The sequence below is a fragment of the Ixodes scapularis genome, unplaced genomic scaffold (assembly GCF_016920785.2).
Source record: "Ixodes scapularis isolate PalLabHiFi unplaced genomic scaffold, ASM1692078v2 PGA_scaffold7__128_contigs__length_106722199, whole genome shotgun sequence".
Taxonomy (NCBI): Eukaryota; Metazoa; Arthropoda; class Arachnida; order Ixodida; family Ixodidae; genus Ixodes; species Ixodes scapularis.
The window spans coordinates 16,750,151-16,822,239 of NW_024609882.1; the positions used below are offsets into that span (position 1 = coordinate 16,750,151).

General features: G+C 44.7%; 1 protein-coding gene across 1 annotated transcript; it reads right to left on the minus strand.

The window, feature by feature from the left end:
* Nucleotides 1-15,952: 15,952 nt before the first annotated feature.
* Nucleotides 15,953-31,266, minus strand: LOC121833309 (shematrin-like protein 2). The gene is made up of 3 exons (XM_042286489.1): nucleotides 31,059-31,266; nucleotides 30,832-30,928; nucleotides 15,953-16,172 (listed from the first exon to the last, which is right to left on the minus strand). The coding sequence occupies exons 1-3, from the start codon at nucleotides 31,264-31,266 to the stop codon at nucleotides 15,953-15,955; spliced, it is 525 nt and encodes a 174-aa protein (XP_042142423.1).
* Nucleotides 31,267-72,089: the final 40,823 nt, after the last annotated feature.

Below are 72,089 nucleotides of genomic sequence, written 5' to 3' on the forward strand. Positions count from 1 at the left end.
AGCATCTATCGGCAAAACTGCAGTGGTTTGAATTAAGCATTATTAACCAGCAAACAATTTAAATAGCAAAGGAACAAAACCAAAAAAAAAACGCGCACCAAAAAAAAAAAAAAAAACTTCAAGTTTAGCCGCAATGCCGGGGACATTATAGCTTAGTTTTATGTGATGTCTAAAGCAATTTGGTAAGAGTGGCCTGATTCATTTTGCCACAATGGAACAAAAAAGTTGTGATTTGCACTCGTAAAGTCTGGGCATGGTACCGAACCGTAACCAAAGATAAGAGCGGCAGCGTTGTCTTTGAACAGTATAATTTAAGTTAATCACAGGCCCAAGCACTAACGTTCTTAAAGGTTTGGTCCTGCGTTAATTTTCCCTGACTTTCACGTAGAATCCTCACAATGTTTTATGTTTGTATGGAGCGTTTTCTTTTTCTAATACTTTGCAGAATTTGTGCAGACTGATTTCTAAGGATAACCAACCAAACGGCAATGTGACTTGCCAATTTATCTTTAGACAGAAAAAAATGACACCTCAAGGTGATCGGTAACTTCCACGCGGTAGAAGACAATGGTAGTTTTAGATCACATCACATTAAAACAAATTCCTTGACGCCATAAAGCAGCGATTAAAATAAACAATTACAGACCAAACATTAAATTGCAAAACTTGCATTCATCAAGACTGCTATAAATATTTGTACGTTCAAATATCAAGACGAATTACGTTACGAATAGCAGATGATATTAATTTTTAAAAACTATTTCTTTCTTCAAACGCCGCCACTCGTATGGGGTGAGACGCAATCCGATTATCGTATGCTATGAAGGGCCCATTTCTCTTTCGACTTTTACAAACTAGTATACATTTTCGGCTTCAAACTTTCAACACGCTTTTCGGTTTGTATTTTTCATTGTCAATATTACCTCCTCGTTGACGACACCGTTTTTTGCGATTTCGGGTAAGGCGTCGGAGAATCTTTAGCAATGTTTTGAAGCGTCAAGCACCTTTCGCACCCTTTTCACGTCCATCAAAACAGAAGGGGCTTTATCCAACCGCAACCTATCCTACGATTAAAAAGGATGCATTGCTTAGGATAAAGGTGCTCAAAGGGTGTCGCCACGAGTGAAAGTGTCTGGAAAGCCCTTTTTACACCCTTAATGCCGTAAAATGTCCTAGCGTCAACGACAAGCTAGTGTTCCTAAGAAAGACGGCACTGGTTGCTCCAGACGGCGGATCCACGTGTTGTCTATGGGAAGGTGGTTATTGTTCCCTGAAAGATGGTTGGTACTCAGGATGTCTCACAGACTTCCGTCCAGCGAATTACCATTCGTCACGAAGGCCTGATGTGGCAACATCCTTGGTTTCAACAGACGCTTTTTTTACTCACCGAACCTCATAAACCTATATGTGCAGTCTATAATAACTTTAGAAGCATATTAATTGCCACATCGCGCGACGGCGAGCGGGCGCGTGCGTGTCCGAGTGGTTACCGCGCTTGACTTTCGTGCCGGTGCCCAGGGTTCAATTCCTGGGAGTTTCGCGTATTTTATTTATTGTTTCAGTTTAATGTCCTGGTAAATTCGAGAACCCTGTTACTTGTTCAAGGTCCGAGTGTTCTACGTGCCGAACCTTCTACGTCGATTGTTCCAGAAGCCAATGCGTGTACATAAGGGACTCCGAGTGGCGAGCCCGAGTCAGTCTCGCCCCAGCGTTCGATCCTCCTCTTACGCCCGCTTCGACGCCCTTGAAGCTCAATTGTTCTCGTCTGTTTCCTTTATGTTTTGGCCACATGTTCGCTTCATTAAACGTTTAGTTTGTTTCAGTTTTCGTCGCCTAATCAATTGTCATTCGTGATAATATAATGATTAGGAAGTAAGGTACGTGTCCTCAACATTGTTGCGGAGTTGCCACTCCGGAGTTGGAATGATTCCAGAATCATTCACAATTTTCGCGACCCTGGAATGGAATGGGGCGGCAACGTTCAGGGGAATAGAATGGGAATGGAATTAGATGCCTTTTGCCGGGAATGAAATGTAATCAGCCCAATTATTTTTTGTGTGCGTTTACGGCCAGCGAAGCCGAGCCAGTCAGCGAGTTAGTTGCTCAGAAATAAAATGAGAGGTCTGGAAACTGCCAGCCCGCGTGGAGCTCTAACAGACTTGTACGCCAAAAATGCAATACAAAAAACAAGAGTCAAAGCAAAGAGCAGAGGGGGGAGGGAGGGGGGGGGGGGGGTGGCGGTGGCGCCTTTCGCGCAGTCGACGGGCTTCACTGGCGTTGCACGAGAGTGAGCAAAACAAGAAACCAAGCACCAAGCAAAGGAAACGAAGGGAGAGGCAAAGAAATAAACCGCCATGCGGTTCCTCATCGTATTTGTTGTCATTTATTTTTTAGCGACGGCATGGAAAAAACACGCGCGCACAGACTGAGATCTGGAAGCGGTGGACGACTCATAACTCGCAGAGCTCTGATAATTCGTTGACTAGCGCGCCGCCAAAAGATGATCAGTTATTGTTTTTTTTATAGTTCGAGGAGCGTTGTTTAGCAGGCAGCCAACCCTGCTGCCTTCCACGTTCCTTCGTGCGCACTCCTTTGAAGTGCAAAATGCCGGTTCGCTTCGGCACTAAAAGTAAGCGAGATTCACTTCTCTCTTCTCCTCTTGCGCTTTGCTCAGACGCTTGTTTTTTTATGCTGAATTTTTACGTGTAAGTCCGCCTTTTACTTGGTCTTTGTTCCGATGTTTGTTTTCTGTGTTCTATGTTTTACATTAAAGTGGGTTAGGGTTACGAGCAAGCTAGCGGATTCCCGCTCATTTCCTTTGACTTTAGACTCTGCATACTGTGTTTCACCTTGTGATGGACCGGTGCGGACGCTACGAGTCACCCCAGGCAATCCAGCACCGTAAGGGGGACTACGCGCACGGCTCGTTGCTGCGCCCCCTCGACACTCAGAAGGCACTGGATTGGTTTCGATGGCTCTCGTGCTGTTTGTTGCGGTCCATCGTAAGGTGAAGTAGATTGTCGTCACCGTTCTGTTTTGTGACCGAACAGACTAGACCTGCAGAAGCACAGTTTCGTGACATGGCCTATACAGTCCCTCGTGCTGCTCCGTAGAGGATGCATTTTGTCAGAGGATGTGTTCTTGCCGCTGTAGATGGAGTCGGTTTCAGCAGCGTACTAGCCGTATTAATGTGCAAGTATGTGAAGAATACAGTAATATATAGCTTATTTCTGCGCCACACACGAACTGGATATTTTTATGGTCTTATAAAAAAACACGCTGGCCGCATATGTCCTAAAAATCAAATGCCAAACGTTTTTCAAATAAAAAAAATAAAAAAATAGGGGATTTAACCTTTGCTACTTGTTGTTGCGAGCCACGTGGTCGAAAGACCGATGTCTGAAACAAACATCGATTTATCAAGGGAGGCACTCACTTGATCGAATGACGTTTTAGCGAACGCCCACGTTTCACCGAATGACACTTTAGCGAATAGTCCGACGCCGCGACGCGGCGTTTTCGGGTTGGCCAAATGGGTTCACATTTTTGTAATGAGCCGCCGCAGACTGTCGCCGCGAAGCGGCGTAAAGCGCAGCGCGGCGGATGGGTTAGCGCGCGCCCCCGTTATTCGCTAAAACGTCGATTCGCTCAAATGTCGCTGTTCGCTAAAATGTCATTCGCTCATGTGATATGGACCTATTTATCAAGGGGCTTTCTCGATGTTTGCAGTACAATGTGAGCAAATACTTTGTGCCACCAGTGTTTCGCTTAGTAAAATCAATGCTTTTTTGATGAATTTAGTATGGAATGGAACGATTCAGCCATTCCAGGAGTGGGAATGGGCCCAGTCAGGGGCGGATCTAGAGGGGGGGGGGGGGGGGGGGGGGGGGGTCCGGATGTTTTGATCCCCCTCTTGATTTCTGCATCTGTAAAATTTAGGGCGTGAAACGAGGAAGAGGGGGAGGGGGTTCCTAAACAAACAGTACGCTGACCAACACCTGACCCCCCCCCCCCCCCCCCTCAAAAAATTCCTGCACCCACCCCTGGGCCCAGTGTCCCAATTCCTAGGAGTTGAAAGGAGTTGAATTGTCGAAAACTCTAATTCTCCGGAATGGAATTGGAATGGAATAGGGGCGCCCATTCCGAAACACTGGTCCTCAGATCTGTGAAACGGTGTGCCTAAGTAGTCATAATTGTTTGACGGTACTTACATATGTTCGACCCAGCCACCTCTTTGCAGACAGCACGTATTTTAACGTTCGTGTTAGAGGTGTTTTTTTTTTATGTCTCATTGAAGGTACGTGCTGATAGTGTTTACTGAAGAGTGCCAGAGCTAGACAATTTCAAGGCTCCAAAAAGATGCACATTTCAATTTAGTTTGAACGATGTGAATATTAACAGGTCAAGGTTTTGACCTATGCTGAAGCTATAAAACATTTTGGTATTGCGAGTACTAAAATTACCGATAAGGGCAATAACGAATAACGAGAATTACTATTATATTCCACACATAAAAACCGGATTGCGAGGTCGATATTCATCGCTACTGAGAGTTCTGATTTCAGAAGAGTTCAACCTCTAGTACACAACATTTGGTCTTGAATACTACAGAACTAAAGATCCTTTACGTTGACCAGTTTAACTTGGAAGGATACGAGCACTAACCGTATAATCGTTGTTGCTAAAACTATCAATAGACGAATTTAATCTTTAGTCATTAAACGGTTCTCAGAATAGCGTATTCTTGTCCATGTTTCACGGAATGTATTGTACTGTTTACACACTCCTTAAAAAAGAATACTAATTCAACTTTTGTTTTTCTAACAAACTTTCGACTGAAAATGTCAGGCTCTCCCCGAAAGGTTTTTTTTCTTTTGCGAAAACTGTGTTTGTTAAGTATATTTTGTTCCTTTGAGAACGTTTGAATGTTTCTTGGGTGTAGGTACTATGTAGAATGTCACGTTTTTCGCAAGAGCATCTCCTAAAACTCAATCACAAAAAATATATTTTTTGGTATTCAATTATTTGAGGTAGCAGCTGTTGGCAGAATAGCGACTATTTCAGTCTAAGAATGTTAAAAGAGTAAACATTTCAAATAAAGAAATAAAAAATCAAGCCTCTTAGTAGGCTAAGAAAACAAAGCAAACAAAGAGCACACATTACACAGGGTTTCAAACCACGCGGCATTATTTCCGGAATTTATTGCCTATTTTCATTTTATATCTACAGTGAGTTGGCTTGAGTGTCCCAGCTACCTTCCTTACAGCATGACAGTGAAACACTGACCAACAACATCAATTAAAATAACAGAAAAAAAACGTACATATGCTTAACCACAGAACAGTCCTTGAGCCATTCACTGCGACCTATAGGGATATAACTCGCCACATCACGGCTGGGAATGATCATTGTGACACTCATCATGTGGTGAGCATGTAAAACGTCGTGCTCGGAAGCGTAACGTAGATTTAATTTTTCTTACGAAAATGGGTATTTTTTTAATAGTCGTGTAGATCGTGTAGGTAGTTTAGTGTTGGTAGAATACATCAGCGGGAAAATACTCATCAGCCAGACTGTTTTCTACTTATCGTTAAATACAACATTCTTTACGTATTTACCCCCTATTGTCAGCCGTCTCACCGTTAAGGTCGAACATACCACATTGCCGCTGAATGCTGTAAATTCAGACACTACTTGACAGGCGGGTTGGTACGTATTGTGACGCTGAACTAGCAGCATGAAGTATACCTCATTTTTTCATGCAGTGAGCGATGTGGGCGAGTTGCTTTGGGTTGTTTATGTTTAACCTATATGTGAAATGAATGCGGCGAGGAGATCCCTGAGCTGTCGTCATTTTGTGGCACTGAGTTTGGCGTTAACGTTGAGCTGCGGCGGCGGTGTACTGTACGGCTGAGATGGCGAGGTCTCATCAGAGATCGCGGCGTTTTCGGCGGGGTTCCGGAGTTCCTTAACGTGGCCTACAGCGGCACCTTTCGTGACGTGCTGCTGCCCTTGTAGAAAGTTCGTCACAAGAACTATAGTGCGTTCATCCTGCAACTCTGTAGCGCCCCTTGCGACGCCTTTTCCTCTCCCGAGAAACAGTTGGGCGTTGCCTTCCAGAAGAACTTCCCCGCAGGCAGTGCATCGGTCGCGACGGACGCAAGAACACTTAACCGCGGCGGCAGGTTCACGTGGTCCGTAATGACTCGGACGGCGGCTGTCGTCGTTTTGGATCCCTCCGGAGATAGGACGGGCTTTCGTAGCGTCACCCTGTTCGCTCCAAGGTCGATCACGGCACCGTACTCACACAGAATGTCCATGCCAACGATGACATCTCTCGCAGAATCCGGAAGGACGGCGAACTTAGCTTGACAGGTCGCCCCGTGAATTTCGACGCGGGGTGTCCTTCGACTGTGCGTATTTGCGGGCCATCCCAGGGCATCGTGACTTTCCGAAGGTGGCGAGAGAGCTTCCCACTGAAAATGTAGTAATCTGCTCCGGTGTCCACGAGTGCAGACGCGTCGTGGCCATCGATGACAACGTTGAGGTTGTTGGGCACTGTTGCAGAATCGTCGTTCCGGTGTTTGCCGTCGCTAGAGAGGGACATTTCGACGTTCTTGGAGGATCTTTCCGACGGTCGTCTTCGGCAACTCCACCTATAGGGGTTGCCCCTCTTAGTTTCCCTAACGAGGGGCGAGGGGTGACAGGCTTTCACGGCGGGGTCATATGCATCAGCGAAGCTGGACATCGTGGTGAGGGCGACCGTGACCCACGTCGAGGCACACGCACCGAGGAGAGGGTGGACATCGTAGGTAGTCCATATATTTTAGAGCGCAGCTCTTAGGCGCCCGTTTCCGGCTTGAGCGGTGTCGGCGTCGGCGTAACCGCGCGGTGCATTATGGGAAATGTCCCATAATGCACCGCGCGAGCCCCCCCCCCCCCCCCCCACCGAGGTCACGTGACCCCCCATCCCCGAGGTCACGTGACCCCCGAAGTCACGTGACTCCCCTGAGGTCACGTGATTCCCCTGAGGTCACGTGACCCCTTCCCCCCCGGTCAGTTGACCCCCCCCCCCCAGTACCCTTCCCTCCTCCCCCTTCTTATGAGCTGCGCTCTAATTCGGCGTTACAGGGAGTTGTAAACGGCTTTCACTTTTTTTCTATTATATATATTATAAAAAAAAATTGGGTTGTGTGTGTGTTTATACAGCCTAGAACTTGGTCTGCCTCACAGGGGCGACGAGTCTCCCAGCTGTAGATGAGAAATTTAGCCAGTGCGGTGCAGCCGCTAGCCTGGAGTCTTTAACGTGCATCACGCAGTAGTGATACACGACCGCACGCCGGTACGATGCTCATCCAGATCGAAACGGGCAGGGGTGGGGCTCGAACCCAGGGTCCCTGGGATCTGCAGCGCGAGCTTTCGCTCCACGTGCTCCGAGCTGGTGTGCGCTAGACCACTCGGCCACCGATCCCCCCCCCCCCCCCTATATATTATATATCTTTATATAAAGAGTTAAATTTATATATAACTCTTTCCCGTGATCGTAGGTAGTCGTCGATCTCCCTTGGGCGCTCACCGTAACGTGGGAGCGGGTCGACGGGGTGGAAGCCACGTAGCCCCAGCTGCCGGTACGGGCAACGGCGGTAGACCTGGTCGGCTTCCCCGCAGTGGTAGCACAGCGGGCGTCGGTCAGCCATGCGCCACACGTCGGTCTTGGGTTCGGCTCGGACGTACGGGGCTCGTTCCTCAGTGCGCCAAGCGTAATGCGGCGTAGGGGTTCTTGTCAAGGGGACGCCAGGTGCTGGTACTAGCGGATTGCTTGCGGTGGTCGTCGGGCCGCGGCGGCGTAGCTCAGGGCCGGTTCTTCGGGCGCCGTAATGCTCACGGGGGCCTCTGGTTGACGCGCACGTTGAATCTCCTCTCAGAATGCCTCGGTGACGGAGAGTTAAGCGGGGCGTTCGGTAGCTGGCTGCGATATTTTAAACTCCTCCCTGATGATACTGCGGATCATCTCTCGGATACCCGCGAGGCTGGAACCGATGTCGAGGCTATAGAGCGCAGGAACAGCGACGTTGGGCAGTCGCTGGAAGGGGACGGCACGAGCTCCGAGGGCCCGCTCCATGTTCGTTGCCTTCTTTACGAAACTATCGACAGTGGTAGGCGGGTTTCCGTATAAGGCCACCAAAAATCGCTTCTTTGACGCCACTCATAAGGTTGAATAAGCGAAGAACGTCCTCGACAAAGCTCACCACGATTTCGTTAAGTACTTGAGCTCTCACCTATAAGTGCTTTTCGGCGCGTTCCCTTCGCTGCTGTTTGCGAAGCTTCGACTGAGCTCTCCCTTGGGGAGCTCCTAGTTGACAACCGACGCTTCATGATTTTTGAACCAGCTTCGTGCGGTTCCCTCGAGGAAAAAATAGATGTTCTGAAGGCGCTGTTTGGCAGTCCATTGGTTATGCGGCGCCACCCATTCGTATTGCTACAGCCAGTCGTAGATCTCGCTCTGGAAGGTCATCGGAGATCGAGGGGCGGTAGGAAGGTAAATGACGTGGGAGGCAGCGGCGGGAGTCTGCGACGATGGGTTGCTCATCGTCGGCTTCGCCGACTGGCGGCACTGCTCTTCTCCGGCAGTAAACCAAATTCCGGGGGCGATCCTTGAAGTTGAACAGGCGGCGGCTTCCCAGAGCCTCGGTCGTTTCCACTGACGGTCTTCTTGAGTCGGGGACTGGGCTTGCGCTGTGAGTCCTCGTAGGGTTACGCTTCATGGGATGCATTACCCCGCACCTCCACCAGAAATTTCACAAATTACAGGAGCAGAAGCGGCGAAAATCCCGTTTCAAACCTAAATTATAATGGGGCGAACTTGTGCCAAATAAAAAAATAATGAGCGTTGAGACAAAAAAAAATCGGTCGGCGATTTGGCGGCGTAACGGCAAGCGAGAGCGAGACTGACTCGACAAGGTCACGTGCAGCTTTTTATCTATACTCCGTTCACCCTTAAGCTGAGACTAAAAGCTCCGCCTTCAGCGCGAGCTTCCTGCCCTTGCTAAGACAAGTGTGAACGCGCAGGCAAGCGCAACCAAAGCACCGCGGAAGCCAGCGAGCTCACGCTGAAGGTGGAGCTTCTAGCCTCAGGTTAAGAAACCCCTGAAAAAAAATGTTAAGCCTTGTTGGGACACACGTGTCAAGAAATAAATTTTAAGCGAAAAAAACATGTACAGCAATATTGACGGTGAGAGATTTATTTGAAATCCTGCACGCAAAGTCCATGCCGTCACGGAATGGTCATTCGCTCTTTCGACTTCAACGAGCTGGTCATTCGCTCGTTCCACCTTTACCTGAAGGCGAAGCCGATCCATCTCTCCTCCACGGGCCGAAAATGCCGAGAAAAAAAAAAGCACGAAACTAAATTGCGTCTCGCGCCGTCAATATTGCTATAAATTTATTTTTTTCGCATAAAATTAGTTTTCTGACGCGCTTCTACCAACCAGACTGTTTAAAAAAACTTTTCTTTTTTCAGGGGCCTTTTAAGGGTGAACGGAGTATAGTGTGAGTCGGCATCTCGAAAAGTCGGCCCAGAAGATTCAAGCGTTGGGCGTTCGAAATGAGAATCAACAACCAATGGACCTTTTGGCGAATATGTGCTGCCACCTATGGGACGAACCTGAGGCGCACTGAATTGGAGAGTATTTGTAGAGAAAACAACGTCCACGTTAGGCTTCTTGTGTGCTACCGGTTAGTTTTCTTTTTGCTGCTCTTAGTTTTCTTTCGCTGCTCGCATTTATACATCGGCCAAACTGGCCGATGTATAAATGATAGAGCAAGGGAGCACGCAACCTCGGTGAGAAGCACATCAGCAGGACATTTGTCAGCTCATTGCCGGACCTGTGGATGCGATGCCGAGCTCACCAGCATAACTGTCCTTCATAGGAAGAAGAACTCCTCCGCGCGTGAAGTGCTGGAGGCCTTAGCCATAGAAGAAAAAGGAGAAGACTGCGGTCTGCCACACCCCGTTGAATACAAGGCTAAAAGGTTTTTATAAGTGTTTATTCTGCAGTTAGACGAAGAAAAAGAAAGAAAAAAGGGCCTAGGCCAGGAAGAACACAAAGTAAAATTCAGTTGATAGTCAGCGTTGTCTTTGTCCAGTTCTTTCCTTCGTGTCCTTGTTTTTTCGTGTTCAGCTGACCTGATTGCCAACAATAGGTTCTCTCCTTGGGTTGATGATCTGGAGGACCAGCGTTGAAACTGACCGTGGGCTGACGGCCGTGGACGCGAGTAGCTAAACAGTGTAGGGACATAGTCCGGGTGTGCCTTGTCTAACGCCGGCTGTGATCATCGCCGCACTTCGCAAAGCTCTATCGCTTGCAAAAATTACGTCAACTTACCTGTAATAAAATGGGCGCTACATAGTCTGGACAGCTGACTCGGCTTCCAGTTCTTCGAGGGGTTCCACAACCCGAAGTTCCACAACCCGGGCGATAATAGTTCTGACAGCCGAAGGCTACACAGTTCACCGGCACGATTGCGGTGCACGTCGTAATCTAGAACGGGCGTCGTCAGTACGATGACTCGCGTTCACCTTGTTCGCAACATCAAAACTTGAGTCTCGATGGTCTCCAAGGCGCGCAAAGGCGAGAAAAGCAAGATGGCGGATTGTTTAGAACTAGATACTCTCGAACCCAGGCGCATCAAATACTCCGCGCATGCGCACCGCGTATTTCTACAAAAGGTCCATTGTGAGAGGAAGAAAGCAGGACGATATGATAAAAGTTACGTCCCGAGTAAGTTTAAATACAAATCTTCTAGAAGTCCGTCACCGAGCGTCGCTTGCTCGGCACCCGCGCGCGGCAACATTTTTACGATTACGATTTTACGATTAACTTAACGAACAGTGGAGGCTGCGGCCCCCACGACCTAATAAGAGCGCCGGAGCGAGGCACGTGATAACACTCCAATGGTCGAGGCCACGTGGGTCTCGTTACCGCCACAGCAACAGCGCCGTCCGCAACAAAATGTTGTTGTACGCTTCTTTTTCCTTTAAACGACAATAGACCGATCTCACCAAGCGTTCCACGCATGCGTGACGCCGCCATAACTGTAGTTCGTAGGAGACAGACGCCAGTTCACGAGACAGCTCATGCCGCCTCGTGCTCTGCTCGCGCAGACCTCCAGCAGGGTTGTCGCGCGTGCAGAAAGACTACAGCTCCCACGATGCATGGCGGCAGCGGTGGCGTACTCAAACTAGCTGGTGAGATCGGTCTATTGAACTCGCGCGATTCCATCTCTATGAAGAAGATATGCAAAATAAGGAATAAATATTTGCAAACTTATGAGTTTCAATTATATTTAAACCAAAAACTTTGTGCCACGCTCATATCCGCTCCCGATGTTTTTTTTTTTTTTTTTTTTTTTTTTTTTCTCCTTGTAGCGCCGTGACCGTTGGCGTTTGCAGCCGTGTGATCAACCCTTTTAGCGTGTAAATTGAGCGTAGGGTTGTCTCATGAACTGTTTTCAAAGAGCTCGTTATTCTAGCGGACGAAAATGTAGCGGAGGTGGACGTTCATTCCAATACAATTCCAAGTTTGTTGCTTTCGCAGCAGACGACTCTTGGCCAGCAGACGACAGCCGGTTGCTCCGCGCCTCGCAACATGCGCTCATTAGGTCGCAGCGGCCGTAGCCTCCACAGCTCGCAAAGTTATCGTGCAACGGTAGTCGTGCTTTCATCTCAATAAAGAGTTTTAGTAAAATCTCGATTAGAAAAAGATAAATATATAGTGAACAAGGCATGTTTTGACTCATCTACAGTCATTTGTATAGGCGTTGTTCATGCGCCGTTTTGCTGCCCTTTTTGGCAGTGGCACACCCAATTTAGAGGGCGTATTGTAGTCAATACAGACTAATGAAAAGTTGTACTCTTGAATCACACCTTATTTTAATGGTGTTCGGTATAAAGCCTTCCTTTAATGCCGTTAGAAATAAAGACCTTTTCTTAGGGCGTTCTGCTACGCCAATATGGGTGTTAGTCATAAGACTAGACATTTACACACTAAAGAGTGTAACGACGTTTAGTATGACCGGCTCGCTAACGTTGCAGCCCTGTTAACGGCGTCCAATAGGAGGTCCCGAACGATTGACGAGGCTCAAAATACGCTTAGATTTGGAAATGTTATTACCAGAGAGGCAATGACAGAGAGGCCCATTGTCGTTGCCCAAATCATTTTTTTATTATTCATGTTGCGAGACACCTCGCTCGCTTTGAATTTTCTTTTGTTCGCCGTGTTTGGATATATCCATGTTCGGCACCAAAATAAACCTACCGACTTTTTTTTAAGTGTTTAGGTTTTGTAATTATTAATACCAGCTTGCCAAAGCCCATCATGCGCACCAAGACACCTTTTTGAACAGTGAAAAACTCGGGAAATAATTTATTGTCTCAATCTTGTGTCGCGACATCCTTCTCCAGCTGTTGTCTCCGCGTTGTCGGGAGTGGATCATTGAGGTCGTCGTTGTTCTTGAATTCGTGGCTCAACCGTAGTTACCGCCACGGCCGAAAATGGTGTATCGACGGCCATTGCCTCCGTAGCCATCGCCGAATCCGCGACCATAGCCTCCGCCGAATCCACGGCCGTAACCTCCGTAGCCACGGCCGTAGCCTCCGTAGCCGAACTGGGCGGCGGCAAGGCTGCACAGAGCTGCCAAGACCACGAGGGCCACGAGGAGGGACTTGCAGGACATCATGTCGGTTCTGCAGTAAAGACAAAAATGCAGTTTTAAACAGAATACTTTGATAACTAACTTGGTTTGCTCTATGAATCTCCTTCTCCGGGGAACACTCTTCGAGGCCAGAGTTTCGAGTGGAAGGACTCATCGACCTGCGCCGCTTAAATCAAATAGTGATTGCGTTTTTATTTATTTTTGTTCATGCGTTACAAACCATGTAATTAGTTGTAACTGATTACTTTTTACTATTGGTGCTTTACGTTTTACTATTGGCATGACCCATCTATAGTTTACCCCAGGGCACCCCCATATGGCTACGGCTACTCAAGCCCCGGGAATTCCTCATTGCTGCCTCGCGTTGTTAGCTCTCTCTGTTCACACCTGGAACTGCTGAGACATCGCGTGGCTGTGACCAAATGGCGAAACGTCAGGCCCACAGCCAAAGGGAGGGGGGGGGGGGGGGGGGACCAATGGGGCCCGCCCCCCCCCCCCCCCCCCCCTCGAAATCTTCCATTTTGCTGGAACCTCTTCCCTCCCTCCCCCTCATACAGCATTTTGTCATGGGCCTTGGCTTCGTAACAAAATCCTGGCTGCGTGCCTGCGGAACGTCAACTGTGCTCACTCTTCTAATCTCTCGATAAAGGCATTTGAAGAAAAAAAGAAATTCCACAGTTTAAAAGTTGCTGTTTAGAATCGTTAAAGCTCGTAAAGGTCGCCATGTTTTGTCAAGAACTTCTGTTTTGGGGTAAACAAAACAAGCGGTTCCTACGCCATCGATAACACTGCGTTCGAACGGAAAACAGTACATATTCAAAACACGCATTGATTAATCTATCGCAAAAAATCAACCGTCAACCTCGTACTACTACATCTTTTACACACTCAGCTACTGCCGTCAAGTTACTTCTCTCGTGACAGGAATCGAAATGACGAGGCGTCATTCACTCACCTGTTGTTCTGTAGCCCCGCTGCAGAACTGTGATCGGCAATGGACACTCGCTCGCTTTATATAGAGAAGTCTTGCCGTCTTGGCACGTAATTCATAGGAGCGTTCATTATCCGGGAAAGCCCACCTTAAGGCTCTGTTATTCTCCGATGTAACGCGCGCGAGCCAGCGTAACGCTGGCCGAAGTCGGTTAGGTCACGCCAGTCACGCCGAGCTCCGGCGGCCATGGCGGCCCCCGCTGCGCTCGCCGGTGGGCCGCCAGCGCGGTGCAGGCCCGGTACCCCTACGGGAGCGCCCTTCCTGCGAGTGCGCGCCATTTGAGCGCCAAAGTTCGTGTGATGGCGTGGACGTATCTTGCACACCGAAAACTCGCGCTTGCACCATTGGTGCACTGCATGCGCCGCAAACGTAGGCGGTCAATAGGGAGTTTTCGTAGACCGCGTTGGCCCCCTCCGCTAAGCGTTCCGCAACGAAGAAGTTGCTACTGCGCCTGCGCGCCGATAGCCTTGACTGTGGAGTTCCCGCTATCGTAGCGGATTGCGGAGGGCTTTGCGGGACGGCGAAAACGATCTACGAAAACTCCCTAATGTGTACGCACATTTTTTGACAGGTGCACGTTCGGGAGCGGCGGGAGAGGGACCCTGCAAACTCTAAAGGCATATTGAACGTATGGCTGTTTCGATTTCATAAAAGCGGTCAAAAACGATCGTGCTCTTGTGGCGTGTTGTTTCCTAGCGCGAGCTTCCCTGCTCAAATGGTATACTGCACGTTGTTTGCACAAGGCGAGCTGCCTCAGCTAGCCGCGTTCCGCCGACATATCCGGGCTGATGTGCGTTGCTCCCCGTAAAATGGTGATCTCCGACAATTGTGCTCAAGGGACATTGTCGAGGGCCATTTTGGTGCAGTTGGAAGGGTTTACGAGAGAATTCAACCAGTGTCACGAGCTTGTTACACTGAAATCTAACAAAATGGGCAGGTTTGTTTCGCGTAAAAAGTCTTTAGGGCTGTTTATGGTAGAAGTGTACGCTGCCGCGCTAAATAAAACGGCGATCCTTGGGAACTCTCGTTTTTTCCATATAAAACATAACAATAAGGAGAAAACTCTGAAATGACATGTTCAGGCTTGTATGCTGAATAGAGATGTGCTTAAAAGTGTAGTTTATTAAAGCTTGCGCTGGAGGAATACCTATTTATTTGGGGCCACCTTGTCATTGTGCCCATGCAGAATGACCAAGGCATCATTCGATCGCCTGTTGAGCCTTTTGTATCACCGAATGCTCCACGCACAAGCACACGGGAGGCCAATTTCCCCTGGACAGAAAGGCTCGCGGTTACGTTGAGGTAAATACTTTCTGTTCGCCTTAATATTTATAATACTTCATATTTTTTCACAGTTTACACTGATCACTATTTATTCCCTTGCAAATAAAGTTGAGGAAATGCCAAAAGCCCTCCCACACGCTGTGCTCCGTCAGTGAATGTATTACCTTCACAGACGGGGGTATGTTTTTTTTGGGGGGCTTATTTTGTTTCATATATTCGGTGTTTTTATGTAAATACAAAAAGCACTGCAACTGTGCTAAAATAAAAACCGAACCCCCCCCCCATTTTTATATAAAAAAAAGACACCGAAAACACGAAACCCTATTAATGATCAGCCCATACAGAATAACATTGACTTGCAATAGCTTTATGTCTGTGCGCATGGCGTGATGCCTGCGTAATATTAGAGAGCTTGGAACTTGTTTCCCAAAACTCAACAAATATAGTATATGAACTATAACGTGTTCTCGTCCTTCCGATGCTGCAGCACCTGTCGTGCCTAGGTCTGCTAATGTTGCGTCCCTGTTAACAGCGTTCAGTAGGTCACGAGCTAATGATGAAGCTCAAAATACGTTTAGATTTGAAAATGTTATTATCTGATAGGCAATGACGTATTGCTCATCGTCCTTCCAACATCGATTTTTTTTTTTTATTTCATGCTGCGAGATACGTTGCTCGCTTTGAGTTTTCTACTGTTCGCCGTGATTGGATGTCTCCATGTTCCCCAGAAAAATGAACTTATCGAACTTGTGATGATAATGCAATCATGTGTGTATGTTCTTTCGTTATTGACACCAACTTGCCAAAGCCCAGGATGTGCAGCAAGACACCGTTTTGTACTGTGGAAAACTCCTAAAATAATTTATTGTGCTCATCGTGATTGGCCAGAATCCTTCTCCTTCTGTTCTTCACGCGGTGTCTGGAGTGGTGCATTCAGGTCGTCGTTGCTCTTGAAATCGTGACTCAACCGTAGAAACCGCCGCGTCCGTAGCCTCCGTATCCACGGCCATAGCCTCCGTAGCCACCGCCGAATCCGCGACCATATCCTCCGCCGAATCCACGGCCGTAACCTCCGTAGCCGCGGCCGTAGCCTCCATAGCCGAACTGGGCGGCCGCGAGGCTGCACAGTGCTGCCAAGACCACGAGGGCCACGAGGAGGGACTTGCAGGACATCATGTTGATTCTGCAGTAAAGACAAAAACACAGCTTTAAACACAATACCTTGATAATTACCTTCGTTTGCTGTGTGGGTCTAACTTTCCGAAGAACACTCGTTGAGCCCTGGAGTTTCGGTTGGATGAATGATCATCTACCGGCATCGCTTAAATCAATTGTTGCTTGCGTTTTTTTTAATTGTTGCAAACTATGTGTTTCCCGTTGTTTAATTTTGTATTAGCGGTTATTTTATTTGTTTTCTCATCACTCCCCTTTAGTAATTCCTGTGCCCCTGAAGGTAAAATAAATAAACTACAATTTGGGTAATACACTTCTCCAAAGACGTGGCCGATAACCATTTTGTCTTCTAAGAGTTTTGTTTTAACACAACATGCACTTGACATGACCGTTAACTTCAGGTTCCTTCTTATATTGCAGACATCAATTTTCGTTAAAAGGTTTGTTCTGGCCTTATCATTCACACGTACCTTCTTACGTAGGTTGCACCGCTTCTCTTTCTGAGTACCTTTCTGAGGTTGATGGACGGGGAGTTGTGTGGCCTTTTTACGTTCACTCTCCTTGTTTCGGGATTAGTTCTTCGGCGCTCTTATCGGATAATGCAACGATCTCATTGACCTCGGAGCGATAACTGGATACTCTAAATCTCGCCACGCCTTGTGACCATGGAGAGTAATTCTGCACCAGTGTTCGGAGACACGCATGACGAAGATTGCACTCACAATTTATAATAGGGGCAGTACGGAAGTATTGGGTGCTATAAGTACTTGCAGATTAAATCTAAACTGATGACGTTTTGCAATCGGCATGCCTCATCCATCGTTTACCCCTAGGAGCCCCCGCTTGACTCAAGGCTACTCAAACCCCAGAAATTCCTTTTTGCTGCCTCCGGTTGTCTAACTCCCTCTGGTCACACCAGGGACGGCTGACAAATCACATGTCTCTGACGAAATTGCAGAGCGCCAAGTGGGCTCACTCTTTTGATCTTTCGATAAAGACATTTGGAAGAAATAAGTTTAAGAACTGTTGTTCAGTATTGTCAAAGGTCTTAAGGGTTGTTTTGTCTTTTCAAGAACTCACTCTTGTTTTGGGGCGAACACAAATAAGCGGTTCCTACAACATATCGCATTGTTCGAACAAAACAACGGTGCATATTCAGAGCACGCGTGCATAAAGGCGTAGAAACTATCAATCGTAAACTCTGAACTACTCCATCTTCTGAACTTTAAGATACTGCCTTCAGGTTACCTCCCTCGTGCCATAGATCGAAGTGACATGGCATCATTCACTCACCGATTGTTCCGTAGGCTCGCTGCAGGACTGTGAACGGCAATGCACACTGGCGCGCTTTATATAGGGAAGTATGGCCCCATACTTCATGGAAGCGCTCATTATCCGGGAAAGCCCACCTCAGAGGAGGCTGGTCTCGGCGTCTTCGGAGACGTCAGAGACCTTTGGTTACTTTAGACTTCCTTTGGTTGAGCGACGAACGCTGTCGTTGTTTAGCCGCCCGAGGCGTCCATTTCGACTTCCGCCGCCTTGCATCGCGTGTCGGAATGACCTTGTAGTATCGCTTGCGACAGAAGAAGCGCTGTAAGTTGTTTTTAGATTCTCAAGACCTGCGATGGGGAAGAGGTAATGAAAACTTGTAGCGGGGTGAGGTTTGCTTGAGGGCACGCGACTAGTAAGTGTTTCTAAGGATGTCCGCGTTGAATGTTTCAGTTCGAAAATACGTCCACTGCAGAGGCAGATGTAGTTCATAGGAACGTTGTTAGGGTTCTCTGGAAGATATTTTGCACGGAGGGTGTCGCACAGACTTCCGTCCAGAGAAATATCAGTCGACACGAATGCTGTTGAGGAGATATTCTGGGATTCAACTGTGCGAGCATATGTGGACGCAGAAATTAGGTTTCCTCAGATGCGTGTAGAGGTAAAATATTCGCAGTTTTAGGGCACTCGCCTGCTAACTGCCCGGACCTCTCTTTGCGGACCACTCGTGTTGTAACGCCTATCTTGCGAGTTCTTTTTTTTTTTTTTTCTTGGAGGTACAAGATGGCTATAAATTTAGAGGAGTTCCTGAGGTGGGGGGAGGGGGGGGGGGGGGTCTCATGTCTAGAAACAGCTTTGTTTTATCGTTTTGTTTTATTTTATAAAATGTTACTAGTTTAAGGTTCTGAGCTCTACGGTGCAGTGCCCCTGAAAATTTTCGTATCTGCTGGTATGATGATTAACGAGGAATGGCGACAATCCAATGCCGTAGCGATTATTCGAAATGATGGTAACTTGTGAAAATATTAGGTTATAGATTAAAAAAAACTAATTGCAGGGTTGACATGCATTTATTATTGTGTTTAAAAAAGTTTTAAATTTTTGAGCTCAAAAAAGTTTACTTCGATACATTTTGTGCTTTTCTGGCTAGCTAACGCTCGAATGATTTACCCATATTCACACAATTTGTTTCCGTTTGCTCCGCTTAGAGCAGAAAACAAGCAGGTATAATTCATCTTCAATTTTTCTTTAATTTTTCTTACAATACTCGGTTTATAATTCCATGCTGCACGGTAAACTTTGTTTATATAAACTGAGAATAAATTCAAGATCTCTGAAGCTTTATGACCAAAATATTATTGGCCCTGAATTATTCCTAATAGCATCTGTCTGAAAAACTGAAATTGTTTGAACTAAGCAGTTTCAACAAAAGCAAACAATTGAAATATTAACGTCTAGAGGAGAAATACCCAAAACCAAAAAAACGCGCACCCAAAACAAAGTCTTCAAACTCAGTAAAACATATAAAATAGCGCAAAAAAGACAAGGACAATAAGTATACAGGACAGGCGCTAACTTTCAACTAGTTTTATTCAGGAAAAGTAAACACATATATGCACACGACAGGCAAAGCAGCACCACGTAAAAGTTTATTAATTTTTTACCCGATCACTCAAAAACTGAAATTCATTACAATGAAGTACAATAGAAGTGTCGCTGACACATGCCGTCCCACTTTTCTGTCAGCGACACTTCCATTGTGTATCAGCGACACTTCTATTGTACTTCATTGTAATGAATTTCAGTTTTTGAGTGATCGGGGAAAAAATTAATAAACTTTTACGGGGTGCTGCTTTGCCTGTCGTGTGTATATATATATATTTACTTTTCCTGAATAAAACTAGTTGAAAGTTAGCGCCTCTCCTGTATACTTCTTGTCCTTGTCTTTTTTGCGCTATTTTATATGTTTTTACTAAGATGAACCAGCTAGCCCCAACAACGTACCCTACTAACCTTCAAACTCAGCCGTAATGTTACAGACACTATAACTTAGTTTTAACCTATATCTGAAGAAAGTTGGCAAGAATGGCCTGAGTGATGTTGCCATCATCTGACAAGGAGTTATGGACTGCACTCGTAAAATCAGGGTATCAAACAGAACCGCAGCCAAAAATGAGAAGATGCAGTGCTGTCTTCAAATACGGGCTTAGGCTGAGCTTGTTGTTTCATTGCTTTCGATGGGGCAGCTGAACAAACATTACACACACACAAAAAGCAGTGTGAATGGTCACTGGTGTTTGTTGGTTTGTTTTCGTGTTTGTAATCTTTATTCAACTGGCCCGTCGAAAGCAATGTCTTCAAATAGTTTCATTGAACTCAATCACAGGTCAAACCATCAATGTTCGTAAAGTTTTGGTGGTGCGTTCATTTTCCCTTCTTTTCACGCGCAATCCTCTCCGTTTTTGATTTTGTATGCAACGTTTTCCCTATTTTTTGGTAAGATTAGTGCAAACTAATTTCAAAGGAGGACCAATGAAACGGCAAGGTGAATTCTCAATTTAGTTCGGGGCACACACGCACACACACAAAAGAAGAGCTAACTCGAGGCAATCGATAACTCCCACAAGGTAGAAAATATGGTAATTTTAATATCACATCGTATACTAAGAATTTTCTTGAGGGAATAAAACATATATTAAATTTAAATTATTAAAGACCAAACGATACATCGAAAAACAAGCATTCATCAATACTGACATAAAGAAAAATTTATACGCTAAAATATCAGACCAATTTAGGTTTACATAAATAGCACATAATAATAGTTTTCAAAAGAAAACTGCTTGTATCTCCAAACGCCGGAATTCCTATGAAGTGAGACGCATACCGAATATCGACTACTATATTAAGGGCCAATTCTTTACTGGAATTTTACAAATTAGCATAGACACTTCCGTATTTCAACTAATTTGTATTTCTCACCGTCAATATTACCTCCTCGTGGAAGACAAAACCGTTTTATGCGACTTCTGGCAAAGCGTCGGATAACTTGCAACAATGATGTTAAGCACCAATATAGCTGAAATGTCGTTATTTTAAAAAGTATGTATTTTATTTTATGATCGGCCTTGGTTTCGAATGGAAAAAGCACCCCCAGCATTGCTAAGTACGGGAATTCCCGTCGAAACCTCCAGCCGAACGTATCTCGCTACGAAAAAGGTGATCGTAATGATTTACTACTCTTATTTCTGCAAATTTTTTAATAGGTTCATGGAAGGCTGAGTTCTTGGTATTTTATCCGGAAAAACACGGTTTCAATAAATTTGATGACTGCTCTCCTGTACCCGGGCTAATGACAGCAAACGTCCGAGTTATCTCCCAAGTTTCGTTGACGATAAATAGAAGCTAAAAAAAAAAAAAAAATCGGTTGAACAAATAAGTTCTGAAAAGCACCCTCGGATTCTGCTCAAAGAGTAAAGTCCCGAAACGCGGAATCCTACCCATAATTCGTAGAAGAACTCGTTACCCGGGGAAGCCCTAAGGGGAGGACGGTCTCGGCTTCTTCGGTGACATTGATACGGGACCCTTCGTTGATGGACGAAGGCTATCGCTCTTTAGGCTCCCGAGCTTGGCATGGCTATTTTCGGTTCCCTGCATCGCATGTCGCAATGTGCAGTGCACGTATAGTTCCGCTTTTGTTGCTTTTAGATTTGCTAGGCCTACAATACAGAAATGGTGTCGAAAAATCGTGGCGGGAGCGACACGCACTAAATGTTTTACATCCTTAAAGGAATATATCAACTTGTCCCAGGGCGCACACCCTAAAGGCGCGTTAACAAGACTCACGCGACGTACAAGAAACACGGCGTTCGCTGCCGACGTGATGGCCCCCAAGCATGATCGAAGTCTGTTTGCTTCATGCATGCTTTGAACATGTGTGCAGACGATTTCTGCATAACCAATAAGACATGACCGTCATGCACAAAGAAACATGCTCCAGACAGTGTATGCGGACTGTGTTTTGTATTGGCGTGTTAGCGGAAAGATCGCGGCTTAACGGTGTTAAAGCCTGTATATTTTTGTTGGGTACGCGCCCCTGTAAAAAAAAAAGTACTGGCGATTTTAGCAGCATTCTGGGCATATTGCGTAACGAGCAACAGCTTTGCTTGCAGCAAGTACCAGGTTTCGTTTTCAAATGCGCAGTAACAGCACATACTGACGCATTGAATCACACCCGATAAAGGAATCAAGACACCGCTGAATGCTCCACGACCCTAGCCCAAGTTCGTCTGCTTCTTTTGCAAGGGTTGTGGTGACGTCAGAACGCCGAGCTCTGATTGGCTTTGACCGAAAGGATAGTGGGTAGATCTCGAGGCAGCTTGCTTTGAGATCCACCCACTATCCTTCAATCAGAGCGAATCACAGCTCGGCGTCTTTCTGACGACACCGCAGCTCCTGCGCAAGAACCAGACGACTTGCTCTCCGCATAGTATACAGCACAGATGTCCTATACACATCCACAGGACATCCCTGGAACGTCGGGACATCCTGAGGACATTCGGACGACCATGTGTGCTGCTTGGGTACAATTATGTGACACTCATTCGCGGGTGACCGCCTTGCAATATACTACTTCCGTAAAGCCCTGCTTGCTACACGGCGCGCGTTGAACTCTGGGAACTAGTTGGCCAGGGAGGAGAGTGGCATGGTTGCGGTTTCGATCGACACGTCGACAAGAGGTCACACACAGAGCGTGGACTATTAACGGCCGTTATTATATGTTTTCTGGTCCCGTTAGCGTCATTTGTGGTCTCTAAACTAACCTAAATGGCCAGACTTCGAAGCTTTAGCACAAGCCCGAGATGTATAGCTTGTCTTAACGCATGCTTGTTGTATTTTTGTTCTTGAGCCTTTCTGTTAGTGTTTCGAGGTATGTGGACGAACCAGTGCTGGGAATTTCGACGCTGCGATGCTCGGGGATTTTTCTTGTGCGCAAATCAGCAAGCTGTAGCAACCAATAAGTATGCATACATCGAGCTCGAGCCTTTAGATTAGTATTGCTGATCAGGAAGTTTGTTTCGTGCGTCCATAGACGAAATACAACTTTTTGCGATTACTGTTTTTCTTAATACGCCTGAGTACGCGAGGTAAGACTCGGAGGCGCCATTGAAAAGCTCCATTTTAACACACTTCTCATCTCTTATACGTACTGCCCCGCAGCACTGCACGAAGTGAAGTTTCCACTCGCTTGCATTCCCCTAATATTCAACATCGCGTATGCGCATAAAGTTCTACTGCAATCATATAGGCACATTCGCACATACAAACCGTTTTAAGAAAGCAAAAGTCGAGTGCTTGTGGGAAGAATGTCGCACCGTTCGCCGTAAGTGTGCCGGACGGGCATGAATCTCTATGTAGTGCGCCAAACAAACGAAATTATTTAAAGCGCATTTGACGGTTGCTAATGGCTATAATATTTGTTATGTGTTTGCTTTCTTCGTGACTGAGTATGCCGAGATAATTTCAGACACACCGTTCAGACACGGATCTTGGGCGTCAGGAAAAGCTTGCCCAAAAAGGCTTACCGAGGAGTAGGGGACGCTAGTTAGGGCCTTCACCGTAGCAAGCCGATCTCAGTGTTTGCGAAAACTTGATCTTCTATTAGCATAAAATTTGAGTGTGAGATATGTGATGACACGAGGAAGACATCATAGCAACTTTTTTGCAGTAGTGAGGTCGAATTTATTGCGTTTCCTTAAAAGTTCATGCGCCAACGCTGGGCTCAACTTTGATAATCCTGTGAAGATGCGGCTTGCTTTTCGCCCAATGAAGTAACAAGAAGCGGACGTTTGGCACACAACATACGTGTAGTGCTCAAGTGACCAAATATCAGTTGTAGTTCACTGGTACTAGACGGGATTACTGATATTGAGCTCCAAGAGGCACTCGTGGGGTAAGGTGACTCATACCCGTGCCACACGGGGAACTCGAATGTCATTTACAACGAATGACATTTGTGTGATCGGCGAACCAGCTCGCAATCTGTCGCGCGTGGAATGCGCTGCGCCCGGAGTGTCGCGCGCTGATTGGCTGTCCGCTCAAATGTCATCCGTTGTAAATAGCATTCGGGTTGCTCGTGTGGCACGGTTATAAGCGACGTCTTGCTACTTTTGCATACGCACGCACAATATCCGGTGTTTCGAGAACCAAGAAAAGTGTCCCGGTCTTCGTTTTGTATCGACCGAGAATGAGTGTATTGTACATTCGTGAAAGGTCAGATAATTTAAAACGCAACTGCGTTCGGTCGCGGCGTGACAGCATGAGATGATCCTGCTCAAAACCGAATCTGAATGGCCAACTAGTTCCCAGAGTGCACTGCGTGGTATTTGGCCGCGAAGGGGCGCGTCGGTTTTGGAAGTAGTCTATTACGAAGGTGACGCGTATGTTTCTGAGTCGTCGTCAATATTTCACGTAGAAGAAAATTAGGCCGCATTGTTTCCGGTGTTTATTTATGTCGAAAGTCGGTGGATGTTTTTGTTAATTATTTATTTCCAAAATACCGGTGCATTTCGGTGAATTGTCTCGTGCAGACGCTTAAAGCGGCCTTTATCTACAGAAAAATATAGCGAATCGAAAGTTCAAAACGAAGAATCAAGACGAGAAAGGCTTCAACTTTTATTTACATCTGATACACAATAATCTTCACAATTCATTATTGTAATATACGTGTGCATTCATTCCAAGGCTCGCATCCGTCATTCCCGCCCTCACCTTCCTGTCGACGACACGCACTTTCCAAAACGCGCTCTCTACATTTGCGCTAGAGTTACAAAATGTTCGAAGAGGCTTGGGAGAGTACTGGTCAGTCTGGAGAATGCAGCTTCCAAAACAGCAAAGGGGTAAAAACGGGGAAGATGAAGAGAACCACGACCTAGTACACGAAACACAAAAAAAACAATTCCAAACCGACCTATCAAAAAAAAAAAAAAAAGTGAAACGAATCGATTTTTGTTTTTCTTTACGTCCAGACACAGCCAACGCTACGAACTGATTGGACAAATCAAAGAGCATCGAAAGTTCACCATCATGGTGGTCGTCATATTTATGTACGTGTTCTATCGTTTCTGAACCAATCATAAACAGAAGAGGTTTAGTGACTTGCACTTTTGCCGCTGCTTCATTCGTCCTATTTCCTCGTGGCGTCGGCTCCGTCTGGACTGAACAAAAAAACACCGATGTCACCCTCCTTGACCACCCACACACCCCCCCCCCCCCCCCCCACACACACACACACTTCGACGCAAACAATACGAAAGACACTTGGTCCGCAAAGGGCAACCTTCATCGGGGCAATCTACAGAAGTGCTCAATGAGTCCAATCATTTGGGGACATAAACTGAAGGTCAAAGTAACTAGCATTGACACAAAAAAACACGTAAATTACTAAGAGAGCTTGAGAGAGCAATGCTGACGGTCAAACCAAAACAACGACCGTTAAAAAAAAACTTTTTGACGTACGTTTACTCGGGGATTGTGTTTGAGATGGCTGGTTTTTTCATTCTTTTTTGTTCTACGCTGCTAAATTTTAAAATCTAGGACGAGGAAGGACGACACTCACACACGAAAGCCTGAACTAACAACTGGCTTATTTTTCCTTCCAAACAAGAATGGTTAAAAGAAAACACATTGAAAAGATAAAAGAGGGACAGACCTAATCAGATCTAACGCAGTCATGCAAGTGTTAAACACGCCTCTTGTTCAGATTGTCGCTGCGGCGGGCAATGCACGTGCCCGCTACCCTTCATGATGCAGCATCTTTTTTAGCAAGTCTATGTATTTTTTGTCAAGAGAAACCGAATGTGTTTTACGCAACATCAATGTATTACGATCGAAAAGGATGCATTGTTTAAAATAAAGCTGATGAAATGGCGTTGCAATGGGTGGAAGTGTCTGGAAAGCCCTTTATACACCCATAAAGGTGTAAAATGTCTTAGTGTTACGTGCGCACGACTAGCTATGGTGTAATTGAGAAAGACAACATTGGATGCGCCAGGTCAAAGGTATATTCACGGTGGATTCACGTGTGTATGGGAAAGTTGTTAATGTTCTTTGAAAGATGGTTGGTACTCAGGATGTTTCACAGGCTTCTGTCCAGCGAATTACCATGCAGTCGTCATGAAGGCCTGCTTTAGCAACATCCTTGGTTTCAACAGATGCTTTCTTTGATCACCGAACGTCAAAGCTGTATGTATATTCTCTAGTTACTTTAGAAGCATATGATTCTTAGGAATTCTAGAAACGGTGAGCAGAGGTAGTCCTAATTGCTTGACTGTTCTTACATATTAGCCACCCAGCCACCTCCTTGTAGATAGCACGTTTCTTAACGCTCGGGTTAGAGTTCTTTTTTTTTGTCTTATTGGAGGTACGTGCTGATACTGCTTATCGAAGAATTCCAGAGCTAGGCGACCTCAAGGCTACAGACAGCTGCCCTTTTCAGATTAGTTTGAAGGATGGAAATATTAACAATTCAAGGTTCCGAGCTGTGATGAAGCGATGTAAATTTTTTGTATTCACGGGTACGAACAGCGGCGCAAAATGCCAGCTACAGAATGCAATCACGAATAGCCAGAATGATTGTCGCCTGTGGAAATTACTGTTATATTCGACAACATATAAAAGCCGGAGTGTAAGGTTGATATTGACCGCTACTAATAATTTTGACTTAAGAAGTGTTTAATAACTGGTAAACAGCTTTTGTCTAGAATAACACGAAACTGAAGCTCATTTTTGTTGACGATTTTATACTATAACTTGAAAGGATGAGAGCAGAGCCTGCATAATTCTTGTTGCTAAAATGATCATAAAGCGAATTGATTTTTGTTGATTAACCAGTTCACGAAATAACAAACTCGTGGTCATACCCCACGGAATATAGTGTATTGTTTACCATCTTGTTTTAGGTATATATAAAAAGTAAAGATTCTGTTTTGAATTGTTTTAAAACGCAGCTCTTAGGTGCCCTTTTCTCGGTTGAGCGGCGTCGCCGTCGGCGTAACCGCGCGCGTTGCATTATGGGAAGCGGGAAAATGTTCCCGCTAAATTTAGCGGAGAATTTTTCGCTAAATTTATCTTTAAATTTAACGAAACAATTTTCGCTAAATTTACGCCATATTTAGCGGGGAAATTTTCCCTAAATTTAGCGACAATTTCTCGCTTAATCGGGGAGGCGAGGTGAAGAGAAGGAAGGGAAAGTGTACGAAAGGGGAGGAGGGAGATACCCTACCCTCCGAACCCTCCTCTCTTCTCCTAAAAAGCTGCGCTCTAATTTTGCGTTACAGGGAATTGTAGACGTCTTTAATTATTTTTTTTTTTTTTTTGTTGTTCCCACAAAACGTCGGCTGAAATTGTCGTGCTCTATCCAAAAATATTTTTTTTCTCGAAAATTGAGAATAAGCTTGGTTTGTTCCTTTGAGAAAGTTTGAAGTTTGCCTAGCCATCTGTTCTTACTGGAACGTATGTCGAATATCACGTTTTAGAGTGAGCATCTCTTGAAACTTGAATTCACAATGTATTTTTTTGTGTGTGTGTGTTCAACTATTTGCGGTAGCATTTGTCTGCAAACCGGTCTTTATTTAAGTCTAAGAATATTCAAAAAGTAAACATTGCAATGAAAAAAAAAGAAGATCAATACTATAAATGGGCTAAGAAAACAAAGCAAACAAAGATTACAGATTACACGGGGTTTCAAACTACGCAACATTATTAAAGCTATCGCATATTTTAATTTTATGCCTGCAGCGAGTTGACTGGAGTGTACCAGCTACCTTTAATACAGTATGACAGTGAAACATTGAGTGCAACATCGATTAAAATCACAAAAAGTAAATATCCCTTGCATGTACATACTTTTCCACAGAACAGTCCTCGAGCCAATCACTACAAACCTCCTCCTCCTCTTCTCTTCCTACCCCTCCTCCTTCACTCCTCCTCCCCTCCCCTCCTCCATTTTTCTCCCCTCCTCCTCCTCATTGCTTCCTCCTCCTCCACTCATCCCCCTCCCCTAAACTTCCCCGTAACCCTCGTGACGTCACACGTGACGTGCGACGTCATTATAGGAAACGTCCCATAATGCAACGCGCGGCTACGCCGATGGCGACGGTGACGCCGCTCAAGCCGTGAACGGGCGCCTAAAAGCTGCGCTCCAAAACACCCCCGAATTCGAGAAAAAGAAACACCGAAAACACGTGACGGTCGTGCACTAGTCACCTAGCTGTGTTTGGAGATTTGTGTTTGTTCTCTCTCCCCCTTGTTGCCCTTCTCCAGGGACGGCGCCAAGGGGATGCGAGGGGTGGCGGGCGCCTCCCCTAAAATTTCTTCTGCCACCCCAAGATGAAGCAGCTTTGTACACAAATAATTGCCTACGACGTCGGCTTGAAAACCCAGTGCAACTAGGGAGCCTTCATGCGCACATGAAGGCACTCTAAGTGCAACGAGTGTCCAGACTTTAGAGCCGTTCATGCGTTTTATTTTTTTTTCTATTAACTTCCAGCCACTGGAAGTCGTACCGCGGGTAGGGTGCCTTCATGTCTCCCTAACCGCGGGCGAGTAAGCTATCAAGCGCTTTAGAAAAAGCAGCTTCCCTTTGCGACGCCTGCTGGCTTTTCTCCGTATTCCGCTCTGTGGTGCTTATCTTCAGCGGAGACCGGAGACGTGAACGAAGGGGAGCTTAGTTAAAGTCGAGGTCATGGGGAATTCCGCACTGTCTCAGAAAGGGAAGCAAAACCTGGTTGTGAGGCTGAGCACAGGGGGCAGAGGTCCCTGCTGGGATACCCCCCCCGTCTTCCTCCTCGTGTCTCCGCATTTCCCTTTTCAATGAGCACACCACATAAGCTATCTTGCATAAGCCCGTGGGCGACAGCACCTCAAAGCTACCGCCCTCCCACTCCCCCCCCCCCCCCCCCCCCCCAATTTGGTTCGCCTCCCCACTGCCCCCCCATTATGAAGATCCTGGCGCCGTCCCTGCCCTTCTCCGGAGATTATTATCAGCATTCTTGTCCTGCTCGCTTCCACTTTGGCATTAAAGGGCCCCTCCGGAGCTTTCTGCGATCGTCTGTTTATGTTGTTATATTGCGTAGTAGGTGCAAGTTAATATGTATATAAAGTTTTAGATTACAAAACCGTTTATTAAGCAGATGGCAGAAGAAATATATCGGGACTATTTTCTCTTGGAAGACAATCCCCGATTCCCTGCCCATCGCTAAAACTTGACTAATGGAAATGCTGCATCTCACGGTGAATGCGAACGTCATTATTGCAACACTTTTTAAGCTTGTTGTAAATTATAGTTTGAGAGTTTGAGAAACGTAAACTGATTGTGGTGCGGGAAACATAGTCCGCAATTACCGCTCCAAAACCAGCGAACTATGTTTTCTCCCCGCAAGCTTGTTGCTATGCGTCGGCGCGTCGGCTCGTCTGCTTCCCGGGGCGTCTGCAGGCGTGCGTTTGCGGGACACATGTTCCTTCTTCCCATGGATCCCGACTCCGAAGCCAGCTTTGCGATCCGTCCACGTCAACGAGTCAAACTTTTCCTTGTCATCTGTGGGATGCGACTGCGTATTGCAGTAGCGGCGCGACGGTGCGGTGCGACGAACGACGACTGCCGAGCACAAAGTCCGGGTCCCTCGACGACGGTCCGCGCGTGTTCGAGAGACTCCTCCGCGGGTCAGCGGTCGGCCGCGCTGGTGACGCGTAGTGACGCCGGAATCCTTCGCTTGCTATTGGCTGTCGCGTAAAGAGATGCCCCTCCCGTTTTCCGGGGTCATCTAAGAAAAGGGGGCGTGCCGGGGATTTTGATAGCAATTTTAGTAGGGAAATCCACCGCGTATGACCGTAATTTTATGATTTTTAGGATCCTTAGGGCCTGTAGATTGAGTTATCGCCATAAATAGACCATCGCAGAACGCTCCGGAGGGCCCCTTTAATTGCATTATAACAACGAAACCCTATAGTTATATCATCAACCTATACAGAACAACTTCGACTCGCAATAGCTTTATGTCTGTGCGCATGTTATAATGCCTGCGTGATATTAGAGAGCCTCGAACTATACTTCGTTTCAGCTTCCGTCCGAGCGCAGCCAAAGGCTGAGGGACGGTTCGCAACTTCGAGAAGAGCATTCCTACGCACCGCAAAGTAGTCCGCAAAAGATATTTTTTAGATAACTGTCTTATGCGTAAACATTGCACAATTTTCCAGATGTGTGTTGCTGAGAATGATTTGCAACTAAAGGAATTAATCATCTGAAGTTTATGTATTTATTAATATATGTAAATGCATGAGGTTTGGTGAAAACACGTACATTTGCTGGCAACACGGCTGCAGCGCTCGGTTTTTCTGTGTGATTTCTTTCCCATAATGACCGAATCATGTGCATCGCTGCTTTCCTCACCGAGTCGCTTCAAGACGTCTTTTCGCAAAGGCACGTTTGTGTGTCAGGCGCGAGCGGTCGTGATAAATGTCTACTTTTAAATTCGGTAGGAGACTCCGGCCGCGTCGTACCGCGAGTGCGTTGTAAACAAGAAAAGCTTCCGGGCCACTACAATTCCCTGATACTCGGCGAAATCAGGGCACCCCTTTACCTGCGGATCACATTGAACGCCGATAAGCTTGTGGAAAGGACTGCTCCTCGAGCCCTGGTATATCCAGACAATACAAGAAAACATCAACGGCTGGGTCATCGGGCACCTTGCAATGTGTACTTACATCTCGAAACTATGCCGAACAGGTGGAAAGCTCGGACACAGACGCCAGCGGCCAGCTTACGTACTGACATCCCCTGTGACTAAATTTCAGAACGTGAAAGGGCACTTTTTAAACCTGTGGCAGACGATACCGTTGATACACCCGTAGCAGACGAAATACCCGGCGAGCGCGGGCGGCGCGGACGACCGGCGGCGCAGCGGAGTGATACAAAAGTGGAGGCGACATCGCGTGACCTATTGCCGGCGTGTGATTGGCTCCGGCCACACGTAGCTTTGGCTGCGCTCGGACGGAAGCTGAAACGAAGTATAGTTTTCCACAACCCAACAAATATACGTTTAGAACTATAACGTGTTTTCGTCCTTCCGATTCTGCAGCACCCGTCGTGCCAAGGTCTGCTAACCGCGTCCATTAGCTATTAACCGCGCCCAATAGAAGGTCCCGAGCGAATGACGAAGCTCAAAATACGTTTAGATTTCAAAATGTTATTAGCAGATAGGCAATGACGTCATGCTCATTGTTCCTTCCAACATTGATTTTTTTGTTTGTCATATCATATTGTGAGATACGTTGTTCGCTTTGACTTTTCTACTGTTCGCCGTGATTGGATGTCTCCACGTACCGCAGAAACAACAACTTACCGAACTTGTGATGATGATGCAATCATGTGTATAGGTTCTTTCATTATTGATACCAACTTGCGAAAGCCCAGGGTGTGCAGCAAGACACCGTTTTGTACTGTAGAAAACTCCGAAAATAATTTATTGTGCTCATCGTGATTGGCCCAGAATCCTTCTCCTCCTGTCCCTCACGCGGTGTCTGGAGTGGTGCATTCAGGTCGTCGTTGTTCTTGAAGTCGTTACTCAACCGTAGAAACCGCCGCGGCCGTAGCCTCCGTATCCACGGCCATAGCCTCCGTAGCCACCGCCGAATCCGCGGCCGTAGCCTCCGCCGAATCCACGGCCATAACCTCCGTAGCCGCGGCCGTAGCCTCCGTAGCCGAACTGGGCGGCGGCGAGACTGCACAGGGCTGCCAAGACCACGAGGGCCACGAGGAGGGACTTGCAGGACATCATGTTGATTCTGCAGTAAAGACAAAAAGTGTTAAACAAAATACATTGATAATTAACTTTGTTGGCTGTATAGGTCCTCTTTACTGAAAGTAGTCTTTAGCCCCTAGACTTCCAAAGGGATATACTCCTCTACCTGCATCGCTTAAATCAATTGTTGGTTGCGTTTTTTTATATATATATTGCAAATTACATATTCCCTGTTGCTTAGTTTTGTACTTGCGGTTATTTTGTTTGTCTCCTCATCACTCCTCTTTAGTAATTCCTTTGAGCCGGAGGGTAAAATAAATATTCTGCAATTTGAAAAGTCCAATTGTCCAATGACGTGGACGGAACACGTTTTTCCTTCTAACATATTTGCTTTCATTATGACACTGCACATGACATGAGCATTTTCTTCATGCTCATTTTTATATCCCAGACGTCATATTTCGTTGAATGGTTTCTTCTTGCCTTAGCATTCACGCGTACCTTCTTACTTAAGTTGCACTGATTTTCTTTCTGAGACCTTTGTGAGATCGATGGACGGATGGTCTGTATAGTTATTAACATCTTAAGAGGCGCAATGTGTGACTTTTTACGTTCATGGTCCTTGTTTCGCGATTAGTTCTCCCACGCGGTTATCGACTAATGCAACAATCTTATGGACTTCAAGGCGATAACTGGATCCCCATAATCTCGCCACGTCTTGTACTATGAGTGTGGTTGTGCACCAGCGGTGTGATACACGAATGACGAATATGGTACTCACAACTTTGAAAGCATTCGATGCCATTAGGAATTGCAGATAAAATCTTAACTGGTGGCTTCTCACTATGGGCATGCCTGATCTACCGTTTACCCCCCAGGTGCCCCCGTTTGGTTCTGGACTACATAAAGGGGGAGGGCGGGATGCAACGACTTTAATATTAAAAGAATTTGCCTGGCGTCATTTTTGCGTTGTATATCGTGTCCCGAAGGATAGAGAAAACATCTCTCTCATTCAAAAATGTCGCAATTCCGCTGCATAATCGCAAAGCAAAGGTCGAGCTTGTCCTCCCCCCCCCCCCCCCCCCCCCCCTGCAGCAGCGAGTGGCAGCCGAAGGAACTATGGTGGAAAACTTACGTGACCTCGCTCGGCTCTAAGCTGCAGCATGACGCCCGCTAATGTCAGCAAGCAGAGAGGGCGAGAGGAAGCGTCCCCCAAGAGGGCACACGGGAAGCTACACGGCACCCCGAATTACGTCACCAGGAGGAGGACCACGTGTGACTTTGAAGACTGGGAGTTTGTTCAGGGGTGCCAGAATTGCCAATATTTATCTTTTATATATATATTTTTTTTTTACAGAACATTTAGGACAGACAGGCGAAATCGGTTTTCTGGTTTCTAGAATTGTCAGACGGCAACTTCCACAAAAGTTTAACCGAAGTCCGGAAATCGTTGCCCCCCCCCCCCCCCCCCTTTTTTTTTAAGCCCCAGGAATTCCTCATTGGTGCCTCCCGTTGTCTAGGTCTCTCTGGTCACACCTGTGGGGGCTGAGACATCGCATGTCTCTGACCAAAGTGCAAAGCGCCCAAAAGGCTCACTTTTTTTATCTCTCGATAAAGGTGTTTGTAAGAAAATCCACCTTTTAAGAGCTGTTCTTCAGAATTGTAAAAGATCTCAAAGGCCGTCTTGTCTTGTCATGAACTTCTGTTTTGGGGCAAACAATAATAAGTAGTTCCTACAACTTCGATATCGCAGTGTTCGAACAAAAAAGCGGTGCATAATCAAGAACAAATTGATAAAGCTATTTAAACTATAAACCGTCAACCCTGAACTACTACATCTTCTAAAAGTTCAGCAACTGCCTTCAGGTTACTTTCCTCGCGCCCTAAAGCGAGGTGGCACGGCATCATTCACTCACCGATTGTTCTGTAGGCTCGCTGCAGGACTGTGATCGGCAATGGACACTGGCGCGCTTTATATAGGGAAGTCTTGCAACATACTTCATAGAAGCGCTCATTATCCGGGAAAGCCCGCCACAGAGGAGGCTGGTCTCGGCGTCTTCAGTGACGTCGGAGTCCTTTGGTTACTTTGGACTTCCTTTGGTTCATCGACGAAAGTGGTCGTTGTTTAGCCGCCCGAGGCGCCCATTTCGACCTCTGCCGCCTTGCACCGCGTGTCGGAATGACCTTGTAGTATCGCTTGCGACAGAGCAAGCCCGTCGTGAAGTTGTTTTTAGATTATCGAGACTGACGATGGGGAAAGGGTAACGAAAACTCGTGGCGGGGATGACGTTCGCTTGAGGGCACGTGCCTAGCAAGTGTTTCTAAGGATGCCCGCGTTAAATGTTTCAATTCGAAAATACGGCCACTGCAGAGGCAGGTGTAGTTCATGGAAAATTTGTTACGGTTCCCCGTAATATGTTTTGTACGGAAGATGTCGCAGAAACTTCCGTACAGAAAAGTTTCTGTCGTCACGAATGCTCTTCAGGCCATATTCTCGACTTCAAGATATATATATATTTTTTTATTCACCAAACGTTATAAATTTGTACACGAATTTTCATTAACTGTACGAGAATATGTGGACACAGAAATTAGGTTTCCTCATATGCGTGTAGAGTTAAAGTCTTCGTAGTTTCCAGGCAGTCAAAAGCTGACTGTCCGGACACCTCTTTGCAGAACGCACGTGCACTCATGCCTATCTTGCGAGTTTTTTTTCGGATGTACTAGATGGTAATAAATATAGAAGAGTTCTTGAGGCGGGGCCTCATGTTTAGAAATAACTTTATTTTCTAGTTTTTTTTATTTTTATTTTTATTTTTTTAATATTACTAGTTCAAGGTTCTGACATCTGCAGTGCAGTGCCCCGGGAAATTTCGGTATCTACCGGTACGATCATTACCGAGAAATGGCGACAATCCATTGTTATCGTGATTATTAAAAATTATGGTAAATTGCGAAAATTTTAGGTTATATATTAAAGAAGTAATTGCAAAGTTGACATTAATTTATCATTGAGTTAAAAATGTTTTAAAATTTTGAGCTAAACAAAATTGACTTCGACATAATTTGTTTCTTTCTGGATAGATAACGCTCAAATAACTTACTCATATGCATACATTTTGTTTTCGTTTACAGTTCTTCTTTCTAGCAGAAAACAAGGAGCTATAATCAGCCTTCAATTTTTTTTTTTTTTACTTTTCTAACGGTAGCCAGTTTTTGATTGCATGCCTCCACGGTAAACTTCGTTTATATAAACTGGGAATAAGTACCAGACTTCTGAAATTTTATGGCCAAAAGTATTATCGGCGCTGAATTATTCCTGATAGCATCTGTCTGAAAAACTGAAATTATTTGAAATAAGCAGTTTTAACAAAATTAAACAATTGAAATAATAACGTATTGAGGAGAAATACCCAAAACCAAGAAACGCGCACCCAAAATAAGTCTTCAAACTAAGTCGTAATATTATAAACACTATAACTTAGTTTTATTTTATATCTGAAGCAAGTTGGTAAGAGTGACCTGAGTGATGTTGCCATCGTGTGACAAGGAGTTATGAACTGCACTCGTAATATCAGGATATCGAACGAAACCGCAGCCACAAATGAGAAACTGCAGTGTTGTCCTCAAACAGTTTAATCGAAGTAAAAAACAGGCCAAGTCACTAATGTTCGTAAAGGTTTGGTGGTGCGTTCCTTTTCTCTGCCTTTCAGATGCAATCCTCACAGTTTTCTTTTGTTTTTGTTTCTTAAATTGTGTGTGCAACGTTTTTTCTAATTTCTGAAATATGAGTGAAAACTAATTTCAAAGGAGAACTAATGAAACAGCGAGGTGAATTGCCAATTTATTTTGGGACACAAAAATAACGGTAACTCAAGGCAATCGACAACTCGCACAAGGTAAAAAATAATGATAATTTTAGAATGACATAGTATATGAATAATTTTCTTGACGCAATAAAACATATTATAATTATATGATTAAAAACCAAATAATGCATCGCAAGTGAAGCATTCATCAATACTGGCACAAATATTTATACGCTCAAATATCAAAACGAATTAGGTTTGCATGAATATAATGAAACAATATTTTGAAAAGAAAACTATTTGCATCTCCAAACGTCGTAACTCCTATGAAGTGAGACGGAATCCGAATATCGTCTGCTATGAAGGGCCCATTACTCATTCGAATTTTAGAAACTTGTATGGACATTTACGGCCTCCAAATCCTGCCATAATTTATCAATTGGCATTTCTGATTGTCAATATTACCAACTCGTGGAGGACAACACCTTTTTCTGCGATTTCTGGCAAGGCGTCGGAGAACTTGCAACAATGATTTTAAGCAGCAGTATAGTTGAAATGTCGTTGCTTTAAAGTATATACCGTATTTTCCGGACTATAGTCACAAAAAAGCTTGTATCATACATAAATCAACATTACTATACTCCATTATTCATAAAATCCTTCACGACTTGTCACAGTGAACGATCAGGAAAAAAACAAATCCTCCGCACCCGTAGATAGTCCGCATCGGGTAAAATTTCAACTTTTAAGTATCTACACAGTGCGCGGACTAGAATCCGGAAAATACGGTATCTTATTTCGTTGCCCTAGTTAGCACGACTAATAGAAAAATCACCCCCGCATTGCTGAGTGCTGAAATTCAAGTTGATACATCTAGCCAAACGTATCTGGCTACGAAACAGGTGATCGTAATAATTAACGGCGCTTTTTTTCTGAAAATTCTATAATAGGTCCACGGAGGGCTCAGCTCTCGGTACTTCATTGAAAATTCGGTTTCAATAAATTTGCTGGCGGCCGTCCTGTACCCGGGCTAATGGTAGCAAACGTCCAAATACAATCTCCCAAGTTTGGCTGACAATAAACGAAAACCAAAAAAAAAAAAAAAAAAAAAGAACTTCGGTTGAACAGCGGATTTCGAAAAACGCACTCTATTTTTGCTGCTTAAAGAAAAAAAACTCGGTTGAACAAATCAAGTTTGGAAAACACCCTCGGATTCTGATCAAGAAGTAAAGTCCCAAAACGCGGAAACCTAGCCATAATTCGTAGAAGCACTCGTTATCCGGGGAAGCCCTAAGGGGAGGCCGGTCTCGGCGTCTTCAACAACCCCGGTACGATACTCTTCCCTGATCGACGAACGCTGTCGCTCTCTTTGGTGCCCTTCGGATAGCTATCTTCGGTGCCCTGCATCGCGTGTCGTTATGGGCAGTGGACGTATAGTATCCCTTGTGAAATAAAAAAAAAAAAGCGCGTGGTGTTGGTTTTAGATTTTCAAGGTTTACAATACAGTTATGATGTTGGAAACTCGCTTTGAGAGCGACACGCACTGAATGTTTTCCATCCTTAAGGGCGTATATGAAGTTGTCCCAGGGCCCACACCCTAAAGACGCGTTCACAAGGCTCACACATCATACAAAAGACCCGGGGTGCGCTGCCGACGTCACGGCAGAATTACCTGCGGACACGAGCATGGTTGAAGTCTGTTTGCCTTATACATGCTCCAGACAGTGTATGCGGACTGTCTTTTGTGATCCAATCACGATTGGGTTCTTTTGAATGCAATCACCAATAACGAGAATTATTGTCACTTGCGGAAATTACTTTATATTCGACATATATAAACCGGATTGTAATGTCAATATTTACCGCTACTGCTAATGTTGACTTGTGAAGAGTTTATTAACTGGTAATCAGAATTTGTCTAGAACAAAAACAAACCTGAAGCTCGTTTTTGTTGGCAAGTTTAAACTTACTTGAAAGGATGAGAGCACTAACTGCATAATCGTTGTTGCTAAAAATCTCATGAAACGAATAGTTCTTTGTTGGTAAACCAGTCCTCAAAATAGCGAACTCGTAGTCATACCGCACGGAATGTATTGTATTATTTACACTCTTGTCTTGGTATATACAAAAAGTAATGATTCAACATTTCATTTGTTTTTATTTCTACGAAACGTCGGCTTTAATTGCCATGCTCCATCCAAAATTGTTTTTTTCTGCGAAAACTGAGAATAAGTATAAGACGTTCCTTTGAGAAAGTTCGAATTTTTCCTAGGCGTGTGTTCTTATTGGGACATCTGTCGAATATCACGTTTTTGGATGAGCATCTCTTGAAACTCGATCACAAAATGTATTTTAGGTGTTCAATTGTTTGTGATAGCACTTGTCGGCAAACCGGTCTTCATTTCAGTCTAAGAATGTTCAAAAAGTAAACATTAAAATTAAAAAACAACAAGTAGGCTAAGAAAACAAAGCAAACAAAAAACACATAATACACAGGGTTTCAAACTACGCAATATTATTAAAGGTATTGCGTATTTTAATTTTATATTTACAGCGAGTTATCTGCAGTGTCCCAACTACCTTTCTTACAGTATGACAGTGAAACACCGACTGGCCACGTCCATTAAAATAACAAAATAGAAAATATCCCGGATATATACTTTCCCACAGAACACTCCTTTAGCCAATCACTACGACGTATACAGATATAACTCGGCACATGTATGATGGCCGCGAAAGATCATTGTGACACTCGGCATGTGGTGAACATGTGAAACGTCGTGCTCAGTAGCCAAGCGCACACTTAATCCTTTTTACAAAAATGGGAATTTTCTTTGTGTAGTAGTGTAGGTGGTATAGTACATATTATATCAGTGGGAATTCAGTACTCGTCAGCCTGGCTGTTTTCTACTTATCAATAAATACAACACTCTTTACTTAATTACCTTCATTTTCAGTCGTCAGATCATTCAGGTCGCATATACCACACTGGCCCAGATTACTGCTAATTGAGGAACTACTTGACAGGCGTGTTGGTGCGTATTATGATGCTTATCTGGAAGCATGAAGTTCGTCGCACTTTTTTACGAAGCGGAGTGGCGTTGTAGGCGAGTTGAACCGAGGGTTTAAGCTATATGTAAAACAACGTGCAAAACAATCTAAAAAGGGAGAGAAAAGGTGTACAAAAAGGTGTATTAAAATTCTTTGTATATTTTCAGGAATGCCTTCTTAAGAGTATACTTAGCAGACAATTCAAAGCCGTTTTTAGCAAACCTCTTTGTTAACGCCGTTGCGCCCAGTCATTGCATTGAGACAAGATTTCACGGACCTTTCTTGCGTGGCGCATGCAGCCGCGCAAAAAGTCTCAGTGTGTAGAACAAGGACACATTTATTATCGTTTTTGGCAAGTTATAACTTATAAATCGTGTTCCGTGTTTTCGGTGTTTTTTTTTTTTTTTTTTTCGAACCCGGGGGTGTTTTTTCCGAGGTTTATTTTTCGTCACATATTTGGTGTTTTTGTGTCATAAAAAAAAACCCGCCCTGTGTAAAAATTAAAGAAACGAATTTGAGAAAAAAGAAATACACCGAAAACACGGAACCTTATTTATAATCAACCCGTGCACAACAACTGGGAAACGGAACAAATGGTCCCGGAAGAAATGTTCCCGGAATAAATGTTCCCGGAATAAATGTTCCCGGAATAAATGTTCCCGGAATAAATGTTCCCGGAATAAATGGTCCCGGAATGAATGGCTCAGGAACGAATGTTCCCGGAACTAATGGTCCCAAATACAGAGTAGGAAAAAATGGTCCCAGTTAAATATCGCCAATGTGGATTCTGCGTTTTCGGATAAATCTGATAAAATCCAATAATAATACTCGCCGAATTTCAAGGCTGCCGGTTGCACGAACTCAAGCGGTTTTTATATTTTTCTGGAAGCTCAGCAATGTTTTGCCCTATGAAAACCTAATGCATCTATAAAAGCGTCAAGCTCCACTTGATATGTGTGCTACCACTACGCGTCATGACGAGATTGATGTTATTCGAGTTTCATGGCATCAAGAGTATGACTAGGGGGGAGGCATTCACTTGATCGAATGACGTTTTAGTGAACGCCCATGTTTCACCGAATAACACTTTAGCGAATAGTCAGTCGCCGCGAGGCGGCGTTTGTGGGTGGGCCAAGCGGGTTCATGTGATATGGACCCGAGTGGGGTACTAATTTTTTGTTACGAAAGAGCCCTACTGATATTATAAATATTCTAAAGCCCCTTATATGAAAATAGCAATAACTCCTATAATAGCGTATAAGGTCACTAAATTAACAGCTAAAAGATAACTGTTGGACAGTATTTATTGCAAAAACATTTCAGACGATTTTGATTAAACTTAAATTCAATACACGGCCACTTTTTTTCGAGGGAACCGGCCTCAAAACATAGACGAGGTCCTTCATACCACCAGGAAATCATTGATTGCATAAGGGATGAACTAATATATTGCATGGTATATCTTAGTTGCAAAATAATCTACTTACAGTACCATGTTTTCCTACCTTGGACTTGGGACCATTAGTTCCGGGACCATCTGTTCCGCGACTATTTGTTCTGGAACCATTATTTCCGGGACCATCAGTTCCGGGACCATTTGTTCTGGGGCTATTATTTCCGGGACCATTAGTTCCGGGACCATTTGTTCCTACACCCATAACCACTTTGACTTGTGATAGCTCTATGTTTGTGCGCATGGAATAATTCCTGGGTAATATCAGAGAGCTTCGAACTCGTTTTCCATAACTCAACAAAAATATATGAGCGATAACGTGTCCTCGTCTTTCTGATTCTACAGCACCCGCCGTGCCTAAGTCTGCTAACGTTGCATCCCTCTTTACGGCGTCCAATAGAAGGTCCCGAGCGAATGATGAAGCTGAAAATACGTTTAGATTTAGAAATGCTATTAGCAGATAGGCAATGACGACATGCTCATTGTCCCTTCCAACATTTTTTTTTTTTTTCATGCCATACTGCGTTGTACACTTTGAGTTTTCTACTGTTCGCCGTAAGTAGATGTTTTTATGTTCCGCAGAAAAATGAACTCACCGACCGTGTGATGATAATGCAATCATGCGTGTGTGTTCCTTCGTTATTGATTCCAGCTTCCCGAAGCCCAGGATGTGCACCAAGACACCATTTTATACAGTAGAAAACTCAGGAAATAATTTATTGTTCAAATCTTGACTCGCAGAATCTTTCTCCTTCTTTTCTTCCCGCGTTGTCCGGACTGGTGCATTCAGGTCGTTGTTGTTCTTAAATTCATGACTCAACCGTAGAAACCGCCACGTCCGTAGCCTCCGTATCCACGGCCATAGCCTCCGTAGCCACCGCCGAATCCGCGGCCGAAGCCTCCACCGAATCCACGGCCGTAACCTCCGTAGCCGCGGCCGTAGCCTCCGTAGCCGAACTGAGCGGCGGCGAGGCTGCACAGAGCTGCCAGGACCACGAGGGCCACGAGGAGGGACTTGCAGGACATCATGTTGATTCTGCAGTAAAGACAAAAACACAGTTTTAAACAGAATACCTTGATAATTAACTTCGTTTCCTTTAGGGGTCTACTTTCCCGAAGAAGACTCCTTGAGCCCTAGAGTTTCGGGTGGATGAACTAATCTCCCGGTGTCGCTTAAATCAATTGCTGCATTAGGTTTTTTTTTTCCTTTTTTTTAATTATGTATTTCCCGTTGTTTAGTTTTGTAATTGCAGTTATTCGGCTTGTTTGCTCATCACTTCCCCTTAGTAATTCTTTTCTCCCTGTGGGTAAAATAAATAATTAGGCTGCAACTTGAGGAATCCACTTGTCCAATGACGTGCAAGGAACACATTTTTTCTTCTACAATATTTGCTTTCACTGTGACACTGCACATGACATGAGCGTATACTTAATGCTCATTCTTATATCCCAGACATCAAATTTCGTTAAATGGTTTTTTCTTGCCTTAGCATTCACGCGTACCTTCTTACTTACGTTGCACCGAATTCCTTCATGAGACCTTAACATCTTAAGAGGCGCAGAGTGTGACTTTTTACGTTCACGCTCCTTGTTTCGCGATTAGTTCTCCCGCGCTCATATCGGCTAATGCTACAATCTCATGGACCTCGGAGCAATAACTGAATCCTCAGAATCTCGCCACTTCTTGTGACTATAGAGCGCTATTTTTCACCAACGGTGTGAGACACGCATGACGAATATTGTACTGACAATATATAATACGTGCAGTTCGGAAGTATTGGGCGCCGTAGGAATGGCAGATAAATTTTTAACTGATGACTTTTCGCTATCGGCATGCCTCATCCACCGTTTACCCCCAAGTGCCCCCGCTTGAATCTAGACCACTCAAGCCCAAGGAATGTATCACTGCTGCCTCCCGTTGTCTAGCTCATTCTGGTAACACCTGGAACGGCTGACACATCGCATGTCTCTGTCCAATTTTCGGAGCATCAATAGCGCTCTCTTGTTCGATCTTTCGATAAATATGTTTGAAAGGTAAAAGTTTGAGCTGTTGTTCAGAATTGTGAAAGGTCTTAAGGATTGTCTCGTTTTGCCATGGACTCCTGTTCTGGGGCAAACAAACATGAACTGTTCCGACATCGGTACCCCAGTGTTAGAACGAAAAACAGTACATATTCAGAAACCGCATTGATAAAGCTAATCGAAACAATGAACCGCCATTCTTGGTCTACCAGATCTTCCAAACTCTCAGCTACTGCCTTCAAGTTACTTTCCTCGCGCCCTAAAGCGAGGTGGCACGGCATCATTCACTCACCGATTGTTCTGTAGGCTCGCTGCAGGACTGTGATCGGTAATGGACACTGGCGCGCTTTATATAGTGAAGTATTGCCACATACTTCATAGAAGCGCTCATTATCCGGGAAAGCCCACCACAGAGGAGGCTGGTCTTGGCGTCTTCGGTGACGTCAGTACGGTTTCCTTTGGTTGAACGACGAACGCGGTCGTTGTTTAGCCGCCTGAGGCCTTCGTTCCGACCTCCGCTGCTCCGCATCAGGTGTCACAATTGATACTGTATAGAGTCTCTTGCGAAATGATGCATGGGCGTGGATCTGTTTTGACATTTTCAAAGCCTACGCTGGGAAAGTAGGATTGAAAGCTTGTGGTGGGAGTGACCATTGCTTAGGTACACGCGACTGCAAAAAGTCCGCGTTGACTGCTACATTTCGAATATATGTCCACGGCGGTTGGATGTGTATAATTGTTTTTTGTTTATTAATGATCCACAACTACAGCAACATGCTCTCAAGGGATATATCACGACGCAAAAAAGCACATTGAACATTCTAACATTATATGCATAAAAATACCGAACAAATGCAAAATCCATACATGACATGACAGTCCCAACATCAATAAGTTTTGTTATAATTTTTTATTACAAAAAAATAAAAGTGCACAATTGCATATGTCAAAGAACTATGTAAGCCTTCCATGAGGATGAGAGTTTATGGAGTGAAATTTGGGGAATTCGTTAGTGTTCCCTGGAAGGTGTTTTGCGTGGAGGACCTCACACAGACTTCCGTCAAGAAAAGTATCTGTCGTCAAGATAGCTAATGGGGCAAGATCAATGACTTTAAGACATACTTATGTTACTTACCAAACATTAAATTTTTAACCTTGGATTGAGTGTGTTGGTAATAGATTTAAAAATACGAAAGAGTTAGACAAAAAAGGACAGAAGTTTGTCTTGTGCGTCTTTTTTGTCTAACTCTTCCGTATTTTTTAATTAAATTTCTATTCGCGCGTTCACGAGCAAAAAATGGTCTCATATAAACATCGTCAATGTGGATTCTGCGTTTTCGGATAAATCCGATAAAATCCAATAATACTCGCCGAATTTCGAGGCTGCCGGTTGCACAAACTCAAGCGGTTTTTATATTTTTCTGGGAAGCTCAGAAATGTTTTGGGCTATGAAAACCTAATGCATCTATAAAAGCGTCAAGCTCCACTTGATATGTGTGCTACCACCACGCGTCATGACGAGATTGATGTAATTCAAGTTTCATGGCTTCAACAGTATGACTAGGGGGGAGGCATTCACTTGATCGAATGACGTTTTAATAAACTCCCATGTTTCACCGAATAACACTTTAGCGAATAGTCAGCCGCCGCGAGGCGGCGTTTATGGCTGGGCCAAGTGGGTTCATGTGATATGGACCCGAGTTGGGTACTCATTTTTTGTTTTGAAAGAGCCTACTGATATTGTAACTATTCCAAAAACCCCTACATAAAAATAGCAATAACTCCTATAATATCGTATAAGGTCACTAAATCAACAGCTAGAAGATAACTGTTGAACAGTATTCATTTCAAAAATATTCAGACGATTTTGAATAAAATTAAATTCAATACACGACCACTTTTTTTCGAGGGAACAGGCCTCAAAATATAGACGAGGTCCTTCATGCCACCAGGAAATCACTGATTGCATAAGGGATGAAGAAGATTGCATGGTAAATCTTAGTTGCAAAATAATCTTCTTACAGGACCATGTTTTCCTACCTTGGACTTGGGACCATTAGTTACGGAACCATCTGTTCCGCGACCATTTGTTCTGGAACCATTATTTCCGGGACCATCAGTTCCGGGACCATTTGTTCTGGGGCTATTATTTCCGGGACCATTAGTTCCGGGACCATTTGTTCCTACCCCCATAACCACTTTGACTTGCGATAGCTCTATGTCTGTGCGCATGGAATAATTCCTGGGTAATATCAGAGAGCTTCGAACTCGTTTCCCATAACTCAACAAAAGTATATGAGCGATAACGTGTTCTCGTCTTTCTGATTCTACAGCACCCGCCGTGCCTAGGTCTGCTAACGTTGCATCCCTCTTTGCGGCGTCCAATAGAAGGTCCCGAGCGAATGATGAAGCTCAAAATACGTTTAGATTTAGAAATGTTATTAGCAGATTGGCAATGACGAAATGCTCATTGTCCCTTCCAACATATTTTTTTTTCATGCCATACTACGTTGTACACTTTGAGTTTTCTACTGTTCGCCGTGAGTAGATGTTTTTATGTTCCGCAGAAAAATGAACTCACCGACCTTGTGATGATAATGCAATTTTATGTAGGTTCCTTCATTATTGATTCCAGCTTCCCGAAGCCCAGGATGTGCACCAAGACACCATTTTATACAGTAGAAAACTCAGGAAATAATTTATTGTTCAAATCTTGACTCGCAAAATCTTTCTCCTTCTTTTCTTCCCGCGTTGTCCGGACTGGTGCATTCAGGTCGTCGTTGTTCTTAAATTCATGACTCAACCGTAGAAACCGCCACGTCCGTAGCCTCCGTATCCACGGCCATAGCCTCCGTAGCCACCGCCGAATCCGCGGCCGAAGCCTCCACCGAATCCACGGCCGTAACCTCCGTAGCCGCGGCCGTAGCCTCCGTAGCCGAACTGAGCGGCGGCGAGGCTGCACAGAGCTGCCAGGACCACGAGGGCCACGAGGAGGGACTTGCAGGACATCATGTTGATTCTGCAGTAAAGACAAAAACACAGTTTTAAACAGAATACCTTGATAATTAACTTCGTTTCCTTTAGGGGTTTACTTTCCCGAAGAAGACTCCTTGAGCCCTAGAGTTTCGGGTGGATGAACTAATCTCCCGGTGTTGCTTAAATCAATTGTTGCATTATTTTTTTTTCCTTTTTTTTAATTATGTATTTCCCGTTGTTTAGTTTTGTAATTGCAGTTATTTGGTTTGTTTGCTCATCACTTCCCCTTAGTAATTCTTTTCTCCCTGGGGGTAAAATAAATAAATAGGCTGCAACTTGAGGAATCCACTTGTCCAATGACGTGCAAGGAACACATTTTTTCTTCTACAATATTTGCTTTCACTGTGACACTGCACATGACATGAGCGTATACTTAATGCTCATTCTTATATCCCAGGCATCAAATTTCGTTAAATGGTTTTTTTCTTGCCTTAGCATTCACGCGTACCTTCTTACTTACGTTGCACCGAATTCCTTCATGAGACCTTAACATCTTAAGAGGCGCAGAGTGTGACTTTTTACGTTCACGCACCTTGTTTCGCGATTAGTTCTCCCGAGCTCATATCGGCTTATGCTACAATCTCATGGACCTCGGAGCAATAACTGAATCCTCAGAATCTCGCCACTCCTTGTGACTATAGAGCGCTATTTTTCACCAACGGTGTGAGACACGCATGACGAATATTTTACTGACAATATATAATACGTGCAGTTCGGAAGTATTGGGCGCCGTAGGAATGGCAGATAAAATTTTAACTGATGACTTTTCGCTATCGGCGTGCCTCATCCACCGTTTACCCCCAAGTGTCCCCGCTTGACTCTAGACCACTCAAGCCCAAGGAATGTATCACTGCTGCCTCCCATTGTCCAGCTCATTCTGGTCACACCTGGAACGGCTGACACATCGCATGTCTCTGACCAATTTTCGGAGCAACAAGTGCGCTCTCTTGTTCGATCTTTCGATAAATATGTTTGAAAGCTCAAAGTTTGAGCTTTTCAGAATTGTCAAAGGTCTTAAGGATCGTCTCGTTTTGTCATGGACTCCTGTTCAGGGGCAAACAAACATGAACTGTTCCTACGACATCGATATCGCAGTGTTAGAACGGATAACAGTACATATTCAGAAAACGTGTTGATGAAGCTAATCGAAACAATGAACCGCCATCCCTGGTCTACCAAATCTTCAAAACTCTCAGCTACTGCCTTCAGGTGACTTCCCTCGTGGCAGAATGTCGAGGTGGCACGGCATCATTCACTCACCGGTTGCTCTGTAGGCTCGCTGCAGGACTGTGATCGGCAATGGACACTGGCGCACTTTATATAGGGAAGTCTTGCCCCATACTTCATAGAAGCGCTCATTATCCGGGAATGCCCACCACAGAGGAGGCTGGTCTCGTCGTCTTCGGTGACGTCAGTACGGTTTCCTTTGGTTGAACGACGAACGCGGTCGTTGTTTAGCCGCCTGAGGCGTTCGTTCCGACCTCCGCTGCTCCGCATCACGTGTCGCTATTGATACTGTATAGAGTCTCTTGCGAAATGACACATGAGCGTGGAGCTGTTTTGACATTTTCAAAGCCAACGCTGGGAAAGTAGGATTGAAAACTTGTGGTGGGAGTGACCATTGCTTAGGTACACGCGACTGCAAAAAGTCCGCGTTGACTGCTACATTTCGAATATATGTCCACGGCGGTTGGATGTGTATAATTGTTTTTTGTTTATTTATGATCCACAACTACAGCAACATGCCTTTCAGGTGATATATCACGACGCAAAAAAGCACATTGAACATTCTAACATTATATGCATAAAAATACCGAACAAATGCAAAATCCATATATAGCATAACAGTCCCAACATCCATAAGCTTGGTTAAAATTTTTTATTAAAAAATAGAAGTGCGCAATTGCAGATGTCGAAAAACTATGTAAGCCTTCCATGAGGATGAGAGTTTATGCAGTGTAGTTTATGGAAAATTCGTTAGTGTTCCCTGGAAGGTGTTTTGCGTGGAGGATCTTATACAGACCTCCGTCCAAAAAAGTATCATTCGTCAAGATAGTTAATGCTTTTGCTACTTACCAAAAATTAAATTTCTGAACTTGGATTGAGTGCGTTGGTAATAGATTCCGAGATACGAAAGAGTTAGACAAAAAAAGGATGGATGTTTGTTCTGTCCGTCCTTTTTGTGTAACTCTTTCGTATTTTTTTTAATTAAATTTGTGTTCGCGCATTCACGAGCAACGAGACAGCACTGCAGGTCCGTAAAAACAAAGTGGGCTACGAACAGGAACTTGATGGACATCGTCTTAATTCTTAAATGAAAAGGAACCAAACCCGCAACGACACTACAACCGCAGAATTCAAAAGTAGTTCAAGCTTTTATGCAACTTCGTCCTGTGAGCGTCTACTTATTTTATAATACCTATTATAGAAGACACCGTTTCGACCACAAAAGTGCTAAACCCAGAAATGAGCATTGCTGGTTCTAAATATGCCTGCCATGCTGAAAACAATTACAGTATGCCATCTTTAAAGCGATGCATTTTTTTTACTCTTACATATTATAAATATTTAATTAATTGATTGATTAATTTATTTTCAGTATACGGAAATATATTTCTACCTGTTTTGAACTAATCCGAAAAATCGCCGTAGGAAGCCGACTTCCCAATCCCAAAAATCTAATTAGGAATAATAGGTTGCAAACTTACTAAACTTAAAACGAAACTATAACCGCAACACACCTTCGACATCTACATTTATTATTAAAAATATCAAGGCTAATATTGATAGAAAATTCATCGAAAACTTTTCACAGGTTCTGCGTTATACAAATTAGAAGGATAAAACACAGAACAATCCAAGTGACGTGCTGAAATACATAACTATTTTAGAAAATAATGTTTTGACTACCAGTTAAATAAGTTGAGCTATGTGCTGACAAACCCATGCCGATAGAAATCCAGATAAAATTACATATTCGCACTTTCAACTTAGTTTCCGCTTCATGGAGCCTTTGTTGACTCAATGTGCCAAGGTTTAATAGATTTCCACGTGGTTTGTGTATCTGTAGGCCACTCCTTCACGTGCCCTATACTAAATTTAAAACTTCTACTTAAATTCCCAAAGTCTAAACGTCTACTTCGTCCTAATATTTGAGACTGGTATTCAAATTTTCTTGCAATATTACTGTTATTTTGTTGTGTTAACAGTTTTACATTAATCAGGCCAGAAGAATGTTGCATCGAGAGTATCGACTTGCTTATGGATATTTTAAAACCAAAGCTTGTTCAACATAATTACGCAAAACAGCGGGGGAAAAAAACAAATAACAAGTCAACGATTTACACAGACACAACTATAATAAGAATATTTTATTTTTTATACTTGACACGATATATTTAACGTAGTTTTCTTTCACGGGCAGAAAACCCCTTCGGAACCTACTACAGCAATACAAAAATACGCAACTTGTATGTAATTGAGAAACCATCTGAGGCAAACTCAATGATCTGGAAATACCCAAGAAATAGTCTCGCACAAAGAAATGGCTAATGCTGAGTCATCACGCTGTAACTTCGAATCATCAGGAGCTTTCCGGTCTCGCAATAGTGTATAGTGATGGATTTCCCAATTGAAATCCTTCGACGGATCGTGATGGAGACTGAAATCATTGTTCCCAACCGCACGCAATTTCCTTATGAGAGAAAAAAAAATACTCTTTGTCGCAATACAGCGAATGACAATTGTTCGCAAGACACGCCTTTCCAAAACAAGCTTTGCAGATCTGAAAAAAAAAAAAGAATCGCGACACGTTTGAGCGCGGCATGGCAACAACGTAAAAGCAAGACTGAAAAAGGCATTCATACCTATCTTTGTCGTTCGACTCTTCTATCTGCATAAAATTGTGAGCGCAAATAAAAAAATAAAAAAATTGATCTTTTGGTACTTTTGCAACCTAATCATTTTTTCACACTAGAAAAAAAAAGAAAAAAGAAACGAACGAAAAGTACTGATGTGGACAGAACACGGCAAGTCTACATCACATCCGCCACCTTTCTGTCCATGTTTTTGTTGTTGTTGTTCTTGTTGTTTTTTCTTTGCCGTAGAACGACGTAGCCATTGACAACGAACTACTCCTAAACTGACAGTGCGGGGGCTGCTACGGGCTTGCGGGACCAACCAACGGCCTTCCATTCATCACGTGACCCGGCTTTCTGCGCGTGGGTACGGTTGGGAACCTGATCACGTGAAGAAGGATAGTTGTAGGACTGTCCCAACGTTTATGTCGCTTCCATCGCTTCCACTACAGTGCAGGAGCAGATCCAGAACTCCGTTGTTTCTTTTTGTTTTTTTTTTTTTTTGTTTTTTTTTTTTTTGGGGGGGGGGGGGGGGGAGCGGGAAATTTGTAAGGATGCTATTCTCCCATTCTTTCGTGTGCACCGAGGGATCCACCCGTGTCAAATTGCCCTCCGAGAAGAGGGGAGGGCGGGGTCGACTTGGTTGGGGGGGGGGGGGGGGGGGGGGCGGCCGCCCCCGTCCCCCCCCCCCCCCCTTTCCCTTGGATTTGCGCGTGCTACAGTGTCAGGTTAGCCTCCGCAACTTGTAGCCGATAGGACTAATCAAACGACGTCAAATACGTGCCTTAATGGTGTTTGTCATGTTTCTGCACGTGTTCTATCATCACCAAGCCAATCGTGTACAAGAAAGTCCAAGCGACTTGCGCATTTAATGTGCGGTGTTTACGGTTGTGTGTGTTCGTGCCCTTGACTGTGCTTGGACATGTGATGAAACGAAATACCTTCGAAACTCAGAGGGGATTTGTATGCACGCTATGTTTACAGGACCGAGCATTCGCGAATATTCTCGTATGAAACATACTGTGCACGACCGCAATCAAGAACGACGAAGCGAGCGAGGGAAGCACACCTTCTGGCTCGTTCTGTGCAAACAAGATTTATTGCTTTGGAACGCGTGCTTCGCAAACGTAATCATCCTTTAACCGCGACGGTGGTTTCGCCATCTCTGATATGGAACATGAAACCTGCAATTTGCGGCGCCATCAGCACGACCACAAGACAAACGGGCGCGATCATCGTTCTCTTATTGCAGCCTACAACCATCACAACCATTATCCTTACGATTGATGCCAAACACGCGAAAATACGAAGTCACGCGTTAAATAGCTGAAGGGTATGTCCAGGTATACGTCTTGTATTTGTTGTCTTCTTAGTAGTGAAAAATATTGTAGCCGTTTACGTTTCATACCAAATAGCCATATTACTTTATTAAAAAAAAAAAAAAAAAAAAAACTTTTGGGCATAGTCTGAAGGGGCAGCTACGGTTCTCAGCTACGGTTTTTTTTTTCTTCCAAGTGTTTTTCCCTTTGTTTTGTCAGCCACTCCTGTAACTGTCTCAGTAACAATAAAGATATTAGTATAGATTTATTTTTATACACATTGAAACATTTCGCTTTCGGTATTAGTATATTGCGCGAAACTAAAGCGCAACCTGTACCTGGAGACTCAAAATACCGATAATTCCTTTGTTATATTGGTCAGATTTACGTATCGCCGCTTCCAAGCTGGTCAATAACGGCTGATTTCTAATTGGAAGGCAGGTATGCAATAAAACAAAACATCGATACTCTGTCGGCTAAAGCATAAGACAAGGCAACACCGGGACAGTCAATCGCAGAACACACGGTACCTGCAGAAAGTGGTATTCTAATGTTCGTACATTACACAACATATTTAATAGAATAGCCTACCGCCCACTATGCACACTTATTGGACCAATCACTGCAATCTACGGTAAAATGATAAAGACAGCGAATGGAAAAAAAACTTGATCTAGGATTTTTAATTGGTGTGACGCTCAGAGTGACATGAGCGTGTAAAACGTGTTCAATGACCTCATTTATTGCGTGCCTTTCTATGCAGTACATACATTGACTGTCCAAAAGTTCTGCGGTGAAGTAGACGAACAAATTATTCATATCTTGGAACGCCCTACGCCATGACACGGTCGAATGATTAACTCACCTATTCTAGTTATTGGCTTCTCAAGCCAAGGTCAACGCGGCAGGCAGAAAAGCAGCAACAACGCTCCAGTCAAGTGGGTGAATTGAAGATTTAATTTATTTTTCCATTCTCGCTGAGCAAATCGTGCCCTCTCCGTGCTTCTCCGCGTGGTCTGGTGTGGCACACTTGGTTTCTCGTTGTCGTCGAAGTCGTGGTTCAACCGTAGAAGCCTCCGCCACGGCCATAGCCTCCGCCGAACCCACGGCCGTAGCCTCCACCGAACCCACGGCCGTAGCCTCCGCCGAATCCGCGGCCATAGCCTCCACCGAACCCACGGCCGTAGCCTCCGTAGCCTCCACCGAACTGGGCGGCGGCTAGGCTGCACATAGCCGCGAGTACCACAAGGGCCACGAGGAGGGACTTGCAGGACATCATGTTGGTGCTGCAATACAAAAAAAAAAGAGATGCATTTAAAAAAGTTCGACTGTGAATTTGTAAAATTTTGCTTTAGACAATATTCCAACTATTTATTTTGAACATGGGCCTGTCTTATAATAGTATACTTAGCTGAAACCTTCTACAGCTATGTTAAAACTACAAATATACTATATTTTGGTTTGAAATTTCATAAGTTTCATTCGTTGTCCACCGAATTGCTTTGGGCGATCTTTTGCAGGATTATTGACCACCAAATCGTTTTAACAAGGATCAAGAATTAGAAACATGTCATCTTTAAAGCAAGCTACATGAAACAATGTTAGGGCGCAAACGAGCTGGTGCATATTAAACACGATTGGAAAACCCCGAGACTGCAGGTAACGACACAAAAAGTCTCTTTACTTTTAGACTTTTGTGTGTGTGTGTGTCGTTACCTGCAGTCTCCTGGTTCTTGAATCATGTGAAGCTACATGTTCAAATATTTTAATTTCAAATGTACTTTATATCATTGTAGATCATTTAAAGTTTGTGTGCATGACGAAAGAGGAAAGCGTAATTTAACGTTGTTGAACGGTTTTTTTTTTTCTTTTCTTTTTTTTTTGGGGGGGGTGGGATGTTTTTGGAACAAAATTGTACATGTTTTAGCCTAATCAAGAATGAGTTAGAGTTGAGAATGAGCAAGAAGGATTTTCATTGCATGTATTTTGTTAGAGCTAGAGGGTAGGCAAAATATTTCACTGCGATATTAGAAGCATGCCAGCCTGTTCAGTTCTCGAGTAATATTGGTATCGTTGCATATAAGTTCAAAGCGGTATGGGACAGATAGAATAGTGAAGGCGAATGCAAGCAACGAAAAATTGGATTGTCATCTGACAAACGAAGAGTCTTCTTATTTGCAGTCGCACGTTTGAGGCGGTGTCCAAACTTCATGCAAGGGTTTCTGATCTTAAAGGCTGAGTTTGTGCTGCTGCTTACATATTTATAAAGTGTTCTAAGGGCTATTCTAATAAAAAAAACGTCGATAAGACTTCATACAGCTGCACTTGATGCATATCTGACGGATCTACAGCTGCCGTGTAAAGCTACAAAAATCTGAATACGAAATGGGACACACGATAACGATTTTTCGGCGAATGTCTCAATAATCTAAGGAGCACTGTAGAAGACTGCAGACACAAAACTATTTCTGTGTTTATTACGTTATGTTTGTGTCGTTTCTCTTAATATGCTCCTATAACATAAGATTTCTTATAATAAAATTCTGGATATTGACCAGTTATTCCAACATTATCACAACTAAAGAAAATCCAACAGCAGTGAACATACAGTTACAATTCGGCATGAACTCGGTGTTGCAAACCATCACCGGGATATATTCCCTAAGCCAAACACACCCATGATATTCAATGGGCGCTCGAGAGTACGTCAGGCTAAGAGGGGTTCAGCGCCTCTCATCACTCACCTGTTGTTCTGGAGCTCTGCAGTAGGACTACGATATTGACGGGTCCATCGTGCTCTTTATAAAGCACTCGCCCAGGCGGCAGGGCGCCCGAGATATCGCAGCAGTAGCCTTCCGGGATGTCCCGACCGGGGATACCAGAAGAGGCATGGCCCCAGCAGAAAGGACATCGTCACCTATTGGCATCCGGTAAAAGATGCAGGATTTTTATTACTTTTTTTAGACATCTAAGACTTCGCTATCAGCGAAACAACTTCCGCCCCAACGGCTCACGCTTTCTTGGAGGCATGGACGATCTCTTGCCAAGGGACAGTAACTCTCGGTAGCGTTTAGAGACTTCAAGGATTTTTCGAGGGAAAAACGGCCAGCTCTGCGGCGGGAATGACCGCTCAAGGCGTCCGTATAACGAATTTATCTTGTCTCGGTGAGAAATCACTGTTCCATTGATGTTGGTTGCTCTGAAAGGGATTGCTGAACTGGGACCTCCCGCTGCTAAAAATTACTGCTCGGTAAATAAAAACAAACAAAACATTCGATATATCATTCAATTCCGCACAAAGTTAGCGGCAAAACAAGTAGTAGTCACGACGTTCGACGTAGCTTAAAAAAAATCAAGATCTGTAGAAATAAAAGCGTCGTTTTGTACAGATAACTATGTGTCGGCTAAGGTAATTAAATGTTTTACAGAATTACGCGCTTATACAAAATCGACAGTGTTATATATACCCAGTCATGAAACTTTGACTGGACTCGCACCAATCCTCTTAATTTTATTTACTGAAATTTCCTTGACGTCTAGGTACCAATAACTTTGATGAACGAACGCGTAATGTTTATATTGTTAGGCGACACCGGCGTATGCACTAAGAAGTAATGTGCTCTTAAAAGTTCCATTTAAATTCCCAAAAGTTATAGACGTGCAGTTTCTTGTAATGTTGAAGATTGTTTGTTTGATGGGTCCGGTGTTGTTAAGGTTTTCCGCCTATGTTTTACGAGAGCAAAAAGATCCTTCTGACATTAGTTGATTTGTTTGGGGGGGGGGGGGGGGGGGGGGAATGGCAAAACTAAAGGTTTTACGACGTATGCTAACAATTCAACAACCTATTAACTGAAGTTTTGAATGTAGCATGTACGATCGTGTGTCATAAATTTAAATATTACACATGATATTATATTTTGTTCCCGGTTGCGAACAAGGAATGTCGTCTGTCCCTGTTGCTTTTTCTACCACTGTCAAATTGTTTTCCTCTTTTTTTCCCAGTCTCGGGCTAAAACTCATCAGGATAAAGAAATGTGGCATGTACATGTCTGTCGTTATAAAATAGAATAGAAAAGAATAGAATAGTTTTATTTTTCAAACATACATTTTCAGAAAGTGCAATGATGAGCCGGTGTAAGCCTTAAAGGGATTGTCCGGTCGAAACCGGAAGTACTTAAGTTGTTGCGCTCGTTACATCGAGGGAGCCTTCATATAGACAAACGTCATTTTTATTTTGGTATATGATATTCTGTTATTAATTAAACCTTTCATGAGCCTATGTACGAAAATGCAGCCCGAATTTCGCCAGTGTCAATGGCTGACATCCGTAGGTGCTGCGTGACGTCACAAAACGCAAATGTTTGTCGGATGGTGGGCATAACAAGCGTTGGTCTAGGTGTGTCTTGTATTTTGTTTCGAATTATATAGTCTCCTAGGCAGTATCCTACTGAAATACGGTTCTCTTAATGCAGTTCCGAAGCACGTGCAGAAAAAGTCCCGCCTTTTAGCAGGATATTACTCGAGCACCGCCATAAGCTTCGAGCAAACGTATGCTGTTTCGCGCAAACACAACTGCGACGGACGCCGATCGAACTACGGGCGCTTGCAAAGCAAAGGATGCAGATTTCCCCTCTGAAGTGACACAGCTGGGTACACGAAGCGGCATCTGGGCACATATTTCGGCGGATCCACTGGATCGATGATGAGGCTGCGGGTCGTTCCCTCAGAGGCTATGTCCGCGGGCCAAAGGCAAACGGCGAACCGTTCAAATGCATGTCTTCACTTGACTTGGACGAGCTTGGTGAAGTCACGCTCCATTTTCACACGCGGGTCAAACAGATATCGGGCTGCACGCGCGCTAAATACAAGTTCTGGTATCATTTCGAGATGGCCTAGCTGTTGGTTTCGGTTTCGCTGCATAATCAAGGTGTGTTCGATTCAACCAGAGTGTTGTGGTAGCGGCAAAAGCCCCTCAAAGGGAATCTTTGAATTTCGACGACAGGTTCGCGGCATCAGGATGATTTTACGTAGGGAGTCACTGGCGGCAGCGCGCGGTCGGTATACCGGTCACCTCGAAGAGGAAGGCCGGACGGTAGCGTCTTGGCCAAAACAGTTATCGACCGTAACTTTGGCGTCAAGTTGAAGCGAGAATCAGCAAAAATGCCGATTCTCGGCGTTTTTCCCAGGCCCGTTAGTGGGCGTCCACAGATACCAGCGGACAAAGCATGCAGTATTATGCTCAGCTACGGGGACATGCGAGTGTCAACGCACTAAATCCCAGACCTCTGAAATGTATGGGATCGTCAATATGCATCCAAGAGCAACTGAAGGCGGGGACTATCAAGAGGACAATACCTTTCCTGTGTCTGTAAGTAAGAATATCAACACTTTGGATCTCCGCATAGCATCAAAAAGAAACAATTTACGTGAGCCAATATTTCAACACTCACCACAGGGAGCCAAACCTACGCGAGCAGGTGCCCAAAATGCTTTCAGAATATCATAATCAAGCAAATTCCTACCCTCGGTTATGATCTCGATTCCGCATCCACCGCGGGTACTTTATTATCATAAATGAGAGGAAATGCAACCTCCGTATCGGCGTTATTGTTAAACATTGCAGACATTTGAGCAAGAGCTGCGAAAAATGGTACCGCGAGCAGAGGCGGACGAGGAGTGTCGTCTGCTATCGCCGTCTGCTTTTGTCGTCTGCTTCTGCGTGGACGCTGAACTGAGTCCGGAGCCGAACACTGGTGCAAGATTTTGAGGAACTGCGTCTGAACTCGTTCAGAACTGGGATGAATAGAACGCGCCAATGCAGCGGTCGTGCAACTTCCGGTTGAATCGAATGCACCAGTTCCTGCACTGCTGAACTAGATCAGCCAGTTCAGGCGAGTCGAACAGACCTAAATTGACTGGCCCGATTTGGGCGAGGAGTGGGTGGACGTAGTTTAATATCGTTGGCACAGCATCACGCCTCAGCTTACAAGCCTTCTGTCCGCTTAAGGCCCGTTCACACTCTTGCGGCCGAGTACGACTGAGAGAGACGAGATCTCTTACAACTACTTAAATGTTTCTAGAATGAGGGGACCCACTGACTTTGTGGCGCAATCTATGCGGTGACCCTAGAACTGCATTTCACAAAAGCGAAGGTTTTGCGGGATTTCCGAGGTCAAATGTGCGTAATACCCATAGAAAGGCTCGTTTATAACATTGACAAAAGTTTTTCGAGCCAAAAAAGAAAGGATATTGCGCGAGAAATAAAAAAAAATATGCCGGACCGCCGAGTTTACACTGCTTCCCAATAGATGGCGCCAGTGTGTTCTCTGGTTTAAGAAGTTTTAAGGAACCCAGGTTTAAGAGGTCGCGAGCAGTCGCAAGAGTGTGAACGGGCCTTTAGAGCTTTGCTCGTAGCTCTCTTCTGTGAGATGATTGCTGCATAAGCAGGATCTCGATCTTGACGGGAACCCAGTCCCTACGCCCGACGACGATCCACTTTGCTCGTCACTGCACGTCTCGCAGAAAAGTGTGGAACGTCATGTCTTGGCTCGCATGTGCTGCCCGGTGGTTGTGGCAGCCAACCGCGCAACAAAAATCTCACCCAACCACGAAACAAGTAGAGCATAACAACAAAAACAAAGCACGCTGAGGAGTTCACTCACAGGCAATCGACGAGACAAAAATGCTCGCGTTGTGTTTTGTGACGTCAGAGCTCCAATGTTGCCAACGAAAACCACGTTTACGCTAGCAGTATAAATTTAATTACTCACGCAGAGGGCCATATAAAATTCAGATATTGCACGTACGATGCGTCTCGAGGCAATAACAATGATATTCAATTCTGTTCTTGAATACAAAATTTGACCGGATAATCCCTTTAAGGGCTTGTGTACCTGGCTTTATAAAAACTGTAGCTGGAATATACAGTTTTCTCGAAATAATTCACCAGTCTAATTGTTGTGAGATTACAGATAAAGTATAAGACGTTTTATATCATTCTATCAACTGACCCATTTTTCCTTTTTCAAATAAAAAAAAAACGTTTAGGCTATTTCTACAATTACATGAAGGTCATGCGACAGTTATGTAGTGGATGTAATTAAAAAAAAAAACCTTCTGAATCACGCAAAAATAAAAAAGTACACATAAAGGGAACATTCCAGTAGAGACAGATAGTTAACACTGAGTCATCACATTGTAACTCTAAACTCGAAATACTTTCCAGTCGCGTGTTAATGTGCTGATGCGTTTCCCAACCTATATTTTTGAATGCGTTACGGTACTGGGGAATAACTCCTGTTGCAAAATAACAGATTACGAACTTTCATGAGAAGCCATATTTCACCGCAGACATTGCATAGCCCCAGGATGTCTAACCTTTACTAGCGAGGAACCGCAAAACCTAATGACATGAATAGCGTATGTTGTCATTAGGCTCCTGTTTAATTCACAAAACAATATAACGTCAATGCTTTGCAGAAGAAAATATTTATTCGCGTCTTTTAGAAGGCGTAAAGCGAAGGCCTGCCTTCCAAAGCGTCCAATTCAATGCTCAACGTGGACCAACATTAACGGCCTGTAATAAAAATTCCCCGAGATTCTGGTCAGCCCAAAACATTAAACAATGTCAAGGAAATACCTCAAGGATAAGAGGTATTTGTATGCACGCCATAAAGCCGAGATTTTATCACTAATTAGTTAATTAGTCCGATATATAGAAACACAACAGTATACGAACCAAAGTAAAAAAAAAATTAAAATTCTGTGACGAGAAAGACGTTTAATGCTCAGAACAAGAGCGTGCCTAGCAAGCGACATTGGCGTTTCGGTAGAACGGTGGTTTTACCGTCACTGCTGCACACCTACTTTGTATGCATACAGGTCGCTGCGCTATCGCCGTTACCACACGATTACGACGTAAACGCAGCTTTTTAATTGCCGGTGATATTCTAGCGATAACGCGCTCATTCATCAAGTTGAGACGGCACGCGCGAAAATGCCAACTCAGTCGTTAAAAAGATAAAGATAGAAGTTGTTTTCGCCCGGAAACCAAAGATCTAAATGATTCAAATTGAAAAAAAAAAAAGAAGATGAAACATGGTTCGAAGCACCCCAGCTGCAGCTTTAAAACTAACTTTTTTCGTCTCGTTCCTTTTTCTTCTGTTTTCTTTTTGAATATTCTCGTGTTCGTTTTGTAGCGATAATGAACTAATGCTGTGTATATACGCACGAGACAAACTGTGCTAACTATAATTACTGACAATCAAAGAAACGCGAAGAGTTTCCAAATTACTATCATCTGATTCCTTCTATCAATCAATCAATTTTGTTTTGTAAAGTGGGCGGGAACCCTTTTTGGAGGGGCCCAAAAGCGTTCCCCGCATTCGAACCCGTACGACAAGTGCCGCGGAGACAAGGGTAGCTAGCTTTAAGTCTACCCACTAATCCTTCCAATCAGAGCTCGACGTTCTGGCGTCCCCCTCCCTCTCGTCTCCTCCTCTCCCTCGGTTTCTCGGCGCATGAGAAGAAGGATGAAGTTAATAAACCAACGGCCAGACTTTCTAATTATGCTGCCACCGACTATATCAAAACAGTCCTGTTGACGGTATTATCATAACGTGAACTTGGTGGGTGACTTGTGTTTTGAACTGCAAATTATCGAAAAGTGCTCGACACAAAACACAGAATTTGTGGGCTGGGTGGAAAATAAAAAAAAATAGAGACCATTTATATCGTGGTTTAAATCATGATTTTAATCGCACCGATTTGGCTGTAATGATATAGATAAAACACTTTTCCCCAAAACCGTACTGCTTCCCATGGGCACTTTGTATGTAATGCAATTAAGGGTCAAGCAGGGAATATTTATATCGTACAGCTATTAAAAATCATGCCTAGTGATAAAAAAACACTATTTTCTAGTCGAAGCGGTTTAAATTGTGCAACATTTATATATTTGAAATAAATAAAACAAAATATGATATATTTCATTGTTAAATAAATCGGGATTTTTCATGCTCTGTTTGCGGGTGATGTTGCTTAATTGATCAGTTATAGTTTATTTCCCGGATGTGAGGTGTGTCAAGCAAACCTGGAATTCTAACTAGACTAATAACTCAATACGAAAGAAAGCTTTAACGACAACAGAAGGATTCGGGTAAGCTGAACCCCACGACACTGTGTCAGAGTAAGTGGTGTTTGAACAGTCGTGGATACACTGCGCCGCAAACCTTGCGAAATGGCGAGAAACGAACGTCTGATATTTATTTGGCGAAATTTTCACGGCAACGGTCATTTATAAAAGTGACACTATTTATTTGTTTATTTATTGTTCAGTCAGGTTCGAAGGCTAACTCTTTCTGAGTATGTTCATGAAATATTTTTTGAGTATTTGAATTCACTGCTGAGAACATGAATCTTAGAATTTGCCCACCCACGCCCTCACCAACTCGCTCTTCTACTATTAACAATTAATTAGCAGGGGCGACGCGCAGGTCGTGTGTGGCAACGTTGACCGGGAATTAAGGCAGCCTACTTTGCTACAACTATTTACCCCGAATGCCACGAAGATAGTGTGCATTTCAGATAATTTATTCTTGCAAAAGTAACTGCCGTGAAAAGCGCTTTCTGGCACTGATCTTCAGGACACAGACACTAGGCTTAAGGGTAAAGTCACCACTGCTTGCAACTTTATACTTATCTCTGATAATAGGACAGCTCGTTGTCTATTTAGGTTCATTTATTTTTTTCTGGTATAATTTGGAATAGCTGTATGCAATAAATTTAGGAGCGTGAACGTTTTTCTGAGACCTGCGCAATTACTACAGACTGTTTCTCAGAACGCATGAATGTCTAGTCCAGAAACTGTTTTCGTGTGCACTTGGCGACACATTTTCCGCAAGACTCTTTTTATCCGTGGAGTCAGCATAGTCCATGTTATTTGAGTTCAATAATTTTACTACAATACTGTTGTAATGATAATGCCTCCATGATGAATAACCAACTCGGCACACTCCTCCGGGCCGTTAAACATTGAGACGAGAATTACCCACATAAGACCACAAAAGTAAATTTCATTTATGTAACTTTAAATGGTTCGCCCTGACACCCGAAGTTGGCAGCCAACATTTGGTTGACTTATATTTTTTTTAATACGAGTACTTCGAGGAATGGAAGCCCTAAACCTCTTCAAGACTTCAAAGTTTCGAGGACTTTGTCAAAATCTTTAATACTTCTCTCGTCAAAAACTACATTTCTTAGCCAAACGCCGTCTGCAGGTTTTCAGATGCTTCCTTGTAAACTTGGACGTCTACCAACTTCCGCTGCATTCTTGCTTTGTCTGAACTTTTATTCTTTGAGCGTTGAAAAGGGAGGCAGAAAGAAGTCCCGAACCATTGGCTGTGTTCCAAATCTTACCCAAACGAATCCGAGTTACTCCGGCGGGTCCTGTTACGTAACAGCGCAGACTGAAAAATATTAGACGCGCGGGTAGCTTTTAGAACACCAAGGTGCAAAACCCTTACCCTGGAGTATACGATGGAGTAAATTTTTGAACACGGCCACTCTGTTGATTCCGCGCTTTGTTTCACCATAAGCTTGAGTGCAGTCAGAGCGTCGAAGATTTACAAATGTACATACAAACTAAAAGCGCGAGATCACGGTGCACTCACTGCACTCCATTGGTTAAGCTGGTGTTGCCACGCGCACTGGAAGAAGGCACATGCTGTGACGTTGCGCTTTGGGCGCTGATTGATTCGTCTCATCGACACGTAGCGTCGGCTGCGCTATGACTTACAATAAAAGGATGTATGATTAAAGATCAGTATACCAAGGATTACATGAAAAGCACGTGTTGAACCTCCATACCTAGGTCTCCGCTCTTGACATTAAAGCCGGGAACACATTTGCGAAAAAAAGCCGAATTTTGTGCGAAAACCGCACACGAAAATCGCACGGCAGCTAGGCTCCTCCCATTTTCCGAAAATCGAGAGCGGTTCGAAAGATCTGCAGCGCCAGATATTTTCGCACGGCGCCTCCAAATTCGGGGTGGAGGAGCTCGGTGAGCGAAAGCCCGGAACAGGACGGAACGAAAAGATACGATCGGCTCGCAACATGGCGGCTCACGCAGCTTCGGAAGCAGCGCAGGCAACATCGTATGCCATTCCTGCGTTCTCGTCTCAACCTTCGTAGAAAACCCCTTCTGTCTTTATCAAAGGGTGGTGGTACAAAGGCTCGCGTGGCATTCAACGAGGTTTTAATAGCTGAAGTTTTTAAGAGGCGCGAAATATCGGACGCCAGTTCGCCAGACTACCGCACAGCCTCCTGAAGTCGGAGCACGAAAACCGCAGTGCATTGCGATTTCCGCGCCGCGCATTCCACCTCGTCTGGCTCGTCTTCCGAAAATCGCAAGCTACGATTTTCGCAGCCTCCGATTTCTCTCCGATTTTCGGTTCGTTTTCTCGCAAATGTGTTCCCGCCTTAATGGCGAATAAGTTTTATCTTACTTTTCGATATTGACTCTGTGTTCCTTTAACTTTCGGGCGGAGGAACTCGGAAGTGGCCATGCGCTGGTCACAAACTGCAACTTAATGACTGTCTTTTTTATACATAATCTTTTTTGTCTAAAAGAAACATTACTCCTTGCACTAACCCTTTATTAACCATATATTACTGTCACCGTCACCACTAGGTCATAGTAAATAAGTAGTAACCGTCCAGCACCCCATGGTTCAATAAACCTCTGCTACTGCCCAAAACCCCGGTATTAGCAACAAAATTAATTTTCTGTTGTTAGAGTGCTGGAATGAGCAGGAGCGTTTCCAACATCTACTTAATTCCAAGAGACGTTCAGTCCAAGTCAGCCCACTAACTCACATAAGCGCACCAAACAATCAGGTGAATGGAGAGAACTCATTTATTCTCTCCTTCCGCTCAGGAGCCGTGTCCTTTGTGCACTTCCCCGCGTGGTCTGGCATAGCACATTCAGTTGGTCATGGTCGTCAAAGTCGTGGCTTAACCGTAGAAGCGGCGTCCGTAGCCTCCATAGCCTCCGTATCCGCGGCCATAGCCTCCGTAGCCTCCGTATCCACGGCCGTAGCCTCCGTATCCACGGCCGTAGCCTCCGTAGCCGCGGCCATAGCCTCCGTAGCCGTACTGGGCGGCGGCGAGGCTGCACAGGGCTGCCAGGACCAGAAGGGCCACCAGGAGGGACTTGCAGGACATCATGTTGCGGCTGCCACAAAAGAAAGAATCAGCATCAGTCGAAAGCCCATCAGCCGCTATAAATCCTTCGGCACTCTGAATAAATAAACATGCTATAGTTCCAGGATGCGAACGGTAGGGAGATCCTACAGATGTCCCGCCTCGACGTCTCGAGCGAGCAAGCGAAACCAAAGCACGACGGAAGATAATGAGCGGGTGCTGGAGGCTGGGCATTCTTGCCATTTTTATCTGGTCAGTGACTATAATGCGCATCTGCCATTTTTATCTAGTCAATGACTATAATGCCCATCTGCACGTACAACTTACACCCTTTTCCCGCTATGAGTAGCATTTGGAAGTGATAGCATCTGAGTAAAGGCGGCTTATGCTGCGACTCAGGGGCGTCCCCAATGTCAAGCAGGGGACGTATACCACAGCGCCTGGTCGAGAAGTAAACTAACCTCGGACAATGAGTAACCGCACGCTGGTACGGTGCTCATCCAGATGAAAACGCGATCATCGTTTGGGCATGCAGTCGCGTAATCACTATTTGCGGGGTGCAAGTCTATGAATGGCTGGATTGCTCCACACAGGGGCTATCTAGCCAGTCATACTGCACCGTCCGATTTTTTTCTTTATGCAGAATTTAACCGGCGTTGTCATATCTCAAAGGCCCAGACCGACCTCTCAATATATAAAAAAGTCACAAATTTTGATTCACCGGGTGCCGAGAGTAAATCAGTAAATATTAATAATCATCTTTGGTAAGCAGCACTGGTCATTTCGTTCAAGCAGAAGGGGAGCACTAGAAAGAAGAAGCCACAAAACAATCTGTGTTTGACATCTGACTGTAAAAATATTTTGTTCGAAAAAAAAAAAAAGAGAAGGGGACACAACTGGACGGAATGTGACGCTCTTGTTGGCGTTTAACACAAGCTGTCCTAAGGAGAAGCTGTTTCGCGTTCTTGTGCGAACGCTCTGTCAAAACTAAAGCATCGCAACTGTACACGCCCAGTATGTCTTCCCAAAACTGCGTTTTCTAAACATGCGAAACCGGCAGAGCGTCAATCTGTATCAAATATCAAGCTAACGACTAATCACAAAAAGAAGCTTGAAATATATATATAAAAAGGTTTTGTCGAAATCTTAAGATACGCTACATATGCACGACATCAGATTTCCCCTGGTATCACACCGTAACTCCGAGCACGAAAGAAACCCCGAACTCTGATCACTCACCTGGTAATCTGGAGGACTGCTGGAGTACTGTGCTCTGCATCGGTCCTAGCGGCTCTTTATAAAGGGAGTCCATGCTGCCCATCGCCGAACCAGCGCAGGGGTCATGGTCATTTGGGAAGGCCCGGCTGGGATTACCAGAAGGGAGGCACTCCCTGCTTTGTCGCCCGAGGACGGTTCACGCGGTCAGCGTTGCCACTCCGCCCCGAGGCTACGGCAGTGACCCTTCCCGCACCTGCTCGCGTCTCGGGAACGAAGAAGGTGTTTATTCTCTGTTTTGTGCATGTTTTAATGGATTGGTTACCTGCTCGGCTTTCAAGGTTTTCGACGAGGAGAGAAACCGCTCGGCCACCTGGCGGTAGCGACCGGTACTAGCAAGAACCGTCGGATGCGCGCACCCCGTTCCTGGTAATTTGTACACAGCACACCGGCTTATCTTTATTGCCTGCCAAAAATAGACCGCCTTTGCGCCACCGTTTAGAGCCGTGCTCCTGATGACTCAAATCAAATTAGACGTTCCTGTTTACAAAGCAAAAGGTCGGTGTGCCTTCGAGGTATGGCCACACTGCTTATGCTGCAAATAAGAAATTTAGCCAGTGCACAACCAATGGTGTCCTTGAGTCTTTAACGTGCATGACACCGTGGTGATATATGACCGCACCCCGATACAATACATATCCACATCAGAAGGGTGGGGATAGAACTCCCGATGGCTCTCTATTCCCAGTACGACCCGGCTTTCCAAAGGTAACAGGACCAGATTGAATATTTACCGTAAGTTCGGAAACCGGTTCATTGGACTTCGCGCGTATAGTTCAGTTGGCGCTGGATGACGTCTTTGGGGCCTGCAAGCGTTTGCATGTGCCTGAAATGATCCGAGCAGATCAAAAGGAGTGTTTGGAGACGACTGCAGCAGGTCAGAGCGACAGGCAGTTAAACTAATCGCGTACAATTAGGAAGAAAACAAAGTTACTGGAAGCCATTTTCGGTCTGGAATCACGATTAGGGGCATCCAGTCGTAGGCAAATCCTATTTCTTCAGATCTTGATAAACTTATCCGGTTGATATGGTTTGTTTTGTTGTACAGCAAATCTAAAGGCGAGAGCGATCCACGTCTCGTCGTTTTTCTGTTTTCCATTTTTTCAACGCGATTTTCTTGGTGTTGGGCTCAGTGCCTTTTGTGATGGCTTAAAATGACGCAGGTGAACGTTCCTGCTGTTCCTATTTTATTTATGCATTTTTATCTCTGAATTTGTGATCATTCACTAAAATTTTCCTCAGCCTCTACGGGCTGATTATAATACCGGCATGAGGGACCCAGCATCTGATCATTTACTCTCTTGATGTAGGTGTCGTGTAGTGAATTTTTATAGTTGCATCTTTAAAACAACTCCGTGCGGTCGTAAATATAGTCAACGACAAGTAAAAAAAAAACGCTTATGACTCGATTTCTTTGAATAACGGCCCATTCTGTGAAATTAACAAAACTTACGTCAAATTCACACAGAGGTTTCTTTTACTTTCACGGGCATTCCACCGATGCCAATGAGCACGTGTCACAATATAGCCAACACGCTGCAGTACAATCGGCGAGAGTCCAAGCGGCGTGGTGGACCTTGAAAACCCACGGACGTGCGAGCCTTGGCTTCGGGGCAGTCGAATGGGGCTTGGGGCAGAAAGGATGTCTGAGGATGCCCTTGAACCCGTTCGAATGCCGCGCCAGTGGCACGATCTGCAAAGCGCATCTATAATCACGTAATTGGCGGCGCAAGGTTCGTTTAAGCTCCGCAGGCATTCCGCCCAGTCGCAGACGACACAGGAGCCTCCTCGTTGCGCATTCAATGGAACGCGATGCACCTTCTGGTACAAATAAGTCAAGAACAAAAACAACAAAAACTATTTTCTTTTGTTACGCGTTTTATGGCCTCGCTGGTGACGTAACCAAATCCTGTTTCCAAAGAAGCTGGGTTCGACGACGTAGGCAGCGGTGAAGGCAACTGACAAAGCAATCGATTTTTTTTTAGGGTCTCAGTCTGCAAACCTTGTGGTTGCCGCAAACTGTTTAGAGGAGGCGGAGTTCTGTTAGATATTAAAGATGGCTATCAAAGAGGTATAGCGCATCGTTCGTGGGTGATGCGACCAAACTATAATGGAGAGTAATTGCGTTTAGTCGCCGTGCTGAGATTAACTATGGAATTCCAGGTATAATGAAGTGGGAGGCTGGTTCATAGAGTCCCGATGTAATTGCTGACACGAGTCAACACCATTTCTTTTTTTTTTATCCACGTTTACCGCTCGTCGTGAGGCCGAGAGTGTATTTCGTAGAAAATATTTTTTCTTCTTGATTTTTGTCACCGTTGTGGTGAACTGGTGATGGAGAGTGCAAAGTATAAAACGTCCTAAGCTTCTTTCTTTTATCTTTTTCTTAATCCCGCTGGTCTCAGAGTAGGTACACATATAGTTTTATTTGTAATAATTTTAGACCCATGGTTTGAACTTCGAATTTCCCCACGTCATGACAAAAATATTTAAAAAGTGTAATTAAAAATAAAAGGGACTGAAACATGTTTTTATATTCACTGCGCGGATAGAAGGAAAACTAGAGAAAGAGAGGGAAGCAGTGAGTTCTGCGTCTTTGGCTGATTAATAATTAAACAATAAATTTCGCTATTTGGGAAGTATTGCGGAGTTTTAAGTAAGAAAAGCAAATGGGATGCTGAGGGCTAAGAAATCGTGTGAAGTCGGTCTACCATTGAGATACGGTGACACGGGTTCACGCTATAAACGAGACATTCCGTCAGTGCGCTACCAGCCTAGCGTATTTAACGCGCATCACTGAAGCTACTGCGTGATGGGGGTTGCACGAACGCACACACCGGCACGATGCTCACCCAGATAGAAACTAGCAGGGGATGCATTAATTACGCGGCGTTCATTCGCCCTACTTTGAAATGTACCAAGTTAAAATTACGTGGATCTGACGAAGACGGCACGGCTCCGAGCACGTGGATCTGGAGAGTGTACGTTAAAGGCCCCCGGCTCCCAGTGGTATACTGTAATGGCAGAATTTCTCACCTACAGCGTAGACAGCAGATTTCCATTGAAGAGGACTAACTGCCCGCTGGCAAAACAAACGCACAACATAATTACGAGAATCCTCAAACAAACAAAGCAGTCTACTGAACCATAGGCCCAAGCGCGTGTGCATTTGTTTCCACTATGGACACGGGCACCAGACCCGGCCGCGACAGTCAGCGGTGCTGCAGGATGTACGGCCCTGCCCTTTCGTTACGGAATTTTGATCGCGACAATAAATCTTTATTTCGTTTTATATCTCCGGAAAATAATATCTGTCTGAATTCTAACTTTATGTCGAACAAAACATTAAAAACAATACTTGCTCCTTTAATTGGTGGTTATTTTTGTGACTTCTGTAGTTTTACCATTGTATTTTTTCCTATATGAAATGCTTAGTCGGGGTATTGTAGTAGATTAAGTCAAGATCTTTCTCAACGTCAACGAAGTAAATATCTGTCAGGTGTTAACAAAAAAAAAAAAGAGTTCTTGCAATTCAGACCTACGAAAAAAAAAAAAAAAGCACATTTCTGCTCGGCAATGGTCTGTGGGACGCCGCCAAAAGAAATTGCTTATGCAGTGACGGACGTAAGCGCGGCTTGTAGGTTGAGTGAGACTTCTTTTCTTTTTCTCATTAAGCAACACATGCGCGGCGCGCATGCTCAGGTAGGGTAACTTTAAGATAATCGTGATGAAATCGACAAGCACTTTCGAAAGAATCCACAATTGAAGCCGTGAGCTCCGGAGGGCAACAAGAAAACCGTTGCGTTTATCACAAATTACACGAGCTAAGAGGCGGTCATAATGACAACGATCGTATACTAAGATTATCGGCAGAGTCTTGCGGAAGATGAAAGGAAAAAAAACTTCAGTTTCCGAAGAATGAAAAACGATTTAGTGTCGTGCGCAACATGTTGGAAGATAGGGATTCAAAGTCAAAATCATAAAAAAAAAAAAAAAAAAAAAAAAACTATGTTAGAAAAACGAAAGGTTGTAGGTACTACACAACACCCGTAAAACGATCAATATTATACCATCCATTCGTTGGATGCAAGCACCCAAAGTGATTTCATTAGGGAGGGGATGTGTTGCGGCAGCAATCGGCGGACACGCATGCGCTGTAGTGCGTCAAAAGCGGGACGTATTGTGGAATCGCACGCATCGCAAAGCAGGAACGTGGGCAGAATTCCGAAACGCGCACGATCGGAAATTACTCGAAAAAAAAGCGTCTGCACATTTGTGTGTCTTGTGGAGAAAAAGAAGAAGAAATAAACAAGAATGTGGTCGCCACATTTGTTGTTGTTTTTTTTCGTGCTCGTTTTGCAATGGTGCCAGCGGTTCTTTTTTTTTCTTTTTACATTAAACTTGATAAGCATCGCCAGTCTGGGTTCAGTAAATGAGACGAGAAAGGAAGGGAGAGGAGGAAATGAGAGCGTGCTGGGATGTCAGAAAGTCTGAGCTCTGACTGGACTGATTAGTGGGTAGATGTAAACCTACAGCTGTATTTTTCTCTACCCAGTGAACGACGCCGGAGCTCTGTTTGGCTTCGATCGAAAGGATAGTGGGTAGACCTCGATGCTAGCTGCCTCGAGATCTACCCAATATTTATTTTTATTTCTTTTTTTGAATCAGCAAATGAATCAGCGGCGTTATGACGTCATCGCGACCTCCGTGCAACAAGCAGACGAACTTGCTCTACGCATAGCTTTGCATCTACCCACTAATGCTTTCAACCAGAGCTCGGAGTTTCGACGGCCCCGTGCGCTCTCGGGTTCTCCCTCACTTTTTCGGCTCATACCACCTGAGAGAAAAAGGTCTGCGCCTTGCCCCAAAACGTCACGAGTAATGGACCCACACACGGCGGCGCCTACCTTGCGTCAGCGTCGCGGCCAGCGCGTCTCACAGCGTCCCTGCCCCCATAAAGTTATTATAATGTACGCTAGAGGTTCAACTGGCGCTAGGGTCTCTGAGGGTTCTGGGATGCAAATTGAAGCGGACAGCAGTCCGTCTGCTTTTGCGGTGTTCCTGTGCATTCCTATGGGAAAACGCGTGTGCATTTTCTCTCTTCGCCGGAAAATAACGTGGTTCACTTTTGTTGTTCGGGTCCTACCGAATGGTAGGTATGTTTATTAACACTGTGAAAATGTAACTGCTTTAGTTTCAACATTTTCATCTACCAGTAAACAATGCTAAACTTCGTTATATTTCAGGGCCAAACCTCTGTTCCATAGTAGGTCTGCAAAAAGGAGCTACGATTCTAAGCAAAATAGCCACCGAAAGGAATAGTCATGGGTTCAAGGTCCTCCAGCATTCCGGTGGTTCTAGTATGCCCGTCCTGTCACTATGTGAAATGACCCCGTCGTGCATCTTTACGAACGGTTAAAAACATTTGAAACGTAAGGAATAAAGTACGTGGGCTATGAAAGGTGTCTATTTTTATTATTTTATATGCCGGGCAGCTTTTATCAGGCACTTGTTTTCAAATGTTTCGAGCGTGCGGGTGATGTTTTGAACGTAGAACAAGGATCTTCGCACAGAACAGAAAGAATACAGTACTTACTTATTGAAAATCAGACCTTTCAATTTATTTTGATCGTACATGCACAGGGAGTCACTGATCCAACGCTGTACTGCGTAGTTCTTGCCGTCTCTCTTTGTTTTCCAGATGTCCTTCGTTCGTTTAATTGACACGTAAGATCGCCAATGCTGAAAGCGCCGACGTCGTGTTCGCACTAACAGTGTCCGACAGTGCACAAAAATACAAACACGAAGCCGTTTTAGCACCGTTTTTAATGCCATAAATATGAAAAAAAAAAACACTGCGTAACTGATCAATTATTTCGTTTGCCTGACTGAGAAATGTTCCAAGCTACCTCGTGTATGTACGTATGAATTATTGGGGCTATTTGCTCTTATGATCGAGCGCAGGGAGAACATGCACTTACTTTTCCCCATAGAAATGCATTACCGGAAGTGAATTATCGACTGGTTGCTGTCTGCTTCAATGTGTAACAGCACATTAGCGTCAATTGAACCTCTAGCGTACACGATAATAACTCTACGCTCGCAACGGGTGCGACGCTAGCAGGCGGCGACGCCAAGACGGACGCGTCTGCAGCGTTGGCTCTCGTTGTTGTGTTTGCCGCTTGGGGGCGGGTCGGAAATCCATCAACGATAACGTCATGCGTGGGCCTTTGTCTTCTAGGTGATATTGGGACAGTGCAGACGCATTCACCGGACTTGAGGTTAATGCGTATGCGGAGGGCAAGTTGTCCGGTTCTTGCTCAGGAGTTGTGGTGACGTCATAATGACGCCGAACTCTTATTGGCTGATTGAAAAAAAAAAATAGTGGGTAGACCTCAATGCTAGATGCCTTGTGGTCTACCCACTATTTTATTCAATCAGCCAATAAGAACTAGATGTCGTTCTGACGTCACCGCCAGAAGCAGACGACTTGCTCTCCGTATAGATGCTAATCGATCACAACCAACGTTACTAGAACCACTCAGTTGGAAAACTGCCATAGAGCCTGGTCTAAAAAAGTCGCACCGATCCGTACTCGGGAACCGAGCTAATGGCGATCGCAGCGCCACCCATTCTCCCACAGCGGCCACTCGAGGAACTGCACGTGACTTCTCTTTTGGCTTTAATCGGCCATTTCAGGGGTGCCACTCCCGTGTCCCAAGCGGACGCGCCGCGAATTACTACCGAAGTTAGGATGCGTCTACGGGACGGGACGCGCTACCTGAAATCACCGCTGAGGCATGGTTGTATAAAAATAATATTAATTGTGCCCCAAAACCTTCCAAACTAAAGATTTGAGAAAATATCACGCGCTCTTCATTTTGTACTAAACTCCAATAAAAGTTACTACAAAAAGAGTTTTTACGTTTTTTTTTACGTAAAAACATGCTTTCTAAAAGCTCAAGGTGACCACAGTACAGACAAAAGATTAAGAGCGGCGCTGTTGTCGTATTTAGATCGGTCTCAGTGGACGCCAGCGGCCCAGGCTTCAATGGTGAGTTTCCCAACTGAGGGTTCTAGTAACTTTGATCACAACTGACAGATACAAATAGCGGTATGTTGAAATCATCATTTCACTCTAGTTTCGTAGGCACACTCGAATGCTGTTTTGTCAAGTGCCTGAAAACGTTTTACTGTAACTCCCAACATGAAAAAAAAAAAAATTATTGGTTATGGAGGCGAAACATTTTAATTCGTCACAAAAACAGGTTCCGCTTCGCCTCAAGAAGAGCAACTGATAACGAAAACACGGCACGATAAAACTCATCTTGAGGATCGACGTCCCTATACGAAGCGCAAGTTCGTCTGCTTTTTTTTTTTTTTTTTTTGCAGGTGTTGTGGTTACGTCAAAACGTTGATCTCTGACTGGCTCGATTTTAAGGATAGTGGGGAAACCTCAAGGTAGCTAGCATTGAGGTCTACCCACTACCCTTTATTCAGAGCCAATCAGAGCTCGGAATCTTTCTGACGTCACCCCTGCAAAAGGAGCAGACGAACTTGCGCTCCACATTGCTTTGATACTGGTCGTTGAATAGCCTCGTTGCTCCATTAGCGATCGTTGGCTGCTCGGTGATGATGAACCAAGGTTGAGGCTGGCCTAAGCCACCAAGTATCATCAAAAGCCCCGTGCAGAAGCTCTTCGACCTCATCACAGTGATATCGAGCGCAGACAAAGATTGTGCACGAGTGCTTACGTCATCGTTTGACTGGGCCTCGCGTCCAATCGAGTTTGGGTCCGGTTGCTGAATTTGGCGCCACGCTAAGGTAACGATGTTTACGTGGAGCTGCGTGAGACCGTTCGGTGGCTTTGATGATTCCCAGTGGCGCTGGGCACGGTCGCGCGTCCTGGCTCTTTGGCGTAAAACTCTGGTACAACAAACCCGTCATAAAACTTCTACCACTACGCTAACCGTCGGCAAACTAGGCGCGAAGGCTTCGAGAATAAAAAAATGATCTGGGTTGGTGCGTTTATTATATTCACTCGTCACAAACACGATCGTGTTTACCAACGCGTATATTACCGGGAAAAAGAAATGTTTGACCCGGTTGAATGCGCAGTACCATGTTCTTGTAACTGGAGTCCCATTGGTCACACCCAAAATAACAGCGTCCGCTAAAAAGAAAAACTATACCCCGGGCCAGCTTAGATCCTCGGAGCCCAGTTCGCCCGCACTTATAGACCTAGCACCCTTTTGTTCGTTCATTTCAACCTGCTCTCGCGCTTGCACGCTGCCGTAGCTATACCCCGACCGTTTCTTCTGGAATCAAACAGCTCTCGTTTAGACTCCTTACCAAAATGTTCCGCTCCACGTGATCAGATACCTCTCGTCGGCCACTCGTTGGTGTTACCGCAAGTCTGTAACCGATACAAAGTTCCACACTCGACCGTACTCCCTTTCAGTCTAGGTCGGACCTCGGACGAAAGCTACGATCCGATGGCGTCGGTCGAGCAGCATAAAATGTGCACCGTCACGGCGCTCGGCGTCTTTGTGCGTTTGACATATCGCTGTCTGCCGAAACAAGTAATCGAGGCGACAGCAAACCGTCTCAAAACTGTAATCTGACAAAAAAAAAAAAAAATACTTCGGCGGGCGATTGGACCACAAAAGCACACGGCGTCGCCCGCGAAGAGGGCCAAGGGTGCACGCGGCGTTGTTTGTTTGGAAGAAACGTCGCCCGCGAACGCCACCTCCGCTTGCTCAGACGACGTTGAGGAAACGAACCAGCAAAGTTGGAAGAAAGAAAGAAAAAAACCCAAAGTGACGCATGCGTTCTG

Bases quoted from the DNA above. Each gene is read 5' to 3' on its own strand.
- LOC121833309 (XM_042286489.1), bottom strand. From the start codon at position 31,266: ATGATGTCCTGCAAGTCCCTCCTCGTGGCCCTCGTGGTCTTGGCAGCC. The intron at 30,929-31,058 runs GTTGAGTAACGA...AGTTTTCTACAG, and splicing joins CGGCCGCGGCGGTTTCTACG to TACAAAACGGTGTCTTGCTG. The intron at 16,173-30,831 runs GTAAGTTGTTGT...TCTTTACTGCAG, and splicing joins GCATCATCATCACAAGTTCG to AATCAACATGATGTCCTGCA.